General features: G+C 36.0%; 1 long non-coding RNA gene across 1 annotated transcript; it reads left to right on the top strand.

Moving 5' to 3' along the window:
* The first annotated feature begins 9988 nt into the window (after positions 1–9988).
* LOC142078169 (uncharacterized) lies at positions 9989–57413 on the top strand. Its single transcript, XR_012672145.1, has 5 exons — positions 9989–10876; positions 12333–12978; positions 13441–13566; positions 15244–19513; positions 57344–57413. It is a non-coding gene; the product is annotated as an uncharacterized LOC142078169 (long non-coding RNA).
* The last annotated feature ends 14676 nt before the right edge of the window (positions 57414–72089 follow it).

Genomic DNA, 72089 nt, shown 5'->3' on the forward strand with positions numbered 1-72089 from the left:
CAGTGAAAACCAGTGAGAACGTACTGTAGGAGGAGGTCACCCCTTCCAACTTTCTGGTCAACATTTAGGAGCAACTGAAGAAATATCCAAAAAATTAACACCCACACTTTTACACGAGATTTAGCACAGGACAACAGGATTTTTAGGATCTCACACTGCATATTCTTACTCATATTACTAGTACTGAGTATTATGTGGTAGAACTTGTAAACTCAAACTTTTAGTAAGCTCCACTAGGCACCTATGTCTACATGTAGAACAAAGTCTTTAATTTTATGATGAGTCTTCAGTATATGACTTTGCAGCACTCCTAGCAACTTCAGATAGTTTGGAAATCAGCAACGCCCTCACAGAGGAAATGTTTTTTTCTGAGGCTGCAATTTCACCACCACTTATACTAGGTTTTTGCACTATCAGGTACTGATCTGATTTTGTTCAAATGTGGATATGCCATTGCATTGCTGCTGAACTGGCCAGAACACGCAATATAGCATTTATTTCAGCTTTCTGCTATTGTAGGGGTTTTATGTCAGCTGTAGGAGGAAAAATGATACCTGATCCAACAAAAAGTCTGTGGTACAAACATAAGAGTGATCTTATACCAGATGAGTGCTTTGCATCATGTGGCTGTGGCATTTCCAATCCTATAGCAAGAGCTCTGAAGCAAGATTTACTGTATTGTCAAGCCATGGCCTGAGGGTTTTAAGCAGCTTGATTAGAAGATTCATACTGTCACATAATAGGATCTGTTGAATGCGATGAAAGGTTAGTATTTCACAGAATGATTTGCAAACCTTCAGTTGAAATCCAGTAGGTTTGGGTTTTCTTTTCTTTTCTTTTTTTTTTTCCTTGCGGAAAGTGGATTGTGTGTATTTTTTGCCTCCAAACTTCAATAGGTCATTTCCAATCAATACCATAGCAACTTCTGTGCAACATGTGGTACATCCATTTCTAAGAAATCAACAACACACTAACTCATACTAAACTTGTTCCTAGTATGTCTAGAATAAGAATATGAAAAGCTTTATCTTCAAGGGGTGCTTTTAATTAAATAAGAATTATAAATAAGGACAGATCTCTGAATGTTCATATAAAGAAAATTGAACCTAGGAGCTGTAGTCAGATATTTTCACTCCTTCATGAATGGTATATTTCTGCTTCAAGATAAAAGTGGATCTCAGAAAAGGATATTCAAGTAGGGAAAATAATTTGGTGGCTCGGGTCCAGATAAAAAGAGGTTGTTTCTAATGGGAAAATGCATGCTGTCTTTCAGGATTGACTCTTGTCCAGCACTGAATGTTCTTCCAACCCTGATTACTGTGAGATGCTACCAGATTCCTACAGAGCTAGCAGACAGATGTTGCTAAAATCATTAACACATAGGAAAAAATTCCCAGGAGACTTAACCTCAATGGTCTTTTTTATATTTATTTTTTAATTTTATCCATTTTTTGGTAAGGCATTTAGCTGAAGTATCAGGACTGTAATTGAGTCAGTAACCCCCTTTTCCTTTTTCCCCTCCCCCACAAAGTAATTTTTATGAGCAAAAATCTATCACATTTGACAATAATGAGAAATGTGAATGCTATCAAATGGCAGGGTATCAAATCTTTTTTCCCCCTGCCTATACTTGATTGTCTCTCTCCATTTGCTTTACTTACAATGTAAAATATGCTATATATTTTGGGAGACAAATTCTTTGAGATAAAATATAAAAATTAATGTTTTTTGATCTTTGCCTAAATGCATTATTTAGACATGTTTGTTTGACTTAGCAATTATCAACAGTTTTACTGAGTGTATTATTAAGGCCATGTCACAGTACACAGTCATACATCCAAAAGCAGATCCCCACCCTAGAATGTTATTGTGTATTTTTTTCTATAAGTCAACACCTTCATGAAAAAACTGATTTTTTTATAGGGTTTTCCACCATGTTTTGAAGATCTGCAGAAATAGGCATGTTTGGAAGTTGCAAATCATAGAGCTGAGAGACCATCATGATCTGCATGTCAAAGAAGCCAAGACAGTCTCTAGAAAAGTCAAATGCAGCAGTTTGACTGTCTAATAAGCTGCCTGGCTGGCCAAGAATACCACTAGGGAAAAAAAAAAAAAAGAAAAAAAAAAATCACACTTCAAAGAATCAGGAGGGTGTCTTCAACAAGTCAGAAATTGGTTTTTGACCTTTCTGACTCATGTAAGCTTTCAGGATTCCCACCTGTGGTTTCTTTTCTAAATGATTTGATAATAAAAAGATAATATTTTTTCTTCTTTTGAATGGAAGAAACTCCTCCCTTTTTGTATTGGCTATAACACTGCTCAAGCTAGCTCTGTCCAGTATTGCCCTTTCAGGGGCAGAAACAAGAACTCTCTCTACTATGTTTCTCTGCACTGCATTTCCTACCATACTAACAGCCTGGGTAATAGAAATCTTAGCTGTAATCGTACATGAATACATAGTTACTGTAAAATGAACATTAAAACCAGTTTGGGTTTTTTTTTTGGTTTTTGGGTTAGATAAATTCAGCATGAATGATGTTTTTTTTTTTAAAGAAATAAGACATGCCGTCTAAAATGCACCATTAACTGAAGTTAATATTTTCAAAAGGTAAGTTAAAGATTGGAGACTGCCATTTTTCACAGCTAAGACAGAGGCCTGATTTTAGTAAGTGCTGTCACTCATGTCCCTTTGAAACGGGCACTCCTAATCTGAAAAAAATCCCACATATATGTCCAGCCTCAAAATCTTGGATTTAGCTTAAAAAAACAGTTTATTTTTTCTTTAACGCAAAATGCCAATGAAAGCAAAACTTAGGAATCACCATCCTTGAACTCCATTTTTAATGACACAGAATATGCTAACTGAGTCTTCAAGAAATAATAAGGTATTCTGAACAAAACCTATGTGGTGCTGAGGTCAGAGGATCTGAATATGCGTAAGATGCTCAACGCTTCACAGGAGTAAACATCTGGAAGTGTCCTGATGTAGAATTAGATTAAAGCATAAATTGGAAAGAAAATGCAAGTAATAAGGAACACCAGAACTTAGATTCATTTGGAAAAAAATGACTGAACAAAAGATTGGAATCCATAGCTGAGACAAAACTAGTGGATGACTTTGTTAAAAACCCCCATAGGATGCTAAGCATTTTTTTTTCACAATCCTCCAATTTTATTGAGAACAAGACAACCTTCTCCCTGAACTCATGATCTTCCTGTAAATAATCAGGAAGATTACAACTTCTTTCTGTTTTTAACTTTGATCCTGCTGAGAAACTCTGCAATGCTTTCAGCAGGTCATCCAGATAGTACTAGTCATTATATATGAGACGGGCTCTTGAAGTAGTATGTATAAGAAATGGAAAACCATTTTGATGGTAGGAGCTTAAAGATCATACACAATATTGCTGAAAGTGTAGAACAAAGTATTTAGTTAGAAAATTTTAAGAAGCTATGAAAACAGAGAGTAAAAAACTCAATTGTTGATTCTAGAAAGCACTTTGTCCTTTTTTTCTAAAATAACTCCACTGTTTAAACAGTGTAAATAATGTTTCCCTGTGCTGTAAAGTTCTATGTATTCTTGCATTTTGCTAATACTTTCCTAGAAGAGTGCTGTCTCCTTCTACCTGTTGTGTGTAAGTGGGTCTATGGGGGAAGTTCCTTTCTGCCAGCGTTGCCTGGTACATCTCCTATGATGCAACCACACATGCAAAAGTCTGCCTTCTTGACTTTTCCTGTTTTCCCCCCAAACTTAGATGTCCCAACAGCTTCACCATAACCTACCTTTCTATTTTTTGGTATACTGGGCTTGCTAATTGTCAAGAAGATTCTGAAAGATGTCAGTGGGATACCAGTTCATCCCCATGTTTTTACTGTGGATCCAAGATTCACCAGGGTCATTCTGGCTACAAGGATTTTCAGGAGGGAATTTACTGGCTGGCTGGGACACAAATGCACTTGTCAACCCAAGGAAAGCTAACATGAATTTGAGAAATGTAAGGTGAAGAAAACAAATTTCATAGCTGGACCCTTTTTAACCTCTCTTTTGCAGCATTTTATTTATATTTTATAAGAAGGACTACAATGGTTTAAAAAGTGTAGAGTGCTTTTCAGGAAATTTTATTTGTTATATAGAGAATTCATTATGCAAAAACTTCAATTTTGCTGAAAGGAAAAATCGAATACTTTTCTAAGCTACTTTGATAAACTACTATGTTAACTATTAATAGGAAAATGCTTAGAGCAGGGTAAGCAAACTTTAAACTGAATATGGTCCCATAAACACGTCTCAGAATATTTCAGATATTTAAAATGCCACCTCCTATTCAGTGTTTATGACTGTGGCATAGTATAGCACAAGTAACTTCAGTGCGTTGTGAATAAGACCAAATACAGCTCCCAATGTAGTCCACAGAAAAACTCCCGCTTACATTACCGAGAGCAGAAGCAGGCAGCCCTAAATTAGTAATAGCTGATGTGTCATTAGATTTATCTTCTGCAGCTTAGGACCACTTCTATGTAGCATGATTCATTGCAGGTTCCAACATAAATTACGGATCCAGGAGAAACTGGTAGTTATACGTTGCAAGTTGTAATGACTGGAATTTCTGTTCTGCTTCTTGTTCTTTCTTTTAACTACAGACATCAGGTTAACAGTAAAAATATTATTTAATTTCTCATCTCCTTGTACATGTTTTATCAACATCCAGTATTCCCTTGTTCATTTCACAGAAACTTCCCCCCCCTCTCACCTCTGTACTGTAATCTAAAATTCAGAAATTAGATTTTTTTTTCCTCAGTCTTCCCCTGTGTTCAGTTGCTGAGTTTTGTTACCCAAGTGTTGAATTCAGCCCTAGAGTTGGCCAAGTTCGGTGAAGAGTAAAGTGATTTCCACGTTGCTTGCTATATGACTCACTGTGACAATAATGAAGTGTGGGTCGGTATGGTTTTCAGAGAGCTGACCTTGCATCAAAATCTGTTCTCATTAAGCAAAATTCCCAATGAAATTCAAAGCACAATTAATGACCACAGAATTTTGCCAAAAGCACTAACCACTAAACTAAATGAGACAGTGTTGATTATGCAAATAAACAACCACCCTGGAAAGCTTGCCTATTGTCTAAAACAATGCATTTCTATTATTATTTATGTTATGATACTGATCAGAACTGGAACCTTATTATGCTAGATGCTATATAAACACAAATTACGGGATTGCAGTGTAATTTGATACAAGATGCAGTAAGTAACAAACCACAGAAAGAGATCTCAGGTCTTAGGGAATTTTGTGCATATCCAGTTTATTCATTATCTCACAATATTTATAGTCATTACAATTTTGTCTTTAGTAATCGAAGGACTGCTTGAAACTGAAAATAGCTAACTCAATCCTGGCAATTAAATTAAAAGCTTTGCCATGTGAAAGCTCTTGGTATTGAAAGCATATTTATTTTATTAAGGAAAAGATGAACTTTTTCTTGGACTGTCAAAGTAGGGCAAATAACACATTTCAGTGGATTACACTTTCCCAGCAAAGTCTTTAGCAAAACTAGAAAATCTTGCACAATTATTAGTTGTAAATTACTGCAGCGTGCACAGTTGGAGATTACAGATACAGTGTCTCAAAAGACTTACCACTGAAGGAATGATAAAACAGGAGAACACATAAGTTTCACCTTGGAAAGAAAGTTTTAACTCCTATCATTTACAAAAAGCCAGTGCAAAAGCCACTTCCCAGTCTCAATTTGTTATCTCTTCTCCTCCCTGGTTTGCATATCTACCTATTTGCGTCTTTTAAAAATAATTTCTGTCTCCTTTGTGTCTAGGAAACAAAAAACATGAAGAGGAAATTATTTACTATCTGTATAACAGAAACAGTAAGTTACCTAAGTTCAAACTGCTGTTACATGCACAAAGTAAGCAGAAAAAACTCTTTAGGAAACTATATTCTTGCAGATGCAGAAAGCTTACAATCCAGTCCCAAGATGAAGTCCACACCAGTGATAGACAACCAAGCTTCCAGTAAGAAACACAACCCTTGAGTGATACTTATCACAACAGTAGGTTATGTGAAAGGATCTTCGATCAGAAGAATAATTATAAAAAATTATAGCTTCCCTTTAAATTCTATGGGCCAGCACATCTGACCCTTACTATATATAGTGAGCTCTGTGTTGTTGGAATCTTAAATTTTTTAGCAACACAGTGAGCTAGACTGAAATGTTGTAACAGGCCTTGAGCTTTCCTTCTAAAGCGTCTGTATGCTGTGCCTGGGCTGACTGTGCTACACTCTGTCCGGTGATGGTGAATATCCACCACACAGTACATTTTTGTTATGAATAGCACTCCAGTATTTTATGCAACAACACAGTACACATAAAAGACCAGAGAACAGACTGGAGCTTCTCCCAGGAAATATTAGCTTCACACCTTCCTTTATGCCAGGTGTTTTTATCTTTTCGTCAGTGAATATGATGAATGTATTTGGAGCTTCATTCATCTCTTCTTTCTTGGGGTTTTATAGTCATAGACAGCAAAAAGTTGGGGAAATAGGACAAAAACAACCCAACAGGAATTAATTTTTCAAAGGATTCACTTTAGTGAATGACTGCTGTAAATGCATGTCCAGCAAAAACATTACAGTTTATTAATGTGTTATTCTCTATGGATTTGTAACTTAAATTTCAAGCCTTCTTTTCCACCGGATTTTTTTTTTTCCAGAAAGATAATGAGACATCATTTTGTTTTTCCCTTCTCAGAAAAGGACCACTTTGTTAGCTGTTTTACAGTAAATTTCCAAAACAATTCATGGCATGTACAAATACTAACCCAAACAACAAAGTTTAATATTAATTCATCAAGATGATGTGCATAAGGAAGTGGAATATGAAAACATATCTTGAAAGTTCTACCTTTCCCTTTTACATTAAGCACCATTTTGGAAATGTAGCCCAGAATACTCTTTCAAAGGAAGGGGACATCATATTCCATGTTTTCCCCCATATTAAAAGAATCAAGTCCTAAAGCTTCTCAAAAATATCAAACAAATAATGATGCATGGCCGCCTTTGCCTGCCATAGGTTACTGTTCTACATGAGCAGCATATCATTTTCCACCCTTAGTGAACACTACATTACAACTGACCATGCCCTGCACAATCAATTATCCTATTACTGCATAAAAACAAAATAAAAGTAAATCCAAACAGTATTATGGTTTCGTGTATTTTTACAGAAAACAAAGCTGATACGACTTTCTGAGCTGAAATTATAGCCAATAATAATACAGTATAATATTGTTTACCACGGGTTTAGTCATTGCATTGAGCTTGCTTTTCAATGGATTAAGCCATAGATTAAGTTTTTAAATTCAGTCCCTCAACTTGTTTAGGAAGGACTGGAAAAAATTCCAGGATTTTTCTCTGTTATAGTATCTCTTTAACATAGAAGCCTGTTATAAACAATTATGAAAACAGATGTGATGGACTGTACTGGCATTCTCTTTGCTAGGTTTATGTTCATGTATGTGGTAGGGAGGGGCTATGTACAAAAAGGCGGCACTGGAAACATTTCCTGCATGCCTGATCATTTCCTGCATCTCCTAATTCATTGCCACTCTCAAGTTCCCTCCAGAGAACTTTGCTGGAGTCCCGAGACAACTGCTTTAAAATCTATGGTAGCAAATGGGAGTCTTGGAGCATTTTTAGCACTTGTTGACTGAGCAATTTTTCACTGCTTCTGAAGTAGTATAATCCATGTTACAATAACTTAAAGTTTCCAAAGTTCATGCATAAATTACTTTCAATAACACAAAGTTAAAAAGGAGAATGATAAGGTAAATCTTCCACTTTTGCAATCATTCATTCTGAAATTACAAAATCCAGAGAGAGAAGGGAGGAATTCTTAGGGAAATGTATAGCTAGGATCACCTCTTCTTCAGCAAATGTCAGCAAAGGAAAAGGTTCAATGTCCAACCCTGGAAGAGAAGGGCCAACTTTGCTCTCACACATACTACTGTAAAGCTGGAGACAGTCCAACCAAACCAAAGGGGAGAGGACCTGATGGTAGGTGTACCAAGCCCCAAGTTTTTAATGGAAACATACATGCATGCATTAACACCATCACAAATAAAACAGTGTATCGTGTTATGCAGCAGGTAGTTTTAGTGCTATTTCGTAGTTTGTGCTTTGGACTTGTCTTGCAGTGAAATCAAACCTCCAGCTGATGCAGAAGATCTCTTTGCTTTTGCAATACTGTTTATCTATTCGCTTAAAGAATTCTTTCACATGGTCTCTAGACAAGGGAGTTAATACTTTAGTCATATGTCACACTATATCTTCAGCTAAAATGCTTACTGCTGGTGTATTCCTGTTTCATTTTGCATAAACTGACATCATATATGAAAGAGAAAGAGGGCCAATGTGCTTCTCAGAAATCAAGTAGTCATGAGACTTTACCTGCCACTACAGATGTGCACATACATACACACATACACACATGCGCGCGCACACTCACACACACACACACACACACAAATACACACACACAAAAAATAGGAAAAACGACTCAGTAATTGCAAGAGTCACAATTTACCATGGAAGCCTCTACTTAATATTCCGCTTGATCTGCCAAGTTTATAGCCTGGCAAATCTGAATACAAATGTCGATGCAAATGAGGATTCATTATTCTTACATCGTCTTTGTGTTGAAGCTTAATGTAACTTGGTTCCTGTGGTTGCTCAGGGAATGTAGATTGCAAGACAGGAGGAAAAAAAAAACCGACAAAACCCAGAGAAGCAAATAGGGAAAAGAAAAGTAACAGAAATGGAAATAAATGGAAAAAAAAAAATGCTACGGTTTCAGACTAGCAAAACATCAAACTAATACATTACATTCCCCCCCTATTTCCTCTTATAAGGTACATTTGCTTACCATTATCAGCAGAGAAGGAGTTAACTAACCAAGACCAGTCTCCACAGAGTCAAAACATAACAATCCTCCTTTTACTGATTATACAATATTGTGCCCATTGTAAAGCCAGTGCCCCATTTATCTGAAAATTTCAACATTCTTTCGTAATTATAGAGCTCATCGGCTGGTAGAACCTGTACATTTAGATCTGTAAGAAGATTATAAATGAATTTAAAACCACCCCACCAGTTCTGCTTCTTTCATTATAAATTACTGCTGAATAATTCAGAAACACGTTAAGAAAACTACAGTACGATTAATAAACTACACAATGAAAATCACAATAGTTTAAATCATACATTTATTGTCCCATTTATAACCCATCACAAGCAAGGGTTGAAAAGCACCAAATTAGAGAAAACATGAAATGCTGCAAAATTATAATTAGATCCTCAGTGCCACAGTACATTGTTCTGATGAATCTTTTGTACGGCTAGCTTATGCTTGCATATAAATACCTTCTCAGTAAATAAAAATGTACTGTAGGCTTGACTTTTAGAGAAGCTGTAAAGCTTAGCATATGCGATGATCCCAAAGTCAATGCTGTAAGGCTTGCTTCTTCATCCATAAATAAAGCACATTTGCATCCATTCAGTCAAATTAGCTCCATATAAAAAGGTGGTTATAATTAGCTCCTCTTTCAGGTTCACGGTTAAAACTCAAGCGTGCCTGCCGTCTTGATTAAATCCACCATCGTCTTCCAATAGCTAGTGCTAATTCTTCCAAGGAAATATTCAGTTGAGGTGTTATTTTATTCTGCACTGCTGTTAGTTGTCTAATTTACGCCAAGTCCCTGCAGTGCTTTCCTTAAGCCATCCTCTTTGTCCTGCCTTTGAAATTTACCAAATCTTACAAGAAATCAATACTTAATTGATTATTCACTTTTCTGCAGCTTCAAACAGCAAGCACGCATAAGATCCTGGAGTAGTCACCCGATTTCCAATGCAGGAGGTTGCTTGGTGGCAGGGATCTGCAAGTATCCAACAGCAGGCATTCCACGGAGCTGTGCAGTGGCGTACAGTGCCAGCATCCAATAAAGAAAACGAAGATACTCTAATGAAGCAGGAAAAGTTCCCATGTGAGACAGATCCATATCAATGCTTTAAATAAAAAGCCGAGGCTCTGGCTTTCGGATAGAAGAGCACCATTCTCTTTGCAGCTATCCCTCTGTTTTTTGCTTACCCTTTTCTTCCCATGGCACTGACGTGGAATATCCAAAGTGCCACCGAACTCAGAGAACTCCACGCCGGAACGGGGGTGAGGCTCGTGCTGTACCTCTGACATAGAATAAGGATGGCAAGCACATAACATTACGAAATGTAGGACAAATTCAGGCGAGAGAGAGAGAGAGGGAGAGCAAGAGACAGATGGCGGATCTGGCTAGGAGCCAAAGCCAGTGAAATGAATTACATTGCTGAATAACTGTACACCATTGATTCTGCCACTTGTTGCTGCATGGCAAAAAAGGGCCCTGACGTTGGCAGGAATCTCCTCGCGTGTCACGCGTGCCGCAGACAACTTTTAGCACATAACTCACCACGCTGACAACGACACGCTACGGCAGGGAATGTGGCGTGTGTGTGTGCGCGTTTGTGTGCGTGGGGGAAAGTGCGTGCGTGTGCGTGAGGGAGAACAAGAGAGAAAGCCGGAGTGCGTGTGGGGGGTGTGTGGGTATGTGCCTGCGTGCGTGGTGTGTGTGCCTGTGCGCGCGCGCGCGTGTGGAGAGGAAAACAATCACTGCAATCCAGCCATTTTGTTTAATGAAGAATGGAAGGCTGGCATTCAGAGACGTGGTTATGTGCCGCATATTAATGTGTGCTCTGTAGACATCCTCCCCCTTTTTAAATGAGTGGCACAGGAACGAAGCCCTCTATAGAGCAGCCACCGTGGGAGCAGGAGCTCGCAAGGTAACATATCATCGCTAAACCTACGGACGTGGCACCCGGCGCTCCGCAGAAGAACAAGTTGCTGTCTGGCGAGCAGGAAAAGCGGGTCCCACGGTTACGATGTTTGGGTGTTTTCGAAAAGATAGCCAGGGTCGAAGCAGATTGTTCAATAAATGCTTCGTACCCAGGATGAAGGGAGACATTATGGGATGCCCAGGGGGGTTTGGAAATCAAATACAATGTTTGAGTAGCACAATTTGAGGTACATTATAAAAAAGCAATTTGAATTGCCAATGAGGCGACACATATCTGCATGCTAATTAGACCTGTGTCAAGCTTAGTCTGCCGGGTTGTGTTGATGGCTAGGAATGCGCTTGTAACTCTGCTGAGAGATTGTTTCTGCATAAATTATCAGCTTTGTCCTACTGATCATTTTCTGCAAACAAACATGAAATGTAAGATCAAAAGGCAATTCTGAAATTAAAATTATTGATTGATAAAGCCTAGATTTCAGAATCTAATTAGAGGAGGCACAAACAAAAGCTGATATTATTACAGATTGTGCCTGAGCTAGCAGCCAGATTGTGCAAGGCTTGTAATTTATCTTTGTTTATGCAGCCAGGATATTAAAAATGTAATTAAAATGGTAAAATGATCTGATCAGAAATAGCCACCTAGTGGCAAGTATATTATTTTAAATGGATTATAAAAGCATTGATCTGTGCAAATAAAAGGTTTTTTTTTCATGGCAAACATAGCAGCTCATCGAAACTTGCTGAGCAATTTGTCTTTTGCTAATAAGTTGTCTTTTGTGTTTTGTTCCATAGATAAGCAACGTCATTTATAACCCTCATTTGCACACTAACAAACATTCTGTTATTACAGGTGGTGTTGGGACCATCTTTCATAAATTATGGCATATGAAAATTGAAGAAACAAATAAACCCTTTTCTAGACATGCACTATATTCGTTTTGTAAAATTAGAATATTCATCTGACAGCAGCAGGAGAAGTTGTTTATTAACTCACTCTCTTGCTCTGTTTAAGCCATGAAACACTATCTATACGTAATTCAGTTTCTTGCCTATCTATCTTGGTTATTTAAAAATGTTATACAAAACACAGAGGGCCCAATTTACTATGTCTGTGCAGATTCAATTACTAAATTTCATGATAATAAAGAGGTCTTTGTGATTTATACGTTATTTTTACCCTCATTTAGCACCTTTCTGGAGTTGCCAAGTGGATTAAGTATTTAAAGAACACCCTGTTTAATTGCACACAATATAGAAATGAGTTTTGAAATTTCTCTGCCATCATGAGCTGTGGACAGTGAAACTACCAAAGGAAGCTTTGTCATGTGTTAATGAAGCCAGACTACAAAAAAACAAACTATAAACAGTTTTTCAAGAAAATATAGTCAGAAGCTTGTAAGTTCATGAGCACGGCTTAACTCATATATTTCTTTTTTTTTCAGATTTCCACATGAAACCACTATGGAAATACTCAATTCCTTTTTAAGAAATTCACAATTTAGGGTCCTGTCAGCAGCTCTGGGGTCTTTTGTTAGGTGCACTTAAAATGCCAGATTAAATATTAATATGTGGTTAGAGTTGTGCTATTTTGCAAGCCCTGAAACCCTATTAGTAAATCATGATTTGGTGACTGATGCAAGAAATTTCAAGGCACCAAGAGTGCAGATTGCCCATCAATCTGATGGATCACTAATTTTTAGTAAATCAGGCCCTTGGACTTTTAGCTGTAAGCAGATGTATGTTTCATTGTGACGGGAAAAGCAGTCTAACTAACAGAGCAATTTTCTGTACTGAATGTGTACCGTAACAGGCAGAGTTGTTTTGCATAATCAGTAAGTTATTTGAATACAAGTGTTCATTTAACAGGCTGTGCATGAGTGATGTCGTTCCTGAAAAAAACACATTTTAAGCTAGGAGAGAAAGCTGCATTATTTTTATAGAATAGCACTAGGATTTCAAAATGGATCCTCAGTGTGGTAGAGCTCAAGAAGGACGGCAAAGAGGAATGTCCAGGAAGAAGTAGTGTCACATCTTCCCAGCCCACCCAAGGAGCTGCATCCCTTCAATAGGCTTCATCACCCACTGACCGTAGGTCATATATGCAAAGCTTTTAGGTGGGGTGAGGAAGTATTAGGTAGGATCCTGAAGCATCAGGCAAAGGAACATGGAACTGAAAAGAAGGGGTGGGAAACAATCCGGGTGAAAATACTGAAAATACTTTTAGATAATAAGCTACTGCTGTAGAGAATAAAGAACCTCCCTGACACATGGCACACTTTGATATGGGGCTGAGTTCCAGCCATCCTAACCTCTTGAGAAAAAAAAAAACAATCCCCCCAAAACAAACCACACCCTCTTTATTGGCAATCTTTATTTCATACAGATGAATCGTGACTTCTAGTTCCTTATAATATGGATTTAAGCAGCTGATTTAGATATTTACTAATTAGAAAGTGTTTCATGTGTACAGATACTGGCATAGCATATATTGCCTCCCATTACATATCTGTCCTTTTTGCTTTCATAGCTTCTCTCTCTCTCACTTTTTAGCAGTCTACCGACACTCGTATGGAAATCACCGTTAGAAAGAGATCTCTCCACACCTCCTCTGCCAGTGGTGCTTGACCGTCACGGAGAAGTACAGGTCTGAAAGACTGATAAGTCTCGCACATATCTGTATCTTTCTCAGGTCATCCTCTTAAAAAACCCTATACACACTGCTTAAAAGAAATCACCCTAATCTTGATCTAAAATAAAATGCAATTAATAAATTCAAGTTTTATTCTTTAGCAGAAGGCTACAAATATAAGCCTTTACAATCAATATATTGAAAGTACAAGACACGGTATACGTTTTTTTAAAATAAATAATAACAGTGTGCAATAATCCAAGGTTTTCCCAAGCTGACAGCCTAAGAAAGAGAGACGAGGTAGTGTTATTTTTACACCAGGTGGCCATTTTTACTATTTTCAAATACTAAATCATTTCTTTTATTTAAAGAAAGGGATCCAAATCAATAGGCCTTCTGGTATTGACATTGCGAAGTAATATGCAGCAACACCAACCATTCCGAAACATTCCAGTGGGCTTTTAAACGCGAGCAAGAGTCTGCTGGGAGCAGCCTCCCTGGCTGAGGCACATGGAGGGTGTTCAATTTCCACTAAGCCCTGATCAATGGGAATTTATTACCACTTAGACAAATAGAAAGCCAGACTGTTTGCGCAAAACCGAACCAGCTTGGATATATGGCCCACATCAGAAAGATACATAAATATTCAAAGTAAAGCAAAATAGTAAAACAATACGTGGATGTCTTTTTAGCCTTCCTTTTCCACAAAGCTAATGCTTTGCTACTACATCCTGTGAAAATACAAATGCTGACAGAAGAAAGCTTACATGTATTTAATGGCGTTCCAGAGTAATGTACGGAACATTGTTTCTGAACTGTAGTTCCTATTGTGCTCTGTGTCGTACTCATGTGTTTACCAAATGTCAGAAACCTCCTTTACAGGCTATTAATACTATTGTGGTCCCTCCAACATGCACACAAATACACCCACTCCTCTCACCACACACACTTTCTCAGTGTCCATCAATATGTTACAAAGTCTGCGTTTCATTACCATATCATATGAAGTATTGATTCCTGTTCCAAGCTAAATAATGTTGTTTTTTAAAAGATCTTTTACCCTTTAAGTGGGGTTTGCTAACTGAACTGCAGACTGGTAACAAAGACGTATTATAGTATTTGATACCATATATACTTTGGCAAACACCAAAACCAGAAACTTAGGCAGAAATTTCAATGCTTAATTCAAGTTTTAGAAACAGGAAAATTGTGCACAAGATCCAGTTACATACATTCCATGTTAAAAAGGGAAACATTCCTAATAGACCTTTCAACATAATAAGATTCAGGCCTTAGCAGTAAAGAAAATGATTACAAGTTTTATTAGGCTGCAACTAGTTTCCATACCAGATCTAAAAAGTCACCTTGCACCTATATAAGGAGGATTATTTATGTAATTATCTGTACATGTGTCCTCATCAGCCACTGTATACAATCATTTCATGGCATTCAGATTCAGCACAAAAACATCAAGACCTAAGTACAAATATTATTACTATAATGGGTTTTCATTTCTAGAGGTCATCAGGGGAAGGGATTAATTTTGCTTGCTTTATTGTACACACAGAACAGCAGACAGGGTCATATTACAATGCCTCTATCTGGAAAATCACATTCAGCTGTAATGAGAAAGGCACTTCTTAAAACAATTTTACAATTTTGGGTGTATTAGCTGCATTTTATTTCATTTCTATATTGTTTTCCTTTATGCACATTTATTTCAGATATCATTAATTGGTTGTTAGTGATATTTACAATGATGATTTCAGGTGTCTTTTTTGATCTTTGATAACTGCTTGCTTTTCCTTTTCAAGATTCCTTTTGTCAGTAGCGATATGGAAATATTTTGTATCTCTGAGTTGCTTTAGACATATTTTCAGAATTGTGTAAAGAACTTAAAATCTGTTAACCATGGCAAAAGTACTCCAAATACATGGCATTTCCTTACAGTTTCTGTTTATCAAACATAAAATGGTCTCTGGCTAAAAACTTACAGACACAGCTTTATTTTTCCCTTGCTTCCTCAAAGAGCATCTCATTATGGGGTATTATTTAAATGAGACAACCGCATTCTCATCTATGCTGCATGAAACTGATATTCTGCTACCCAAGGAAGTTCATTCTTGCTCACAGCAGATGATGTTGTGAAGCAGGCATTGTATAGGCAGGGTCAGAGGTAGCAGGAAAGAGAGACCAAAAGATCATGTCACACAGTGTCCAGATATATACGTCTGTACACAACATACATAATGAGTATGAAATTAACAGTCACATTTTAACCAGCAACAGATGATTATTTTAGTCCATTTTCAACCAGTTTCAAAGCTGTGTGAGTGAAAGTTAAACTGGGCCAGGACAGGCTGCAGAATCCCAATGGGACAAGCTGAGATAAGAAAAAGAGAAAATAAATTTTTAAATAAAATGTGGAGAAAAGTAAGATGAAAAGCAAAACTAGAAATCGAATAGAACCATTGAAGAGAGACACAAATACTGGAACTAAAATGAAGAAAAGGAAAAATTTAATGCCTATAGCATTTCTTATATGCTTTACAGAGATTATTCGCTTGCACAAACAAAATTTGTTCTTCTTTTTCTAAAGCTGATAAAACCCAGATTTTGCTCGAGTTAGAAAACTTGTTTTCCCTAGGTTTCCTCAATAGGGATAAAAGAGGTAGAGTTTAAACTACTGGAAAAAAAGATTGATCAACCTGAAGAAGTTCCCTGAATATTCCCAGTCTTAACATTAATATTCTTCTGACTTATTTTGTCTTGGCAAAGGAGCTGAGAAGCAGCAGTGTCTGGAGACATTATGATTTCAGAGGCCAAGACTATCCATAAACCTTACAAAAGCACTGGAGAACTACACAGAGCAACAGCATTATAGGCAAGATAAAACACATGCTTCCTTTCCCTAATGCATGCTCTTTCTGGCTCTGCAGATTGGCAATGAACTCGTTCTCCCAGACACTGTCTTTTTGGAGCGCTGAAGACTGTTCTTGGCACTTGAGGGATACATGCGCAAGCATGCTGGCCACTGAAATTATGAGCACAACTGAAGGTTTCAGGGACTCTATTGACTCTCATGCATTGAGACTATTTCTCACTCTGACAAAGATCCATTAAACATTAAATGCTTTTTGGCCAGAATATAGCCAAAGAAAATTCTCATTGCTGTGTGAGAGTACACACTATGAAAGAGGTACACAAACATGTACCTTGGGGGTATCTGCTTTTGGTCATAAGTGTAGTTCATTCAGAACTTGCAGCCTACATATTTGTCTCTATCTTTTTGAGAAAATATGTAATAGAAGTACAGTTTGTTGTGGAGCAAATAGGTTTAAGACTGTAAAGGTTTTGTATGTTCCTGTGCATAACATGCATAGGAAGGAAAACATGATAAATAATTGCATTTTGCATTCATGTAAAACAACATTAAAGGCCCAAATTGTGCTTAAACTTACATAGATTAAATCCTGACATGACAGTTAATTACGGTAATCCAATGTAAAGAACTTCATGAACTCTCCCTTGCTTCTCCATCTAGACACATTTAAGGTCAAGAGAAGAAACAAATATTGATACACTAGAAATAATTAATAAATGTAACTTTACTGCAGAATACTCATTTTCCTTTACTGGAGTATTTATACACAACCACACACATATGCACAGAGAGAGCATCCATATGACCCTTACCTTTCTTGTTGTTTAAAATGTTGTTCTTTGAAATTCAAGACAAGATTCTGAATAAATCAAAATCAAAAACATTTAAGATGCTAGTTGAATCAGAAAACGGAATACAATACAAAGAAGTGGAATTATTCCAGAGTTTTTAAAAAAATTTGTCTTTAAATACATTGTTTTTCCAAGCCAAGGGGATTGGATTCCAGTGTTCTGGGTACTCAGAAGAGCCGCTTCAAATTAAAAAGATCTGATCCCACTTGACACTCTCTCTCTGAGTATAACAGCATCCTGGCACCTGTCCTCAGCCTCACACTGAGATCTCAGACACCATCACACTAACTCACAGAGAAACACTTCTATGGGCTGGAGGCTACCGGTTCCCCAGTTGTTGATTCTTTTAAGCCAGGATCTCACTCTCTCCACTCCAAATGATTATTATTCTTGGATGGCTTAGTGGAATTGTGTCCTTTCTTAACTAGGAATTCTACACTTACTAGGGCTGGAAGGGACATTCCCATGAAAAATTTTTTTAATTTTATGATCAAAACAAGAAATCCAAAAAAAGCTCCTGACCAGTCCTATCCGAACATAGCCCTATGCAAGGAAGTCTATACAGAGCAAGGCTGTGAGAATATATGATGTCCCAATCCCCCAAACTTGCTGGTTTAGACTTCACTGTGGCTACTCAGGAGGAGACACGAAGGCCAAGTGGTACAGGACATCCCACACCCATACTACTAAACTCTTTCACCCTCCAGAACAGGGTGGCTGCACTCAAAACGTCTGTTAGAGATTTTCTCTGGCTCACACTAATTCCTGAACTACATCCAGGAATTAGTCAGCTGAAGGCTAGCTGGGACAGGCCAAAATCATGCTGAGGAACACACTAACATTTTAACAGTAGAAAGGGTAGTATTCCAGAGCTCAGGAATGTTCTTAGGTTCTGTTTAATTTTAGGTTATACATTTAGCCTGTAAGTCTTTCCATTAATGAATGTGAGCTTTGGACTAGGTCCTTAGAGGGCCAGTGACATTTGAAGGATGGGAGAGGGATACAATCAATTTAAATATGCATTTGCAAATTTACAAAATATTATAAACATGTAAGGTAGTGCATCTATCTTCATCAGACTCTAAAGCTGTAAATACCAGATGTCATTTATAGATTAAATGATTTTCCTAAATCTAATTTTATATTAATACAAACCATTTGTCAATTCAACATGAAGGTTTCTATTTTAAACATTTAAAAGTCATGGAATGCAAATGTTAGGGTTATTCCAGTGATTCATTGCACAAAACATAAATTAAGGTATAAACTGAACAGAAAAATTAGTTTGCCTGAGAGGTGTTGAAACAGATCTGTAACTGACCTGTTCATGGCATTTCCACCTCTGCTTGTTTTTTAAGATCCCTCCTTTTGGGGAAAATCCTCTCAAAACCCCACAGCTCCAGTAGTCTAATCTCCTACACATGCAAAAATTTAACTCACAGTAAACAAGAATTCAGCACGTGGAGAGGGCTTTGACATGTGAATTCATAAGGAAAAAAAAAAAACTTTCATGTGCAGTTTAAGATTTAAGTTTAAGTTTTTCTGTTCCTGCTTACCTTCCAGATCATGGAATGGTTAAACACTCTGTACCTTTATCTTCATTATTACTTAAAAAAAGACTAATCCTTTCAGAAGATCTTCAAAGTAACTGGCAAAGATAACAAGAGTATCAACAAGTATTTATAGAAATTAAAGGAAACCATATCATCCTTAGATAAAAAGAAAGTTTTTAGAAGTAGCAAACACATGGCTGATTCCTATTTCACCATGCTACAGGATATCACAGAAAGTAATATTATCAAAACAAATTTGAACACTTGTATTTGATGCTCCTGTTCTCAAATTAGAAACTTTATAATGTCATTAAGTCTTTGATTGTCCTGATTTCAGTTGGGATGGAGTTGATTTTCTTCCTAGTAACTGGTATAGTGCTGTGTTTTGGATGTAATGTGAGAATAATGTTGATAACACACTGATGTTTTAGTTGTTGCTAAGTAATGTTTATGCTACTCAAGGACTTTTCATCTTCCCATGCCCTGCCAGGTGCACGGGGGGCTGGGAGGGAATGCAGCTGGGACGGCTGGCCCAGTTGGCCAATGGGCTATTCCATACCATATGACGTCATGCTCAGCATATAAGGCTGGTCGAAGAAGAAGGAGGGGGGGGACGTTCGGAGTGATGGCATTTGTCTTCCCAAGTAACCGCTACACGTGATGGAGCCCTGCTTTCCTGGAGATGGCTGAACACCTGCCTGCCGATGTGAATGAATTCCTTGTTTTGCTTTGCTTGCGTGCGCGCCTTTTGCTTTCCCTATTAAACTGTCTTTATCTCAACCCATGAGTTTTCTCACTTTTACCCTTCTGATTCTCTCCCCCAACCCATTGTGGGGGGAGTGAGCGAGCAGCTGTGTGGTGCTTAGTTGCTAGCTGGGGTTAAACCATGACATTGATAAGATCTGCAAATCAGAAAATGTAATTGTCTATGAGCAGAGTTTTGACAACCTACCTTTCTCAGAATCCCTAATTTTGATCTCCCAAAGGAATAGTCAATACAGCTGGCAATTAAAAAGGAATAACTCAGTTCAAAGTGACCCTTGTCATGTTCAGTCTGCATATCTGGAGCTTGACTAAGGCAACTGAACTGTCAGGCATAAGGCAATGAAGGCCACCTCTGTCTTTGCCCCTGAGGCCATTGTGGATAGTCAGCTCCATGGAGTTAAGTCTTCTATTTCTCTCTATTCTTTGTTTAAGCAATTAAATACAGGAACCTTCCTCACCACCAGGATTTTCCTTCTTCTCTAGTCAGCATCAACACTTCAAGAACTCACTCTTCTCTTGAGAATGACTCCTGACTTTGAAAGCAGCCTAGACTCATTGTTTTTTCGATTTTTAACACAAAGGACTTGTTTACTTATGTGTGAGTACAGGATCGATACATGCAAAGAACAATGCTGGCAACACTCTCCCTAGATAGGATTCAGCTATTTTTGCATAGAGTGGCAGAAGAGTTCTATTATGGCAGCTCCTTGACTTGAATAAGCTATGCTAGCAAAAGTAATCCATATTTTCTGGATTTTGCTAACATAGTTATGGCAGGAGAAGGAAAACAATACAGGTAAAAGTAAAGTGAAGACACAGGACAGAAAGCAGAACAAAACCGGAGTGACTCTGATAAACATCCGTGAGAGAGATCCTCTGAGCTAAGCATTGACTGCAATAGACTTGAAGTTACAAACAAAGCATGCATTTCTTAGTTTCGTGTGTACATGGAAACATATTTTCTACATTTATAATTACATTACTTAATGACAGGTATCAAAGTGTGTCACTGAAATTTGGAGTTAAAACTCTTGTTTGTTCTCACTAAAACTGCAGTTTGATGAGATGACTGTGTGTACTTACTAATACATGGGATGAACACTCAAGACTTCAATATTTTTCAAAATAAACATATATTGCTTCCTTTTTAGTATTAGTATATTCTAACATTTGGAGTACTTACACAGGGCTTAGATGTCAGTAATGCATGCATCCAAGGTTTAGGGTATTCTGTTGACTTTTTAAAATATGAAGCCAAGCATAACCAGGTTGTCATGGCATAGACGTTTAACCTGTGGGATCTTTCCACAGGTCAAAAAATGTAAAAATCCCCAAATCCAAAAACTGAAACATAAAAGCAAGAGACAGGAGAGGCATCTAAATATTTCTGCCTTGAAGAAGGCATGTCTTGTGTCACATACCCTCATATATTATCTATTCACTGTGTATGAAAACTCTTTGATTTTTAAAATGTCTATATTAAAATACAACAGAAGATGCCAATATGAAATGAAGGTCTAAACTACCACCTGCTTTAAAGAGTTATATGTATACCTTTATATTTTCATTCATGAAAGTATCAGAAAAGGAGATAATAAAACCTCATTTATGTACAATGCTTTGTATTGCATCTCAAATGACTTTAACAGCAAGAAACTTGCCCTGCCCATATCCAAGCATCTGTGATACTTCTAAGCAGAAGGAAGTATAAAATCAAATAATTCCTACTACATCATTACATAATTTATTCTCAATTATACCTTGTGAATGATTTTAAATATTCAGTTAAGCTGCATGTCAATTTTGCCAAAGATTATTTCAGTTCTTATCACCTTTGGATGCCTGTTCAAAATGCTTACTGCTAAGGCATTAAATGTACCCTCCCATATTGTCACACTGACTGTAGGGTAAATGAGTCTATGATGATTTCTCCCTCGAAGGCTCAGAATATTAAATTAAAATCTAAAAGAAACAACAACATTGTTTTCATATAACCAGGGGCCTCTCCCAACATAAAATACATTTGCATATTTCCAGACTCACTGAGGAGGAAGTAAGTTGACTTATTCACATAAAAGCTGCAGTGATGTGTTCTTATATTCTGTCAAGCTACAAATCTGAAAATTTGCCTAAAGGCAAATTGGATTTTATCTATCCATAGCATTAATATAAAACAAATCTACATAGCTTTTTCTTTTTTTTCTTTCTACCTAGGTTTTCTTACTTCTAAACTTAAACAACATTTCATCTGACAGCACATTGCAAATTTTTTGTTTCTTACTTCATCTATTGCTTAAGTACAATATATTCAGTGGAGTTCTTACCTTTTCAAATTATACCTGCTTCTAATTAACAGCATTTCAACACAAAATTGCTCAAGAGTAACTAGACTGTGTTAATCCAACCCTTAAGTCATGACTTAAGCATGTATTTCAGTGGAGGGCTTTCTTTTTTTTTTCCCGAGTACAGACTGAATAAGTGTTTGGAGTTTGTTTTGAAATTAATAGCTAGCAGTTCTCTTGTTCATTAGAAAAAGCTTTCTTTTTAAAGTTTCCTTCATAAATTATCTGAATCCTTCCCTACCATGGCCAATGAATTAGAACCATGTTGTAACATTGCATCATCTATATAGTTGTAAAATAGATTTAATACAATCAAGAATAAATCATTGACAAATAAATTCAATAAACATGGTCTGAAGACTGAGTCTTGGCGGACATCACAGTCCATTTCATCCAAGCCAGATTCCTTGCCCTGTACAACAAATCTGTGTGCTCTTCTTGTTAAACAGTCATGCATCTGAGTTAAGTGACTTATCCTCAAGAGCATCATAGTCTTATCTCCTCTAATCAGCATTCTAGAGTCAATCAAATCAAATGCTTCTGTGAAAATTACAAAATACAGTGCCAGTACTTTGATTCTATCCAATGCCTGGTCACTGGCAATATTACTGTTAAAATGCCAGATGCCAAAAAATATTCTTGGCACAGTCAGAAAGAAATGAAAGTCACAGATCTAAAGGCTTGCCTTGAAATTCTGCCAATTAGAGGGATAGGAAGAGAAAAAGCCAAGATATTTTTATTCTCTTACCTACTGATAACTAACTAAAATTAACTAAAATTACTGAAAATCAGCTCAGATATCACCTTCTGGGAGTTGATTGCGACATCACCCAGAGTAAGGTGAAATTCTTCGCATCGACCCTTACTTTGGTATAGCTAAAAACGAGTTCACTCTTTCAGAAAGTGTTTCAACATTCCTGACTGGCTGCCATGAACGAGAAAGAACATCAATTCTCCTAACAGCTACCAGGTTTTTTGCCATGACTTTACTACAGAAAGAGTGAAGGCAATGCCTTTATCTTTCTTTTTGGCTGTGTGCTGGTTTTGGCTGGGATAGAGTTAATTTTCTTCATGGTAGCTAGGACGGGGCTATGTTTTGGATTTGTGCTGGAAAAAGTGTTGATAATACAGGGATGTTTTTGTTACTGCTGAGCAGTGCTTACACAGAGTCAAGGCCTTTTCTGCTTCTCACCCCACCCCACCAGCGAGTAGGCTGGGGGTGCACAAGAAGTTGTGAGGGGACACAGCTGGGACAGCTGACCCCAACTGACCAAAGGGATATTCCATACCATATGACATCATGCTCAGCATATTAAGCTGGGGGAAGAAGAAGGAAGGGGGGGACGTTCGAAGTGATGGCATTTGTCTTCCCAAGCAACCGTTATGCGTGATGGAGCCCTGCTTTCCTGGAGATGGCTGAACGCCTGCCTGCCAGTGGGAAGTAGTGAATGAATTCCTTGTTTTGCTTTGCTTGCGTGCACGACTTTTGCTTTACCTATCAAACTCTTTATCTCAACCCACGAGTTTTCTCACTTTTACTCTTCTGATTCTCTCCCCCCATCCCACCAGGGGGGAGTGAGCGAGCAGCTGTGTGGTGTTTAGTTGACGGCTGGGGTTAAACCAGCACAGGCTGAAATCACAATCAGATAAGTTTCTACCTGGCCAAACTGGGAAGAAAGGAAGGCAGAATTTTTCTTATTCTTCACTGTAGGGAGTAGGCAGACTTTAGCTATAACTGACTAAGAGATTTCCAAGTAACTTGTCATAGCATTTTTCATTTTTCTCTAAGTCACAGTTTAGACTTTTTATTGCACATTAAACTGTCTCACCTAGAAAATAATCATGTAAAAATGATCCTTAGTTCAGTGGATTATGTGTGCAATAGTTCAACTACAGCTGAAGTGGTCATAGCATTGACAATTCCTAAAATTGGAAGGCCTGACAAAAAACATGGATTCTACAGCATCCAAAAGAGGTTAAGAAAAATCACATTTATGGGTTACATAAGTAGGTTTCAGTAATTTTATTTTGTAAAGAAGAAGTACAGTGGAGAAATCTACCCACGTTAAAATCCCTGTCACTGAGAATGGAGGTTAATTTTGTCCCTTTACATTATTTCAGTGATGCACTTTTAAAATTTATTTTGTGTTATATTTGGAGAGTTTTTTAAATCCCCCATCCTGAAAGCGATCAAAACCCTAATCAAGTTCATTTTTACTTTAAAAAAAACCAAACAAAAACCATTTTTTGTATATTTGTTTTTAAAAGACTGTGGTAAAATGTCTGAAAATGTCATCAAATTTTACCTGAGAGCAGAATGTTCCCCCTCAGCTGTCTGAAAGATCCTGGAAATCTATACGTTACTTATAAAGGATTCACAAAAGAGTAATGAAGAAAATAAGCTTTAGAAAATAAGCTGTGACCCTCATATGGGATTGAAAAATACAGTAAAAAATTTGCAGATCTATTCCATTATGAGGGAGAGTAGAAGCCAGGCGGCATACCTTAATGCCTTAAAATGGCAGTAGACATACCTTTGGGCAAATAAATTGTGCCATCTTGCCAAAAGACTCAAAATTCACTATAAAAGAGTTCACAACTTTACTTATTTAGAGGTTTGCTGTCTGAAGAAAGACTTAGACAGCAAATAGAATTCCAAGATGTTTAATGTTAATTTACTTTTTCCTACTGTCTCATTTTGCATCCTTCATCATGCACACCTGACATTCTATCATGAGGTATGAAGCTCTTCTCATTCACTGTATATGGAGGTTGAGCACCTTGCTCAGTATTGTGAATTCCTCTCCTGGAAAAGGACATGTAACTTTATTCTTGTAGTTCTTCTACTAAGCGAAATAATACTTATGTCTTTTTAGCTAGTCTTTAGTGGTAGAGTGTGGCTGGGGTGTTGGAGCACCTCCTACATCCTGGATGATTTCTGTTCCATCCTATTTTAGGATGAGATGTGGGAACCCAACACTGCAGTCCTTCCCCTTCTCCCTGATTTTCATGGGAAAGAAAATGAGGAGATTAAGCTGGATGGAAAATACCATAATTTCCCCAGTCTGAACAACAGGTCACCAGAAACCAAGACAAATTTTGGGCCTTAAAATTTTCAACTCCTTATTCTGTATTTGTAATACACAGTTATATGACTGAAAACAAAGGTTAAATAGGATTCTCATGTATGAATGTGTTTGATTTGTTATATTAATTATCTAATTAAAACCACTGGGAATCAATATTTAATGCTCTAAGCTAAACACATTTACATTATTTCAGGAATCTGATCTTTACAAAGCAAACTGAAGAGAAATTTAACATATGTTGGCAAATAGTGAATCGGGAAATGGCCACATCTGCCTGTGAACCTATCAGATTTAAAGGGCCTGCAGCAGAAAGTCATGGTAACATTTTACGAACTGGTTTATGCTGTAAAATCTGTATTCACATGACTGAACAAGACTGACAATATATCAATGAACCCTCCAATATATTGTTATGTGTAAGTGAGTTTAAACCAAGCTTAAATAAAGTTGGGAAATTATCTGACTTAATATGAAAATGGAGGTTCACAGTCTATGTTAACATCTGATTTTCTTTAGATGTACATCTTGGAAAGAAAATATACTACTTACTCTCTGACAGTATGAACTTTTGGACCACAGCTTCTTTGCTAGCACCTTCTAGTTTGAGGAAGGGTAGTCTTAGATCCACAGCTAAATTTAGGGTTTTGCCGTGGCACTGAAATACAGTATTCCACAGTCACAGTTCCTATATTTAATGTCTCTAGGTCCACTCAGCTGAAATATACAACATTTTACCACATCAGCAAAAGAAAATATTTGGAGTTGACTGTATGTAGTATCAAATATTACTATTATTTTTATAATGTATACTTTCAACCAGATACCATCCTCAGATATGAATCTGCAGCTGAAAATACCTTATGAGAAAGCACAAACTGGATTTTTAAGGTTATAGAGTGATGCATTCTACATATCTGAGGCTCAGATACAGCTGTTTTTTTTTTACTTTGGATAATAATCACCAGTACAATGTTCTGTCCATAAAGATCTGTTAAAAATTTACCAGGCTATGATATTCATTATCATAGCCTTTCAAGAGAAAGCTCAAATGTTAAAATGCAGCTAGATGTGTACCAGCAATATGTTCTAGTAAACACATATATTTTATTTTATTTTTTAGATTAGTTTCATCTTGAAAATTACAAATTGGATTAGGAGGTTTGATATGATTGGAAAACAGATTGACAGTCTACTTAGCATTTTTATTAGTCGTGTAGATTATCTATAGGCTATAGATGACCTCAGTCAACTTAACATTCTTTAGGCAGCCAGACACAAGGCAACATCAGCCAATCATAAAAACATGTACTTGATTATTAGGTCTGAAGATGTGTCAAATCAATACACTGTATCACCTTCAAGGCTAGATATAAGAAGGCGTCTGCATCTTTTGTAACTTAGGAGGCTGAAGAAAAAATGCTAAAATAAAAAACACAGTTTATCTAAGTTCTGTTTAATACAGGTACCTATATTATTGCCATTTCAGGTTTTTGATATAATTATCACAATTTTTACTCTTTGAATCTCTTTGAAACCCAAAGAAATATAGGTCATAAATGTATTAAATAAAAACTTAAAAGGATCACACTGTTTCTACCATCTCTTTGTTGTTACTATATATGTATCCAGCATTAAGTGGTCTCTTCTGCTTCTGATTGCAAGAAGAAATGGTTTAATATAACCAGCGTACAGTAATACATCAAAGGACAGTTTGTAATCATGCTTAACTGATGCCATTGCACTTTGTGATCGAAAGTTTAAGGGAAAAATATGTAACGCAGAGACTGTGGTTATGCTGTACTTGCACTATTTAAGTGCAGTACCCACATCAGTAGCAACATGGGGCGGGAACAATTCTTCAAAACTATTCCTTTTTTGCAATTCCTTGGTTCCTGGTTATTCATTAATCTACAGCTGGCCTTTACTACTACTTGGCTATCAACTTCACCCTATTGCCTGCTGACATTTCTATCACATTTACCTTGTTTAGGAAAACAGGGAACCAATACTCTCAATTCTTTCTCTAATTAGCTCAAGCAAAGGAGTAGAAAGTGTAAAGTGTCATTAATTTCCGTAGATCTGGACCCATGCTTAAGGAAGTTACTCAGAGTGGAATCTACTTACTGTTCTGAAGCAGCATAATTCAACTACTGCAGAGTAGTTCCTCTACAGGCTAGATAGTATTAAGCCTATCTCTTAGAGTTACCAAGACAGAACGAAGAGACACCAATCCTTCTTTAAGATTACCTTACAGGAAAACTTAATCTTTGCATGCTTCCTCTGTATCTATAGACTGGATCTCAAATGTCTCACCACAGAGTGCTTCCACACGACCGCAGTATATTCCCCATGGATGAACTGCAACCTTGAAGCTGCAATAAAGATGAAACTAGACACATCTGTCCCATAGTCGTGATCATAATATGAAAGGCTACTCCATCACACCATTAATAACTAGTTTTAGGTGGCTTGTCGGATGTTTCAGTGATTTTCATGTAGATTTTTCCATTTAACTTACCAGAAGACATTTTTCTGAGTTTGTTAACATTTTTCATTTCCAAAATTAAAATTGATTTGGAGGATAAAATTGTGAACAGTATATTCAGAAAAGTGGTAGACATCTTTATCATAACAGATAATATTTCTAAGCATGCACAAAATGATGTTCTGTTCAAACTACTTGAATGAGAAAATATCTGCCTGATATATCTACATATATCTATATTGATTCATCAGACAGATATTTTCCTCCTGAAGTGAGGGACCAAACCAAAGTCACCTGGAAGTAGTTTAAATAAGCATTACATATAAAGACAATAAAAGACCAGGTGCAATAATACTTCATTCACTGATGCAGGTTAAAAACTAGCTACACCTTTTCTTCAAAAGAACTTTATTCAAGACTTGAAATAATATTTTGAAAATGTTTCTTCTTGTCAAAATACAGCTTTAGTGTTTTCTTTTCTTCCTAGTGGATTCTTACCAGTGGAAGGAAGAATCCTTAATATTCAGAAACTTTTTTAATATCTGTGCACCGAAGACCTTTAGAGACTGAAGTTCCATCATGCTTAATATCCCAGCCAGACATTTTTTGAATTTGTTTGTTTGTTTTATGGAACACTACCTGAATTACAGGACATGAGTAAAGCTTTTTGTGCTTAAGTCATTCAGTTATCCCTTTTGTAACAATGTTGGAACTGAGGTGGCTTTGTACATAACGTGTCACACTTCGAAAAGCCTATGCATGTCAACTTTAATTTTTTTCTTCTAGTTTGACATATAGATTCTCAAAGTTTAAAATATCATAACTATTATTCTTAGCAGAATTAACTGTTATTCTGAATAGAAATACATGTTACAATGCAACATGGTGTTTGAGAACTTTTTTCCCTCCTCCTGCTTAATTAAGTCCCGTAACTCCTAATTAACACTTCCTAAAGCTTTAGTTTGTCTAAGGTAGTAAGCCCTAGAATTTCAAGGGTAATAGGTGCTATGCTAATTGAATGGATAGTTACAAATGAGTTGCTAAGGGATTAGCCCAAGAAAAGCTAAATACATTTAGGAAGGTTTTGTGGTAGTTTTCTATACAGAAAAAGCCAAAGAATCTTAACTGACTAGAAATTGAAATCAAACAAACATGAACTCCTTTACACCTGACTCTTTCTTACTAATGTGTATCTCTTCATCCTTCCCTTTCACTGACTTTGCTGGAAAAACAAACACATATGCCATAATTAACTAGATTTACAAACATGAGGTTTAACTTCTGCAACATTTAGCAAATCTTGTTGCCTGATTTACTCAGGCTAAAGAATAATCAGATATGAGGGGCTAGAACTTTCTTTCCTCTGCTGAATACAGATTTCTGCTAACCAGCCAGGCTGTTCTTTGTCACAAGTCTTAAGATAATTTCTCTTTGCTCCCTGCTACCAGGAAGTATATGTGTGTGTGTGTTTGTGTGTGTGTATACACTGAAGGAGATTTTTTTTCAGAGAGACCTTGAAGAGCAAGCTGCCATGTTGGATTGGGCAGTTCATTGGTAATGTCCCAGCATACCTTTCAATTGTCCCAGCATACTTCAATTGTGCACAGAAATGCACCTAAGTACGTGGCATAGCAAGAATTTTCTAGTGCACAGATCTAAGGTTCTTCATACCCCTGGAAACATCTTATTATACTGAAGATCATTCTGGTTATTTAATTACTGGTAAATTTCTTAAAATGAATCCCTGGGTCATCACATGTTCATATACAATATTTCATCTTTTTTTTTACTTCCTTGTCCTTGAGGTCTCCTGATTAACGTTCTATTGGATATCTGAATTAGTGCCCTGGTTTCAGGCTTCTTTATGTATTATTTGATGAAAGATATATGAATGGCCTCATTAGAAATCTAATAGCACTTAAATTCCACATCCCTTTGCACTGTCACTTTTGGTTTTCTCCTCTGTCAGGCTTTTTCATGATACTTTACTGATTTGGTGTTTGAATATAAGTATGTTGCATTAATACACTATTGCAAACTACTTTAGTGTACTTGGAAGTGAACACATTACTTTTGGTGACCTACGTAACAGTTTCTAACGCCCCTACCTTATTCTCCCTTCCTTGTGCTATTGATAACAAAGTCAAGGACTGAGGCTAGTTTGGTATGACTGGTGTTTTGTGAGACAACTTGTTTTCTCTGGTGAGTTCCTGGCTTAGGTTTCTTCTTCCAGTAATTTAGTTTCTGGTCACTGACCCCAGTTTATTTATTTATTTATTTTTAATAAGGCCACAATAAGGTATCCCCAAAGCCTTCTCTTCTGCAGGCTAAACAACCTCAACTCAGCCTTTCTTCATAGGAGTGGTGTTCCAGCACTCTGATCTTTTTTGTGGCCCTCCTCTGGACTTACTTTAACAGATCAACATCTTTTTTTCACTGGGGAGCCTAGAGCTGGATGCAGTACTCCAGGTGGGATCTCACAAGAGTGGAGTAGAGGGGGAGAATCACCTCCCTCAACCTGCTGGCCATGCTTCTTTGTATGCAGCCCAGGATATGATTGGCTTTCTGGGCTGCAAGTGCACATTGCTGGCTCATGTCCAATTTTTCATCTACCATTATCCCCAAGTCCTTCTCCGCGGGGCTGCTTTCAATCCATTCACCCCCCAGTTTGTACTGATACTTGTTATTGTCCCAACCCAGGTGCAAGACCTTGCACTTGGCTTTGTTGGACTTCACAAGGTTCACCTGGGTCCACTTCTCAAGCTTGTCAAGGTCCCTCTGGACGACATCTCTTCCCTCAAGCGTATCAAATGCACCACTCAGCTTGGTGTCATCCACAAACTGAGGCATCCAAATGTAATTCAGTACAGTAAGATTAACACTGAATAAAGATTTCCTCTTGAAGATACTGTATGACCTAAGATGAATACTGTTGGGAAGAAATGAACTGTTTTCTCACGATGTCCTTATCATTCACAGTCTGCCCCATAAGCCTCTGGAAGCCCCGAAGACCCACAAATTTTCACACATACCTCCTGTTTCTTTCATACTTAAATAATACATTATTTGTTTCTTAGTCTCTGGATATATGATTTTTTTTTTGTCTTCTTGGCTCTCTCATTCTATTTTAAATGTTTGTCTGACACAATTTATGATTCTTTCTACTGGGTTCACAAAGATAGGATTTCCAGCTTGGCTCAAGTAATCTTGCAGATTTTGCCATTTACAAATACTGACTTTTGTCTTACATTTTCTGCTGAAGTAAGTTATGCTCTCCATAATTCTCTTATAACACAGTCAACATATGTCTACCCTGAGTCAAAATTTAATTTTCCCCATGTTTGATATTAGGGTCATTTTGATTAGTTATGCTATTAAAAGAAACAACAGAAACCCAATGAAAAATCCTTTCTGTAGTTTGATGTCACAGTACTTGTATTTGGTTTGAGTCTTATTCCTGCAATTTTGAAATAATTTATATTGTGGTCACTTCTGCTTAGTGGCCCCAATGTTTTCAAGCAATTCCTGTATATTATCACTTCCAATTTACTCCTCCTCCATGCTTTTAGAATTCATAATCCTAGAAAGAAGTGGTTTAAAAGATCACACATATTTAAACCTGGCTTGTTGAGGCACTGTACTGGCTTAAGTGAATCAGACTATTATTAGTATTTAATTATCAGAAATAGTGATTAATAGTAACAGCAAATTAGTAACATCTTTGAGCTTCTTTATTGCTAAGCATTCAATATTTTTTCCTAAAGACAAAGTCAGTAATGCAATACAACTTGCTTACATTTATTTTTGTGAACTAACCTTTAAATATACAGATTTTCATCATCGGAACCCCCTTCATCGACACCTTTCCTTGCCTTATATGGAGTATTTTGGGAAGAAGACTCTCTGTGCTTTTTCTGATTTCTGTCCACTACACAGCATAATTTATTCTTTTGCTGCCATGATGTTCCAGTGATCATTCTAATTCATAATTGTTATTATGTATGTTACCTTTCATTGCTTAGTTCTTTGTTTCCCACTATACCACATTTCAGCACCCCTTTTTATTTTATTATTTATTTATTACCTATACTGAAAGCAATAAGTAAAGCCTCCACCCCCTATCTTTCAAGTATTCTGACTGATACTGGGTTGAAACACACACTTTTCACTTGTGCAATTAGGAATACCTCTTTAATTTTATTAACAAAGCTCTGGCCTCTTCAGCCTTGATCATAAATATTACACCTGCATCAGTCTCTAATAGTATCTGCCTCTGGCAAATGGGAATACTTTATAATGTCTTCCTCTTACTTTGCATACTTTTAAACTCATTTTTATGGTTTTCCTAACAAAGGCAAAGGCAAACTTTTTTTAGTTGAAGATATTATTTCAGTATGGATGATGATATGCTTATAGGGAGATAGATTTATAATCTGCAAAAAATAACAGTGTCACTGCTATTCTATAGTAACCATAAGGAATGCTAAAATGGATTAAGTAGTTTCTTCCAATTAAAAAGAAATTTAGCATCAGTTGCTTTATGGCCAAGCTTTAAAGTATTCTGGGATCCAAGTATTATGGATGGAGAACAAAATGCATTTTAAAGTGTTATTCAATATATAAGATCCCTTTATTACTGAGTTTTAACATTTGAAATGCAGTTTTTGGCTGATAGAAAGAGACATTGTAGAAGCCAAGTTGCTTCAAATGTATTTCAGATAGGCAGAGGCCAAAATCCTCCATGACTTGCTACAGATGTTAAAAAGTTTTTCAATCAGCTGCTTTGTTTATAGCTCTCAGACACTTTATCATGTTGTTGGTTTTTTTTTAATGTACAATAATTTCTGAGCATATTTATCATTCAGTGTGGGAAAATAAGCAAACACAGACTGTGATGTAGGAAGAAGGATATATAGTAACCTAAGAATTTCCACCTATCATCTCAACTTCACAGTGAACTGAATGGACACTGCATAAGCAAGCAACATTGTTTGAAAGTCCTATTAATATTTTAGAAGTCTTAAGAATTAATGAATTCTCTTATGGTGGGTGTCATCTTCCTTTCTTTTACAGTATTGATACATATAGCCACTATGCTGAGGGTTTTGCTGGGAGCATTTATACGATGAGGAGGGACTTTTCAAAAGCTACATGCAAAAAAACCCTCAGAAAGCCTCTCCCTTTTGCTTGTTCCTTCCTCATGTTCTTTTTTTAGGAGGATTGAAAAATGTCTAAATAGTGCCTTAATTAAATTGATTAAACTTTTTTTTTTTTAATGATTTTATTCATTTTATCACAATCTCACATCAGCAAATCTTATTAAATAGTAAGGTTTTGATAGTTCAAATTATTATTGTTAAAAATATTTTTTATGTTAGGTACTGTGAGTAACACTGTTACTGGTTAGGCATATACATTTTTATTAACACATGCTGGGGCGGTTCTACTTGGTTTAAAAATACAGTGGAGGTTTTTTGCTCCACCACCGTTAAAAGAAACTTGAAATCAGTTTTATTCTATGTGGAAAATGTATATCCCTTGACATTTAACTTAAGACATAGCCAGTAAATTCACATTCATGTGACAGCACAGTTCAAATTGATGAAAACAATATATTCCTTGTGTCATTGTAAATTTGATAAAAATCTGAGCATAATAAACAAAAAATGGGGAGGTGTGTTCCTGCAAGCACTAACAAAGGTTTGCTGTTCTTTTTTTCAAGAAAGAATTTTTTTTTTCTTCAGTCAATTAGTGGAATTCTAATATTTTTGCTGTATAAGTTGTCATTAGTGTTTAAGGTAGTGGTTGTAAAAAAACCAAAACCAAATAAAAAACATTTCAGAAGCAAATGAACCATGGATATTTCAGTCTGATATATTTATAATATCTATGCTATGCCAATATGCCTTGTAAATTGGAATAGATCAGAAAACACATGCAAAAAAGCAAATGGATGCTCATTTGAAGTACTTAAGACATAGAAGTAACCTAATTTTGAGGTGTATTATGCAACGACTTAATTTATGCAACTGCAGCTATGGGCATTCTATGTCTTTGATCATCAGGCCACATGAAACCAGAAAACAAGACAGAACAACAAGTCATACATGAAAAATAAAAAGGAACAACAGGAATAATTTAGCATGAAACTAGAGTTTTTAAGAGAAGACAAGATTGTCCCAATTTTTACAATGAGCACTATTTAAAAATTCCACCTGTAGGCCAAATCAGTCTCCTATGATCCTGTTAGGTTTGACGCTCGAACATTACTTTAAGATTTTGCTTAGAACAAAAGAATAAAAGCCATTTTAATCAACTCTTCTTCTTTTTAATCAGTGCAACATGCGTTTCATGAACAATTTATGGCACTCGACAAAAACATGGGACTTCTTTCAGATTTGCAAAAAACAAAAGAAAAAGGTATCCTAAAAGAGAACACCATCACTATGGATAGAAAACAGGCAGAATGTGGTAGAATATGAGCAGGCATAATTGCATGCTTTGATATTTATGATGAAAGACCTGAGCTGAAAGAAAAATGACAAAAATGCTATCTTAGCCTTTTATGAAACAAAGAAAACCTGAAGGTCGTGCAATAGTAATTTTCATCATTCCTTCCAAAGCCTTGGCAAGCTTTGAAAATTCATATGTAATAGCAGCTAGCTTTTCTAAGTGAAAGTGCTTTGAAATCATCTTGGGATATACAGAATATAAAAGAAACCTTCATTTTTCAACTGCAACAAAAGCAAAATTATATTTCAGAACATTAAGCTGACTATTATAAATTATATTGTCTTAGCTCTAGAAAAATCTTTCATTACATTGTACAATTAATTTTCTTAAACTCGGAATGTTCTGCTCTATATATTAATTTTAAAAGAAATTACTTCTGTAAATTAGGAAAAAAGCTCTTAAAAATTACAATTTATTCACTAAAATACAGCAAAAAATGTCTGGCAAAATCCACTGACAAGCACAAGAAATGCAAGCCAAGAATATAGAATGAAAAAAGATGTTTACTGTGAGGTTTCTACAGCTGCATAGCATGCTGAATTTCATTTCAATCCAAATTCCTCTATGTACAAAGTAAATGGTTAAATTTAAAGATACCTACAATTTCAAATTAAGGACGCCTAAATTATCTTTAAATTAGAATCATATTCTACCTAATAATAATAATTTCTCATCTTCTGAATGGGAGGGATTTATTTTACCAAAAAATCATTTTCTTGGAGTTTCTGTATTCGTTTAGACTATTGAGTCTTTTTTCTGTTCATCCTTGAAATAGAGGTTGAACACTTTTTTAAGCTGTAATTTGACCTCAATGCCTGCTTCCTCCAATTGAGACTGAATCCCCAGCAGCAGGAGAAAATATGAAAAAATAGACATCTCAGGGAGAAAAAAATAATCCAATAGCTGGAAACTATTCCAAATTTCAGGGAAAAAAAAGTATCTCAATGGAAAAGTAAAAGGAAAGTTATCGAGACTTCTGATTTTCCTTCAGTATTACCCATTCTGCATCAATTTCCTTATTTTTTTCCTTTTTTTTTCTTAGTGGTGTTTTAGGAAGTTTACTTTTTAAGAACATGGAAAGGCACAAAAATTGCATTTAATAACCCCCAAAAATTAAACATCCTGCTGCCTTTCTGGGCAAAGTCAGAAGAAAATGCGTTAGTTGAAATAAAATAATTTTTTAGAGGTGACAAAAGCAAAGTAGAAGCCTTTATCATGACTGTTTTTTTTTTCATTTGGAAAGACACTGTATGTGTTCCCCTCTAGACTATCATTATTTGCACATGTGGGCAATGCAGTCCTGCATTGTGTAGCTTCCAAAAGCTTCTTTATTTCTCCAGTATGTCCTGGCCATATGGATGAATAGTGTTTAGTTTTAAGACATTCGCTTTCATACTTTTTTCCTTTGATGTGATTTAGCCTTTCAGAACTCAGAGGCCACGTATTAGAAGTTATCTGTTCTATTTAATTAATGTTAGGCAGAAACCTACACTGTACTTGGCTGGTACAATTGCACAATTGGATCTGCAGGATGAACAATAAAGTGCAGCTTAGATCCTTGGGCTAAACCACCAAGAAAGAATTTTTGCTAGTGAAGAATGGAGGGAATGCTGCAAAACTGAGGTTTGAAAATAGGGCCTGTGATGATATCCAGTGGGTTTTAAGGTTCAGAGAGGTGAAACAACTAGTTAGGTTGAACACCTTAAAGCAGTGAGGTTTAGATCCAAATTCTTCTCTTGGAAATTCTACGTTTAGATTACTAGAAGCGGGGTCAGAAACAAAGAACTATTTTTTGATTGGTTTTAGAACTGATATTTTAGGCATGTAAAACCAAAAAATGAGGAGCCTAAAGTCTTTCAAGGAAAAAAAACAATACATGAAGCTATCCAATGCTCTTTGATGACAGTGAGTATAGAGCCTGACAGTATTACAAAGTTAAGACAAGTCTCTGCACTCTGAGATAGCAAAAGGTACTTAAATATCAGTTCAGTGGCACAGGTGGCTGAGACTTACTCTTTTAAGTCTGAAGGTGCCATGTTTTGATTCTCAGCATCTGCAGGAGAATTTTAGGTTTTGACCACCTTCTGGAAGACAAAGGTTTCTTGGCGGCTATGGAGATGTGACTTCTGCCGTTATCTTGCTTACCTTTTCTTATCACTCTGCTCAGAAGAGGAAGGAGCAGCTTCCCTTAAGAATCAGCCTGCCTCCTTTGTCTCTGCATTCTCAGAGTTTTCTATCAATTTAGGCTTTTCAGAGGAAGTCATATCATTACAGTTATGCAACCTTTAACCCTTCAGAAAGTAGTATTTCTTTAAAAACTAGCACCGACGCATTGTTAAAAAGCTTATCTTCTAAATGTGTGATTAGGAATTGAGAGAATTTGTTATTCTTATCACTGTTAATGAATACTGTTATTAGTGCTATTGTTACCATTTATAGTGGTAGTTTTCTTAATTCCTGTATTGGTGGTACCTAGGGTTTACAAGATAATATGCCGTCATATTAGAAACTGTAAAAATATACCAGTATTTTGAAGAGCTTATCAGTAAAATACAAGACTACTAACAACAAGTGTCTACAATAAATGGACTGGAGGAACACAGGGGAGTTACACCAATGCATCAACACCTTTAACTGATATAAGTGTGTCTATGCTATGTGACTGTATTATTTCAGCCAGCTTTGTCTGCAAATAGATACAGAAGGAGTGCTGAAAACTAAATGTAAAAGAGCTCTTGGAACAGAACAGAATTCCTTGGTCAAGGTTTTGGTCTAAATTGTATATAGATGCGGTGAGTTTAAATTTGTAAATCTAACCTAAAATGCTGAGAGATTCTTCAAAACAACTAATGGAGTCCAGAAATTATACAGGGATAAACTGAAGCTAAAGGTCCAGTTGTAGTCCTGAGCTAAACAGGACACAACACCTCATTGCTGGCAGAAGAATTGTGTGTATGGATGGGATAGGCAGCATCACCCTACTGCAGGAATTTAGAATTCTTAAGACTTTTACCTGTGTGTCAGATTTGCTTGAAATTGGTCAAAGACTTCAAAAGTTATCAGCATGATTGATAGATACACAGACAATTTGATCACAATAATCTTATGTTAGATTAAAAAATGGGGATCAAGCTTCACAAAGCTTTATGGGACCAATACACAGTGGTATAAAATATTGGTGATTTTTTTCAAAATCATAGTTCTCAGATTTTGGTTTTCATTAAGAAAATTTGGCTCAAAACCTGACCTGAATGTAGTGATAAAAAAATCTGGGGATATCTTAGAGCAACAGCTCTGGGCAGTGTAAGGTCTCCCATTTTGCTTTTTGGAAAGGAGACAAATAATCATCTGAGATTACAGGATAAATCATTACCACAGGTAAAGAGGACTAGAGAGAAAAATAAAGAGATGCAGGAGACTTGACTTCACCTAAACACTAGCAAATATTGGACACACCAGAGGAGTGAGATAATGTTCTACTATATTTCAAAGACTTGCATCTAACAAATCACTCTAAAAAAAAAAGTAATTACGTGGAGGAACTGCTCTTCCTAAGCTTTTGTCTTTTCTGTTGGGGTTGAACTGGAAGTTAATAGACACTTCAGCTGGTCTGGGTTTCTGGAGAATACCTATATGGGTGACAGAAGAGCTGCAGAATAAGGATCTTATGTCTTAGAAGATGCTGGCAGTAAAATTATCACTTAAGATTTATCCTAAATAAGTTTAGGATGAATCACCTGAGGTTACCTTAGCCACCCTCTATATTCAATGAAAAGAAATAAGCATCTCCAAAGAGCAGTTCAGTTCTCCTAAGACTCAAGTACTCTGAAGGTGATTATCTCCCTCCATTGATTACTTCTGTGCCTAGAGTGACTAGGGTACTAATTTAGTAACCACAGTTAAGTGAATACAATTAGGTCTTAATCTCCTATTTAAAAGTGTTTGGTTTTGTTTTTTTTTTTTTCCCTCTAAATGCATTGATACAACTGCTACTATTGTTGGGGAAATAAAAACAGGTGATCTACTTTTTTGGGTGTGTCTGTGTTACTCTTATATAGATATCCAAAGAAAAGGACATACCTATTTTGTTAATTATCTGAGAAAGCTTGAGTCCTGAATTAAATATTTCAAAAAGGGGTGATTAAGTTAAATATTTGACTTGTTTAGAGCTTCTTTCAAACCCTACATAACTATTACATGATTATGATCCCACAGGGCTTAAAGAGAGACCAAATAACTCCTCATAATTTTTCAAATCAGAGACTATTCACAAGATGGGGGTGGGAAGAGGAAGCCTGTGGAGAGAGCTATGAAAGAGAAATCCAACATAAGTTTTAAAAGGAAGAACTTTCCTGTTTTATTACAAAAGAGAGAGGACAAATAATTTGAAAAGATTGATAGATACATTTTAATTAGTATAAAGACCCATCTTTCTGTATTAATTGATTTCTTGGTCAAAAAAACCAATGACAACAGAACAAAGCAAAATCAAAATAAAAACAACCAGACTTCCTTTTCAGCATTAAAAAAAAAAAAAGAAAAAAAAAAAGAAAAAGAAAAAAAGAAAAAAAAAAAGATAGCACTGCTGAGAATTCTTGGTGGTTTACAAATTCAACATTCAAATGTTTTCATCAAAAGCTTATTTCAGGCAGCAAATGAAGTAATCTTTTTGGAAAGTAATAGGATTTTATTCTCATGAGATTCCCCCACAGAGAGGTGGCCACTTCCTTAAATCAGTCAGTCAGGTATGATGATACCTCAAATCCCAACTGCTTGAAGCAAATAAATAATAAATGAAGATGGTATTTGAGTCTGAAAAATCATCTGAGAGGTCGAGATCCTTCCTTTTGGTGAACTCTGTAAGATGTGTAGTGTGGAAGCAGAAGCTAAAGGTTAGGAGCTTGACCATGCACTGCACTTCGGCTTGTAAGCTCAAAAGTGGCTACTAACCATGAACCAAACACATCATTGAAGGCTGGGTTTTTTGTGTTTCTTTTTTTTCCTCTTCATTCCTTATAGTCTAAGGTTTGCTTTCACTCCAGGGGAGTAGAGAGTCAGAAAATGCAGGAAAGAAAAGTTAGCATTCTTTCTGAGCACAAACCTGCTGCTAAGCTGGTATTTTGTATTGATTTTTCCTGAAGCCTGTAATCTTGAAAGCTTGTAACAGAGGATGAGGTAAATATCATTTTATTTGCTCAAATAGGTTTAGATTAGATTGAGATGAAAAACTAGGGACAGGCCAAATTAGGACTGAAAGCAGCAATTACAGATTATTGTTTCCAGCAGTAACTAGAATAGGTTATTTCACTGATAAAAAGGCTTGCTGAAAGAAAGAATAGGTGATTTTCCTTAGAGCCTTAAAATAATACCAAGAAAAGAATAGACAAGGAAAATATAAACAGAAATTCATAACAAATTTGTTATGTTGCATGTTAAAAAAGTCAGGCTACCTGTAGAGTAAATTAGCATGTGAATTATTGAACTTGCTTAAAATGCACAGCTTAACAATATATCCTCAGAATATATACTTCTGAATACATACAATATGGGTGCTTAGCAAACTAGTAATATACTTTTCATTGTGTACATTTTTTCTCATCTTGTTGAAAAACAAAGCATACCATTCAGCCTGAAGGATAATAACAAAAATCAGCTCTTAGAAGTAATTCCTTCGATAAAATAGTTTCTGAGGGAAAAAAAAAAAATGTGTACAAAAGCGTTCAAATGATACTGACAATAAGGCATGGAATTTAAAAGGCTTAACCATGTCTTATCTTAGAGTCTGTTTTATTTCTTCATCTTCTGAGCACTTCAAACATATGAGCTGTTATTCCATCTTTAGATCAGTAACTTTGAATTGTTCTACCTGTCATTCTGCAGTGACTAGCACAGCTAGATGTCATACAATGATTGTTTGCACTTTCATTCTTTCACATTAAATGGCAATCATCCGGTCCTTTTGATTTGTTTCTTTTATTTAGCCCTGAAGTTTTTACACTAGAATCTCATTAAAGCTGAACTAGTGTACTCCTGTCAAAAAACTAATGGAAAAAAGTTTAAAAGAGAAATGTTTCACCTATATTGTCACTTACTGGTGGAGTTGCATTTATCAAGATTTGCAGAGTTTACTTCTTTAGTTTACGTTCTTTTGGCCTCGTTCACCTCTCTCTGCTTTTTTTCCCTCTATTGTACAAAATTAAGATGATATGTTCTAATAAACCAGACACCTAAACAAAATAACAATGAAAAGAACAACAAATTTTATCTCCTGGAAACATTTTTTCTTTTCATAGGACAGATATTTCCTGTTAGTCAAGGATATTGTCAGAGAAATTTCCTATGCAGAGGACTAAGCACTTCATTGAACAAACATTGTTTACAGAAGTATAACTGTATGTCTGAGTTACAGGAACAAACAAATTAAACAAATCCTTTGTTGCTGACATTTCCAGGCATATATGATAATATCCTTTGTCATTCATACGGACTACTAAGTCCCACCTTTGAAAATAACTTTACAACCTTTTTGCCCTCCAGCAACATTTGGTTTTTGATCCAGGTAAGGCCTCTAATTACAGCATCTAAAAAAATTGATTACTGAGCTCTTCGTAAGAGTTCTCAAATTACACAGAAGTTATTTATGCAGAAGTATGGCTTGCTCTATCAGGAAAAGAAAAATCATACAAGTCCCGTTTAATCTATGGTATGAAGGACAATGAAAAATATATCCATTCAATAAGAATCTTCTTTTATCTTATGCTGCTGCACTGACAGATAAGAGAAATATATCATGTGGATTCTGATCCCTCTATGAGTTCCAGAAAATAAGATAAGGGTCTGCAAAATGCTGGCAAATTAATCCCAGTGAAATTACTAACCATTTTGTCTAAAGATCCGCTAGTCAGAAGGGATAACTTAGAGGTCACCTTTACTATTAACGCTAAGGGTTTTCTAGGTGGTATTGTGACATACATTGTACATCTAAATGCCCGATCTAAAAATGAATTCCTCAGCATTTCTGAATATGCTCCATAGATTTAACTCAGACGATGCAAGGCTTTTTCCTCCCATGTAAAACGTGATGTTTTAAGCCCTCTGTCTCCCATTTGCCTGTGCATAAATGATGACCTCTTCCTTAGAAACTTAAATGATGTGCAAGCTGCTAGATGTCAAAGGATCTCTGTGGCTTGAACACAAAGATAAGATAGTACTTATTAATATAAAACTATGAAATTACTCTGACATGTAATTGTACACAAAATGCCTATTTAAGAAATGCATATATAAGAAATAATGACCAAAAGGGAGGGCATTTCTCAGCAGTTAATGACTAGATAGAAAAGTTAATGGCTGCAGGTGAAGTCAAGGTCGCATAACTCAGTCTGTCATTAATAGCTTGGAAATGCCCAGCCAGGAGGTCATCATTGCTATTATGAGCCATAGGAATATAAAAAAATAAAGAAAAAAATAATTACCTTTTTGTGTTTTGAACAGTAGAACTAAAACTGTAGGTTGCCATGGATATGTTTTTCTGTTTACTAGAGTTATATCTTCTCAGCAGTTAAAGGCCAGGGTTGCAATTCAGCATGGTGCTGAGCCAAAACAATTAAAGCACACAGCCCAAAAAGCAAACCTCAGCATACTGCAAGATCAAGGTTCAGGCTTATAATAAGTGGAAAAGCATTCCCTCAGGTTTAGTTTCAGCAATGAGTATTTCTGAGGCAATAATTTTAAGGTAAACCATGCCTCTTAATAAATTTGTTTCCTAATTTTCCCCATTTAAATTATTATCTGGTTTGTAAGTATACCTTTACAGCTTTGCTAAAGAAATAGATAATATACCACTAAGTCCACATTTACTCTTGAATTTCTGCCTTATTTTCATCATTCTTTTCCTTATTGATTTTCACAATAATTTCTCATTTGTTTATTCACTCTTAATATTTTTAATTAATAAAAATATATCATAGAGACTTATCACTGCTGTAAATCCTGCTGAAATCAGGAGTCAGATATGTTTTGGACTGAGTTCCAAACGCTAAGAATTATATAAAAATATTCTTTCCTTTTTTTTTTTTTAATTGTACTCTTTATATTAGTTGCTTCTTCCCTGTTCTTAAGTTCTAAAAGAAGATAAATAACATTATCCAACTTTGTTCATTATCATTCATTATGTGTATGTCTCAATCATGTCCTCCCTTTGTCTTACATAATGGCCTACATACTATCAAATAAAGAGTAGAACTACATGCAAAGACATGCAGAACACTTCTTCAGTTTTCTAGACCTTATAGCTTAAAACACAGTATGGGCGCAAGTCGGTACGTTTAAAATGCTACTCCACATTTTAGGCCAGTTTAATAATGTGATATAACCTTCATTGAATATGAGATTATAGCATCTAATTTATATCTTTAATACAGAGTTCTGAAATGTACTTTCAAAAAGTCTAAGAAAATAAAAAAAACTTAAAAAAAGCAATTCTCATTTTCATAGGATTCATGTGCATAACTCTGCTATCATACAGCTACATGATGTAGCTTTATTTGTCAGAATGGTTTTGAGTCTACTTGATCTGAATGACTTTTGCAGTTGCCAACAGTGTAATAAACAGAAAAATGTGTACCAAGAAAAGTTCCCAGGATAAGCACAAAAATAATGAAAATGAGGTTGATGAGTGTTACTCTAAGTATCTCACAAATTTGTCACTCTATGGTGGCATGCTATCTCCATTATTCATATTAAAACATGATTATTTAAAAACACTATTCTCTGGATTTGTGGAAGACCAGGTATAATACAATTACAGAAGAATTAGAGATAGACAGCACTCAGCAATCACGACACTGTGTCTGGAACAGAAACCAGAGTTGAATAGTTGAGAACTGAATATATTTACATAGAAAAATCAATGATAAGATTCTCACTGATCCTGGTATGACTTGGATCAAATTATTTCCTTTTACTGAGTACCACAATCATGGTAAAAAAAAACCCAAACCCAAACATATATATATGTATATATGTAGTCACGCACATGGATATTATGTAAAAACTATTTGAAAGAGAACCAAGGACACTGAGAAGCACCTGTTAATATTTCTAAACCCTGTATGTTCAGACACTCAGAGAGCTTTCAAATTACACCCAAAGGTGAATATTATCCACAACAAATCCTGTTTACCATTCAAACTGTTGTGCAATAATATAGATAGTTCAATGAAATTTTTGAACCTCTACTTATATGTCCAGTAGAAAAAATGCTTACTGCCACCCTCATGTCCTTCCTCCCCAAGAAAGGTTTGCAAAACAGATAAGCCTTCCAGCACACCCTCATGATTTGCATATCCAGGGATCCTCAGAAGAAAAATGGGAAGAAAGACAGCCTCAGAAGGAGAAGCCCCAGAATTAGCCTTCTTTTTTATTAAAACCTGAATATCTCTGAATGTCTCCAAAATCTGTGTCTCCATGGCAGCACACTGAATGTCTCCAAAATCTATGTCTCCGTGGCAGACAGGAGTGTACACCCCATAAGTAGTCCTAAGGTCAAAATCAGCACTAAGTATTCACTTGAAAACCAAACGGCATCTCAGAACCTAATAGGCTCAGGATCCTACAGGCTACGTCTACAGAGATGATGTTTATTCCCAGCAAAATATCAAGAGCTTTATTTGTGTAAAAATGTGTTTATAAAGAAAGAAACATTAGTAAAATAAGTTTCACAGTCTCAATTCAGTTTCAAGATTATAAGGAGCTCATTCCATTGGAGGGGATGCAGAGGAGGATGTCAGTCAATTGGAAACAAATGGATAAGAAATTACTTTTTCTTTGTTAAAAAAGCCAACAAAACAAAACACATACCACCAAGACCAGTTTGATTTTATGAAGACAAATGCAACTCCAAGTAAAGGCTTGTGCTAAACTGAAGATGGATTTTAAGTTGGTTCAGAAGGCATTAATCTTACTGCATATCCAAACACAGTGATCCTTTCCTCAATCTGTATTTTTCACCAGTAGATCAGGATAAGGCTATGGAAATTCTTGAATATGGGATGAGCTAAATCCGTATATTAAACTGACATTCCAAAACATAGTTTCAGAATTGCACACAAATTTAACTAATATGTCAAAACTAGGAAAAAATGAGAAACACAAAGAAATTTGAAAACATCTACAACACTGAGTTTATTTTCATTTTGAAGAGTTTCATTATTATATAGTTGGGATTGATATTTATGATGTGTTTGTGCAATACATTGTCAGGAAGGACTGTCCTGTAAACAGGCCAGGTTCATCTGGGACTATTAATCTGAATTAGTGAAAAAGAATTTGAGCCAGTTTGTTTAATATCCTTTAGTAGCAAATAGATATCAATCCTCCAAACAATATGTGAGGTAATTTAAAAATGGTAAGCTCATCATCATGTGACAGTGAGCTAGTCAGAGCCCTGAAGTAGAAGCATTCCACCCTCTTAAAAATGAATGTTCCAGATGATTTCCAAACTCTAGGGCTGTGCTACTAAAAACAAAAAATAAATAAAACAGCAAAAAATCAGAACAAACATTCTCTGTAATTTAAAGAGAGAAAACTTGAATCTTTTTGGTGAGAGATTAAATAAATGTTCTTAAGCTAACTTGCTTATCTTGTCCTTGCAGGTTGGGCCCTTTTTTCTAGTCTGGTTTTCTGGTTCATCTTTCATTAACATCTAGCATTTCTTAATTCTACAGTCTCAATCTCTAGAAAAGCTCCCACTTTTCAGACCACCATTTGAAAATTTCTTTCTCGTTCCTATGATAACTTGCAGTGTTCTTAAAGCCACAGCCTCTGGACTCCTCTGATTAATTACACGTCAACTTTCTTAACAAAAAAAGAAAAAGCCTCTTTTACAAAACTCCTCTCCTCTCCTCTCCTCTCCTCTCCTCTCCTCTCCTCTCCTCTCCTCTCCTCTCCTTTCTTCTGGATTGCAAATTCTGACAGCTCCTGCACATAAACAGTCTCGATGCATCCTGCGTTCAGCACAGTACTGTTCCTCATAAATATCCCTCCTCATATGCTTCATCAAACTGTTGAAGTAGGGTTTCTCACAGTGGAAATAATTTCAGAATCGAAGCATATGAAGCACTAATTTTTATCTCTATTATAAAGGAGAAGTTATATGTTTCACCTGCAAAGACAATGTAAAGAATTTGAAATATCTGACATTCATTATTATACTTGAAAAGGGACATTTTTACTCACAGATTTGAACTGTATATGTGGCTTGCATTTTTTTATTTAGAGAATAAAGGGAGATAAAATAAAGAAGGTGAAATAAAATGCTGTGGAAGGGTGTTCCTCAGGTATATGTTTCATGAAAAAAATTCCCTTATTTCTTACATTGCTCTTAACAGGTCGTTGCTAAGATTTGCATCTTCTCTCTCAGCTGACCTCTTTCAAGACACTGTGGCATTTGCTGCATTTCTGGAAGAATAGCTTTGTGAAATCAGAAGTCTGTGTGATCAGACAAAGCTTTCCAGCCATGCAGTTTTCTTGCTCTGATCCACACCTACTGACATGCAAACTTACCTTGATATGACTTCTGTATGAGAAATTAATCAGTCAGAAAGATGCAGAAAAAAAGGACTTAGAAGCTGAATTATACTTAACAGTGAGGCAAATGGAAAAATTGCAGAGCAGACTAACACATTTTTTGTGCTGTATTAGAATAAGTAAATGAGTTGAGCAATTGCTTTCAAGGCACCTAGAAACATTTTTTAAGCCAGTTTTCACAATTTCTTAGTAAGTTTATTTATTACCAGAGAAAAAATGCAAAATGCATTTTGTTTTTAATTAATGACAGCTCTTTACCCTAATAAAAAAGGAAAGAACGAAAACCACCTGTACAGCATCTATTGAATTTTACAAAGCAGAGAAGCAAGATTAAATCTGTACAGCAGATCTAAAGAAAAAGGAATAAATAACCTGGGGTAAGACCTCTGGAGACCAATTTAAATGGAAACTGAAAAGCAAAGGGTTCAATTGGCCTCCTATACATAAACATATCTTTGGATTTATTATAATTACTTTTAAAGCCAGAGAGGATCCCAAACTGATTTATGAACAGTGTAATAGCTGGGATTGAAATATCAGAATGGGATATAAAAAGAATATCATCCACATACAGTATTCATTTGTGTTCCTTCTTGTGTGCATCAGTAATGATACAGTAAGTTTATGACATTTCTAAAAGCCTCAGGAAGTGTTTTGAAAGCTAATGTGGAGAAAGGAGGAAAAGATGGACAACGAAGCATAAGTACAAAACTGAGGAAAAAAAATTCAAAAAGACTGTGGACACTTTATTATCACTTTTTTTTTTTCCCTGAGGAATATTGAAGTTCATACTCAAATCTCCAAATAGATGTCTGTGCAGTTCAGTTTCACCAACACCCAGAAAGTGTAGCCTTTTTATTCACATCAGATACTATCATTGCATCTAGGGAGACTGCAAGGGCATTATTCTTAACCTTGTCTGACCAATGCATTAGATTACTCTCATAAAGTCTCAGAAATACTGGACCTTTATGTAACAGCCTGCTTAAAAGCTGCTTCTATCTTAAGGCAAGCTGAGTTTGAATAATCCTGTTTACAATGCATTTCCAATTGCCTATTTTTATTTCAAGTCTAGTAAAAATGTGATTTAGTTCCTTTTTTTTTTCTATTTTTTTTTGTCACATTGTAAAACACAATGACCCTTGTAAAAACACATTAGAGGTGCTTCTAAAAGAATTCACTCATCTGCATGTACTCTGAGTCTCAATTAATTTTCTAGGAAATCTACCTCCTCACTATAAGGTTGTGTTTTATTTTAAAAAGTTCTGGGGAAAAAAAAAAGGCATGAGAACTTCAACTTTTTTTCCCCTCTTTTTTCCCCCAGTTCATTTAACGGTTTCTTTGTAACATTCATACCTCCACTATATGAGTATCCGTGTCTGGCGAGATTGGTCTTAATCTTGGGCAGATGGAGGGAAAAAGAAAGAAGGGTAAAGAGGAACATGTGTGAGCATGTGTGTGAGAGAAAGACCACTGCAAAATTTCAAATCAGTATGGACCATTCAAATGGATTTTCAGCACCTGCAGCTACCACTGAAGTGAATGGGAGTTCTGGGAGTTGCTAGGAAAAAAAGAATGCTTTAAAAACTGGAAACCCACTAAAACACGAGTCTTAACATGTTTCACATTAAATGACAATTTTCATAATTAATCATAGAAATATTCTAATGTTTCATTAAAATAATTGCTTATCTAGGAACCTGTGGTCTCTTCTTTAGCCCTGTGGACTGTGCAAGTATTCCCTCTATTGTTCTCCGTATTTGAGGCAAGAATACACAATATATTTTTCTGAGAAAAAATAAAACAGGTTAAAAAGCAATAATCATCCATCCTTAAAGGAGAGATGGCTGAGCTTCAGAAGTTAGTTTTGTAGTTGTTGGTATAAAAATATCAAACAAAATATATCCCCATTCTCAGTTTTTCTCTTATACATTTTTTTCATTGGCAGATAACACGAGTTATGTTATTCTGGAAGTAATGATTTAGTGAATTAATGATTCTGTGATATTAGTCAATCTAATTTAAATCCACTAAATACAGAGGTTCTGAAGGTATCTAAAAAATCAAGAAACAGTTACCTCTCCCTCTCCCTGCTTCTTAGAATCATAATTCTAGCAAGGCAGTTGGCCCTTAGGAATTCCCTTAAAAAAGGGGTTTCCAAATAGCAAGTCCTTTGTCTCACTCATTTGCAAATCAAGTGATAATCACGTGCTGTGACTCCCTTCCCTGCGATATACCTCATAAACTTTACAACACATTGCTCACCTATATAGGGTGGGTTTTGCCCAGTTTCTGTCCTGTGCTGATTTCCAGTTCCTAGGTGATAAAAATAAGAGGAATTATAATTTACTAGGTTTATTACTCTAGAACTTACTCCCTTACTTTAGCTGAGGACAAAACCAGTCTTGAACTATAAGCTACCAAAAGACAAAATGAAGGTATGGTCTCTTGAAAAGCTTGCACAATTTAAGCCCACAATGGTGTGATACAGGCATTGGATACCTTTGTGTGTATAGACTGATATCCTTATTTAAAGGATATTTAGAATATCCTGACTGAGGACACTGACTTTTTATAGTCCTGACTGAGGACACTGACTTTTTATAACACCTGTTGACACTCAGTAGAGTCTCTGGATGAAAGAACAGTGTATGCATTTTGGTTAACATGTTCTTATCCTTTCCTATAACTAAATACGCAAATGAATTCTCAAAAGGTGTGTTTATTTTTTACCATATGACGTTCATTAAAAGAGAGCTTGTGACTATTCAGTAGGCAGCTTGTAAAAGGGGGTTGAGTGAAGGGTGAGTGCAAGTTTTGCTGAGCAATAAAAGAGTAAAGATGGAAGTACTTGTCCCTCACACAGTAGGGTTTGAATATAATCATACTCTTACTTTCACATTGGGAAAACAGCCTTTGATACAATACTGAATTTAGAAGATAGGAAAGGGCAACTAACAGGTCAGTCTGCAATTTCTGTATCTTTTGTGTAGCTGAGTATGTAACATTCCAGTTGGAAAATTATAACTAAGGAGCATTTGTCTCCAGCCTTTCTGTAAGTGTACAGACCTAGAGAGACATGCACTAAGAGTGACATTTCTCTTCATTATGTAACCACTTTTTAAAATGCATCTGAGCTTCAATGAGATGAACCTTTGCTGAACTATGTACCTGTACGTAGGTAGAAAAATTTTGAACTACTTACTCCAAGGACAGCAGTTTGTTTAGTAAAACTGTGTTATCTGTTGTTGATAACTACACTCCATCTCCTACTTTATCATTTTTATAATCACATGCATTTCTAAAGTACTCATGACCACAGTGTCTGCTCACTCTCCTTTTCTTTACCTTCTTGTGATACGAGCAAGGATGATCTGGTTCTCACAGTGCTGAAATGATGAATGAATCCAAATTCCTTTCAGATTTCCAGAAATAATGAATAACAAATATTTTGCTTGACATTAGAATCAAAGTGTTGAAGGATAAAATAAAGAGCTAATCCTCTTGAAACTAGTTTGTCTGGATAACCTGGTGACCTATAGTTAGCATCCCAAACTTCAACATATTCTTCTTGCTTTTTTATTGTTTTGTCCTTCATATTTCATTTTGGATTCTGCATTGCAGGGTCAGTCCACATAAGTTTTCTTCTTGCTCTTTACTAGCTTCTAGCAGGTGGATAGAAAAGTGGGAAAGATAAAGACAGGAAGGACTAAGATTATCACAAAAAGTAATTAAGCATAGAATAAAAAAAATAACTACTTTAATTTAATTTAAATCTTATTTAAAGATTTTCTGTACATAGTTCAGCTTGAATCTGACTATAAAAATTATATGAACAGTGGGCAGTAATGCTGTACACTATGCTGTTTCATTTAGATTGAAACAAAATTAATAAAATCCTTTTTACATACTCTATCTACTCATTTTTCTAGATTTCTAACTTTTTGCACATTCCAGCATCTCTGACCTTGCAAAAACGTTGTCTTTTGTTTAACTTAAAGTGTGATACTAATACAGTTGACCTACTCATGATCTTCAGGTTGAGAAAATGTATAAACATATGAAGAATTAGGGACTTACTTAATTTATTTTCCTGGAAACCAATTAAGTTATAGATAAATGAGCTACCCAAACAAAACTTTACAATGCATGAAATACTATTTTCAAATATAGATTTGAAAAGGTCATTTGCAAAATTCCATGTAGAAAGTCTCTGCCAATAAGATTTTGTTTTCTATCATGTTATTTAATATAGAGTTCGTTTTTTTCCTACTGCTTATGAAAATTGGTCCAGTTTTTCCACATAAATTTTTGCTAAAACATATATGCATCCCAACATTTTGGTTTTTTCCTTATTGTTTTAAGAAAATGTATCTATCATATAAAAGAAAATGAGTAATTACCCCATTCTGACTATATGGTTTCTGGATCTTCCAAGTTTAGCTAAATTATACTTCACATCATACAGTCAAGAATGCTTTATTTTGATTTTGGAGACTTTGTGCAAATATTTTCCTAACTTTCCAGACTAACATGCAATGTGATGACATACACGGAGATATTTCTGTCTTCTGAAATCTTCAGAGTTATTTTCTCCTTACGTGGTAGCTCTTAAAGTATTCTTGGACAAATATTAAATAATATTTAAAAGAACATATATTAAGACTGATCCTTATGGCATTCCTACCTTAGTGCATAAGCTTCAAACTGTATTAGCCTCTTCGTTTTCCTTAGCTTACTCTCAGATGACAGAAAATTAACACTAAGTGTAGTTACTTTAATAAATCAGGGAGTGTGTGCAGTGGTTTGAACCCCAGAAATATATTTTTAGCTTTTCTATTTTGTGGAAGATTTTTAGTGCACTTACTCTTAAATCCTGTTATTGTGGAGAAAGTGCATTGCTGTTAATGATTGTTCTTTTGAATGTTATTTGTGCATATGTACCATGTATATTGCAGTAAAGACAGGAAAGTTTTCCTGGAAAGGGCAAGTAAAATGGACAAGATATTAAATATGAAAAACCAGGAGTACTTCCAAATTATGCTTGACAAAATCAAAGGAAACAAAAAGAAGAAAAAAGCTATAGTAACATTGGAAAGATTTCCCTATGTTTTGTTATTATTGCCCACTTGAAATTTGCTTCATGAGAGTTCCACTCAGGGAAGCATTTTACAAAAAAAAAAAAAAAAAGAAGAAGAAGAAAAAAATAGGAAACAACCCAAGCTCTATTGAATTATCTGTTAAAAATCTCTTCAAGATTACACAGATGTGTAAAGATTTTCTCAAAGACAAAAACTAAGTGCCCCACTATCAGAAGCTCCCTAAATTGTATCAAAACTCAGTTTATATTCCCACAGATGTCTAACAAGCTGTGTATATGGTCTTGGATTATAGACTGGGAAAAATCAATAGCTTGCTGTCTCAAAGGCACCAATATAGATTATGAATCACAGCCAGGAAGTTGTCAGTGATCTCAGCTGCCAACAGTGTTTCAGTAAAGATATTTGCTAGCTCATATTCTTTTAATGTGCACCTTTCATATATGAAGCAGAACAGGTCAATTTTTGACAGAAAAAAAAAAAAAAAGGAATTTTAGGCAAAGCTATAGTAGATCACAAAATAATAAGCATCCAATCTTATCTAAATAATGACTTTTTACCAGAAGGTTGAGGTTTTTTGTTTGTGGTTTCCCCTCCCCCCCCCCCGAAGGAACACCTCCCTCCCACATTTTTCCCTGTTTAGTCCATAAATTATCTGTATCTGCTGTCACTAGTTCATACAGGTGTAGGAAGTAACAAAAGAACTGGGAGGAATTCACTGAAGGAAAGCAATGGCAGGATTTTTATCTATTATTTTTTGACAATCATATTGTAATACAGGGATATATAAGATGACCTCAAGGAATAGAGAAGTTTTTAATGTGAGGTAGCCTCTTGCATTGCACAAATTGTGCATGAAAATACCACGCTGTCATTGCTTTTCAAAGAACTACATTTAATAAAATTACAGAACAAGTAAATAGAGAGGATTTTGCCCCATTTCGTTGTTTCCAGAAACACTTCAATTAAGTAACAGGTACAAAAATAATTAACTTTCTCCTTGTACTAAAAGTATATTTTGAGGTACTTCTAAACCTACTGTTAGGCATCTAATACACATGCTCTGAATTTCCCTCTGAAGGCACAAACTGCTCTCCATCGACTCTGCAGAGAATGGAGTCTAGAAGTTCTAAGTCTTTGTTAGAATAAAGTAACTATTTCTATGACCTAAATAAAAAAAAAACAAACAGCTCTCCACCACATGACCATTTGTTGCTACACTAGAGTGCTGTTTTGAGTGAAGGCTCTGGGGTTTGTCAAGTTATGATGGTTGTAAGAACTTGAACATACGAATAAATCAACTCTGGGAAGATAAACCAAGTTAAGAGAAATCAGCTGTAGCATTTTAAGCTGGTGGTGAACAGCATCCAACCCAAAAGAACTGATCATATTCAGATAAAAAGTTTCCCACAGGCTTCCTTATTTGGAGACGGTATAGATCTGGAGTGAACACATGGGGAAACAGGCACTACCTGTGCTATCCATATTCCTTCTGTTTTTTCTTCCTCCTGGATACCACATCACATCTGAGCCTCTTCTACCATGTTGAGGGCTAGAGATCAGGAGGTTTGAGGGAAAAGACAATGAAGAACATGTAAGTCCAAGTGCTCTACATCTTTCCCTGATACATTTGCTGATTTCACATTGAATACTTCTGTAGCAACGTTAATGTCCTTGGGACTTCTTTGTGGTTGATGTTATGTGTTGTAAGATGACACACTGGCAGCATTGATTTCCAGACTAAAGCTATCAGTAGAAAGTAAGGGACCATTGAAGAGACTGGCCTTACAAGTGATTGATACAAATGTAAGAGCAATATTGCAGGAATATTTGTACTGTCTTTAACCAGTTCTCTAGAACTGCAGCTATGATAATCTTCACAGATGTTCAAGTCCAAGTACAAAAGGATCAAAACCACAAATAGATTTTGAGTTGCCTTTTTGAGAAAGCCACAGAAAACTGATGATAGAAACTGGATATATCTGCATAATTTTTGCACTACAGGAGATGGAAGCAAATTAAGTGAGAATAATAATTAATGTTATGCAAATGAGATAACTTTTTTGAAAGAGAAATTAAGATTAATTTTTTGTATTAAGAACATTCTTCAAGATCCTGGCCATCTTGTGTTTTGCATCAACTAGTTTAGCTGAGGGCTTATTTCAGCATCTCCTATGCTTTTACACTGACCAAAATTGTGATGATAAAAGTCTTTCTAAATAAGACTTAGTTCTTTGTCTGTGTATGAGACGATTCTGCCTTTTTTTTTTTAAGATTTTTTTTTTTATCCTAAAAATGCAGTCACAGGATTCCCCAAATTATTTGGTTTAAGGACAAGTTTAATTAACAGATTAGGCTGAAAAATGGTGTGGAAGAAATCAGAAGTGATGAAAACTTTAGCATTTCTTGACAGAAACTTGAAGTTTTTTAGATTAAACTGACAAATAAACTATTCATTTTTCACTTGTGAATAAGGACACGTCACTGAAATTAGGTCTTTTGCTTCAAATAAAATAAAAACAATCAGTTTTTAAAAATGTATTCTACGTTTTTTGATCTTCCTGAACCAACAATTATTATTTGTAAATCTTTAGACTACAAGCAGCGAAACTACTTAGTGAAAATTGCAGGCATTTAAGCTAAAAATTGGTATTAGTAACCTCTTTTTATTATACTATAAGATTTCAGGTTGCACAAGACCTCTGTTAACAAATTCTTATGCAAGTATTGCTGCACTTCACTACCTTGCTAGTGAAATGGGGTTTATCATATAAATAGGTTATACGGCTTTCCGGCAGGCAGAAACTTTCCTCTTCAGCTATGTACATGCCCACACTAAACACCAGGGCCCTGAGGGCACTGCCAACCCTGCCTGTCCCTGTCCAGTCTCCCTGGGGCCTCCCCCCACCCTGCCCAAGACCCAGGACCCCATTTCAGCCCAGCCCGGGCCCCTCAGTCCCTGTCTGAGCTCACAGTTGCGAGGGTCAGGGGTTCCCTTGGACTACGGGGCTCCCTCCCAAGGACTATGGGGGCCCTTATGGGGGGTGGCAGGGTAGGGCAGGGCAGGGCAGGGTAGGGCCTGGCAGCCCATCCTACACCCCAGACAGGAGCAAGGCAGCCGGGGGCAGCCCCAGCCCTGGGCAGCGGGCACCTTCCTGGGGACAGGGACAGGCCGAGGCTGCCAGCCTGCGGGTGGGGCTGGGGATCAGGCCCAGTGAGAGGAATCAGGGTCAGATACATCTGCAGGATTGCCAGAAAAGACAAAAAACCCATGGAGGATTATCATATATGTTATCTTTGATTCACAGGCCTTTAACTTTTAAGGCAGGGTCATTACAACTACGCTATGTAAGATTTTTGCTGAGCTTGGGAAAAATCTTGCTAAGAGACTTTCACTTGAACAGGACTTCACGTTTTGTTGGAACATGAAAGGTAGTAACTAATAACTACAAAACTCTGTCTTGCTTCATATAATAATAAGACTTTCAAGTTCGGAAACACTGCTGGATCTACATTAGCAGAGCTACTTCATGTAGAAGAGGCATCAGTGATTATGCAGCTGGACTGAATTGCTTTCCTGAGGAGCTAACAGTCTACGCAACCGCCATTGCCAGCGTTTCTCTCCCTTGATCATTGCAGACCTGCTCACTAGACGTGGGGCAGTAGAACACTATCCATCTTTCAGAGCCAATGAACCTGAAATAAGTGCTACAGCCTAAGAAAGACTTGACTCCATTCTCCTCATGTTTCTGAATCTAGTACCTATATGATTACTTTGGATAAGCCTATGCCTCTTGGTCTTGATAATACAACTTTTTTTTTTTAGGACTTCCTTCAACTCCTTCAAGTTGAAGGATGGTTGAGTGTATGGTAAAAAAGTAGCTGGAGCTTGGTAGAGTATATGAATGTCTTCAGATGAATTACTGGCATGTGTGTTCCACTATGAGGCTTAGTATTTTACTACATTCAGCAGCAAAACATTAATAATATACGTATGACTTTAGATATGCATTTTGCACTTTATCAAGTCTTCATAAAATTTATATGAAGAATTTGAGAAGAATATTATTCTACATGTAAGTAAACTAAACATGATTCTTTTGTCTAAACTGTTCATTACACTTGCTTTCTAACACGTTCTAGCACTTTTACGCTTGCATTCTAACACAGGGTTGGTGTTAGCCACCAGCTTTAATTTGCATTTGTTTATCATAGTCCACGATCTCTTTTGAGTGGAAAGAAAGAAATACACACTTCTCTAGTACTTCTCTTTTTTTCCTGAATGAAATATAGAAACTGGAATAATTTTTTTTTTTGCAGCTGATTGTTCTCTCTATTCCTTATTTTATCTTTATTGTATTTTTTTTTGGGTGATGTTTCGAAATTCTTTCAAAAGCTCTTCATTAAAGATGTTAAACTCTTTAGATCTATGATGCTGTATAGGTTTGTCGTGGTTTAACCCCAGCTGGCAACTAAGCACCACCCAGCTGCTTGCTCACTCCCCCCGCAGTGAGATGGGGGAGAGAATCAGAAGAGTAAAAGTGAGAAAACTCGCGGGTTGAGATAAAGACAGTTTAATAGGTAAGGCAAAAGCCATGCACTCAAGCAAAGCAAAACAAGGAATTCATTCACTATTTCCCATCGGCAGGCAGGCGTTCAGCCATCTCCAGGAAAACAGCGCTACATCACGCCTGACGGTTAGTTGGGAAGACAGACGCCATCACTCTGAATGTCCCCCTTCCTTCTTCTTCCCCCAGCTTTATATACTGAACATGATGTCATATGGTATGGAATACCCCATTGGTCAGTTGGGTTAGCTGTCCTGGCTATGTTCCTTCCCAGCTTCTCGTGCACCTGGCAGAGCATGGGAAGATGAAAAGTCCTTGACTAGTAAGCACTACTTAGCAACAACTAAAACATCAATGTGTTATCAACATTATTCTCATACTAAATCCAAAACACAGCACTATACCAGCTACTAGGAAGAAAATTAACTTTATCCCAGCCGAAACCAGGACAAGGTTCCATTTCAAAATACTGAAGTAAACACTTAATTTATTTTCTTCACATTTAGTTATTTCTATTTCTCCAGAGTACTGAATTTAGAACATTTAAGTGTGCTAAACAAAGAATCTACCTTAAGGAGCATATGATCTAAAGATCTGATGTGGCAAAGTGGATAAACACACTGAATACTGTACTGTACTGCTTGTACAATCTTTAAGCGAAATGTTTTTTCTTTGGTTCATTGGTTGTTTTTGTGGTAGCAAAGCTAACCAGCATATATGCATACTGCTGTTTAAAAGTAAGGAAGAGAAGAATGAACACTATAGAGGAAAGAGCACAGAGCATGAGAATATTATAAGTTTATCTTCTTATGATGTAGGGAACTCATTCTGCATCATCCAATGGTGGCTTGTCTGTCATATTAAATTGTGACATCAAGACCAGATATTCTTTTAAGAGATAATTTTTAGCTTAAATTGAAATTATGGGCCTGATTCTAGAATGCCTGTGTAAAAATTGCTATTTTGTTACGTACAAAAATAGTGTATTCTTGATATAAAAACTTATGGATTAAAAGAAATTCCTACTTCATTCAGCTTGGTTAGAGATTAAATACATCCTAATCAGTACTTTCCTGGTGCTGGGTGCTTTTTCTGAAGGAAACTAGTGTCATTAGTATCTTTTTTGCCCTGTGTTGGTATTCTCCGCATTTTAATTTTGCCTTTCTTCATTTCAAATGTCTATCTAAAAAAATTGGGACAATTTAATCTAGTGAAATCACAGAAATCTTTACATCTAACTTACTGTGCTGGGTTTGGGGTGGAGATTGTAATGGAAATACTTTTAAATTGTTGTAACCCATGATTTGAGTTGCATTTTATAGGAATTACTATAGCGAGAACCACCTGAACCAAGGGAGGACAAGCCTTACAAGAAGCAGTGCAAGTGCAGCCGTGACCTGACCTGAGCTGGCTTTGGTGCCCAATAACTCCACGCAACACACCACTTCTCCTGTCCTGAGTGAGCACCGTAACAGATGGAGCCCAAAATCATGGAATAAATGAACTCAGGGAACATTTTGTGGACATTTGTGGACAGTTTACAGACATTTTCCAGGGGTGGTCCATAGACTAGGGGAATGATACCTGCATATTATATCAAAGATGGGAAGGGGAATGGTGGTTAATGAAGATGTATTGGATAGTGTGGGACCTGAGCATGATGTAAATGGTATGGAATAAGGGGTGGAGAATGTGTTGGTTTGGGCTGGGATAGAGTTAATTTTCTTCATAGTAGCTAGGATGACGCTATGTTTTGGATTTGTGCTGGAAACAGTGTTGATAATACAGGGATGTTTTCCTTATTGCTGAGAAGTGCTTACACAGAGTCAAGGCCTTTTCTGTTGCTCACCCCACCAGCGAGTAGGCTGTGGGTGCACAAGACGTTGTGAGGGGACACAGCTGGGACAGCTGAACCAACTCTCCAGAGGGATATTCCATACCATATGACAGCATGCTCAGGATATAAAGCTGGGGGAAAATGGAGGAAGGGGGAGATTTAGAGTTATGGTGTTTTGTCTTTTGTTACATGTGATGGAGCCCTGCTTTCCTGGAGATGGCTGAACACCTGCCTGCTGATGGGAAGCAGTAAATGAATTCCTTGTTTTTGCTTTGCTTGCGTGTGCGGATTTTGCTTTACTTATTAAACTGTCTTTATCGCAACCCACGAGTTTTCTCACTTTTACTTTTCTGATTCTTTCCCCCATCCCACCGGAAGGGAGTGAGTGAGTGGCTGGATGGTGCTTAGCTGCTGGCTGGGGTTAAATCATGACACTTATGTAATATAAAATAGAGTTATTTCTTTGCAACTTGTATTGCAGCAAATTTCAAGAGACTAGGAGGTCACATGAAGCTTTGAAAGACTGTCTTCACTGCATCCATAGGTCAGACGTAGCTGAGTATCTGACCCATTCACTTTTTTCCCTAAGTGCTTCACACACTATATTTATCTACTTAAAGTAAAAGAGCTGGTTTTATGACACCACAATGACAATGACAATGGAAGGAAGAATATTTCACACAAGTCAAACCTTGAGAAGTAGACTTCCCAATTTCATCACAACAGTACTATTAATAGAAACAAGCAAACAAAACCAGAAAATATATGTTGACCATCTTTGATTAGTGTTTTACAAAGTGTTTATGATTGGACTGCATTGTTTCCAAATGTCATCATAACATTTTTCCTTATTGGGCTACTTGTAAGCCAACAATGCTGATGTGACTAGAAATCACTTCCTGAAGGAAAGCTACAATATCTAATACAAGACTACCCAAACCTAAAATACCTAAAAGAAATATTTTTCACTTGGGAATAGTTTGTCATGCTTCTCATAGTTCTAAGCGATCATGGTTAATGAAAATATCCCATCAGAGAACTTGAGAATGCTAAGTATGAAGAAAGCTAAGTATGAAGAAGCTAAGCCTGACTAAGGCAAAGATTTAAAAAAGAAAGCCTATGTGATTTTATTATAATTGCCTCAGAAGACTGTGCCTATTGATACAAAATTAACTGTATTTATTAACCTAACAAAATAAAAATTAATCCTGTGGAATAAAATTTCCAAGAAAGGAGTATGTTTGTAATAATCAAAGATAGCTTATTAGTTTCAGCTGAAGGCTTTACTTTCTTAAAAATGGAAAAGAAAAATGGTATTAAAAAATTCTCCAGGATTACTTAGAAACAAATGAAAACCTAATAAAATAAAATTCCATTGAACTCAGCTGTTGTATAACTAAAGTCACAAAGAATTTTTTGAGACACTGTAAAATTCGGTCAGGAGTATTTATTTTTTTGTCCAGAAAGCATGCACGGTAATTTTTTCCCTTCTAGTTTTCAGATGACTGGAAAGAAAAAAGTTCAAAATATTTTTTATCATTCAAAGATATAGTTTTCTTTTCTTCTTGCTGCATCCATTTTCTAGAGGTCAGAGTAATTTGAGGCTTTCTTCTTTATCCCTCCTTCAGCTGACTTCCTAAATATTTTTCTGATGTGTTCTGTGGTGTAGTCAGGAACAACACTGTCAGTCGTTCTGTAAAACATGTAACATTAGAAGTGTGTAAGGTTCTGCCAGTATAGCTGTAGCAATCTCTGTAGCTAGCAACAAAATAATTGTGCATGGGAATGCCAAAAGCTTTTTTGGATATGAATTTTAAAGGTGTTTCTTTCAGGTTCTTGGAAATATTTATGGAATGACTGTATAAGCAGAGTTTAAATTAACAATGTTATGTGTTTGTCAGGGAGCTCTGATTCTCATTGTTAAAATAACTGATAAACCTTTATTAAAATGAGAACAAATTCAGCAATTTAATGTGTTGTGAATTATTTAATCAGCTATAACTTTATTAATTTGGAGTCAAGAAGAGTGAGTTACTCTCAAATGGCACATGACATTACCCCACAGAATGTTTCAGAAGTACAAGCAAGACAATACAGCTTGCAGTACACAGTATGTCCATAGACATTTACAAGCCATCTCTTGAGTTTTAGCATTGTATTTTTGTATAAAGATGTAAGAGAATAAAAAAAAAAATAGATATTTCTTAATTGTTACTTTGAATATTCTAAGGTTTCCTTTTCAAAATTAAGAAGATATATCAAGATTTTATTATTTTGCGGATTAGCTCCTGAATCCTCTATCTATTGCTATTCAGTTCTCAAAGGATGCATCTCCATTAACATTTTATTACATTGTTTTTAATCAAATTTCCTGATTGTCCCTACTTACTATGCTTTTATTCACATCACAGAGTGTTCTCAAATAACACAAACTGAAATTGTTTTGGATAAAATCCAACTGGAAGATACACTCCAGAAATCACCTAGCACCAGTCCATGGTAGCAACAGAGGCTATTTTGAAATCAAATTCCCTAAAATGTGTGCAGTATGAAAGCTGGGTCCTTGACACCATTGTTTCACTCTAACAATTCTTTCCTATTAGGCTAAACTATTTGATAGTATAAACATAGCATACTAGAGGTTTTTTGTAAGATTTAAGGACAAAAGAGCACCCCAGAAAAGCCACAAGAAGGAAATGGTTTTCACTTTTTGGTGATAGGTTTGGGTTTTAATCATTATAGTAAGAAAAGAATTCTCTAGTAGAAAAAATTTCATCTGGATGCAAGGTAAAAAAGTGGGATTTTTTAAACTGATTTGAACTGATGTTCTGCATTGTAATGAACATTACATTTAACTTCATTCCAGATGGAGAAAAACACTCTGTTCCTCCTGACACTACTACCCAAGCGCAAACTAGGCAGCCTATGATGTCCTGGAATCTGGTTGATTCCTTAGGGTGCTAACGAAAACAACATCTAAGACAGAGACACCATACATTCTTCAGTCTTTGCACTATGAACAAATGATTTGTCTTTGGACAAAAGTTGGCAGAAAAGCCTGAAGTATCATATTAATAAGGTAGTAAACATAAGAATATTAAAACAAACAAACAAACCGTCCAAAAAAGGAAAGACAGATTGCTTTTTGTAAGATAACAAGGGCTAGTATTTTGGGAAATCTGAATAAGCAGTTCCAATATATATAAAATGACCACAAAGAGACGAACTTTAAACCTTTTAAGTTTCTCCCTTTCACAAAAGGCAAGTTCTCAGAAAATCCAGTACATTGGCTAAACTTCTAAGGCTGAAGTTACAACTAACACAGCTTCCGATATCTCGGATCATTTCAAGTTAGGTCATATATCTATACAACAATCTCTCCACTGTACCATGTAGGCTTACTTTGAATGATAAAGGGTAAGATTAGCATAGGATTTCTCTTCACCATCTCATTTGACTTGAGATAGTGTGTTTGAATTACTTAGCCTGAACTTACCTTGAGTGAAACTACAGAAAGAGAAAAAAAACCACTTTAGCTGTACAAAGTGACCTCAGGAGGAGCACAAGTATGTCAACAGCTAGGAACACAATGACAAACTATTTATAGTGCTGCATTCTGGGAGGACAAAAGACAACCAGCATAAACAGAAACAAGAGAACTGGACATATGGAAAACTTTTTCCTCATGAGTACAGTCAAGCACTGGAACTGGTTTGGGCAGTCTCCATCCTTGGAAGCTTAGACCTGACTGGATAAAGACATGAGCAACCTGATCTGATCTCACAGCTGACCCTGCTTTGACCAAAAGGGTGGACTAGATACTTCTTGAGGTCCCTTCCAACCTGAAATATCCTATGAACCTATGATTCCATAGTATATTGTTGTATCTCAAATAGCTAAATCCCTACTGAATTACTAGTTCTACCGTTTCAGCAGTGTTTGCTGTCCTCCCCACTGCAACAGACCAACTAGATCCAACTTAAATAAACACTTAACTTATGCTAGAGATTTTTGTGGGTGCATTAACTTCACCATCCATCTCAAGGGGTCATTCTTATTTGTCAGTCAGTGCTATTAGGTACATGCTTATTTTTATGCATATGAATACTCCCATGTGGAAAGAGTAGGTCTATTCATACAAAATTAAATATTACTATAAGATTCCACAGACTCATAGCCTAAATAAACAGCCTACAAAGAATGGAACAATGAAAACTATGTCCTAAGAGTTTTTGTTGATTTTTAAAATGTAAGTCTTTTCTGTTAGCCTATTAATTATTTTTAATCATTCTTATAGTGTCTTAACTAATCAGAATATTTTTATGAATCACTGTAATTATTATAGAAGCTACTTATTATCTACTTTTAGTATTTTAACATTGTGTTCTTCAAGGTGCAAGAAGTGACAGTCTCAGGTATTACTGTACAGTTCAGTTTCTTTCTGTACACAAAGTGGAATCTTAAATATGAAAAATGCCCCAGCCGATATAATCTATTTTGTGGTTCTGTTTCCTAGGTCCAAACTTGCACTTTTACTATAGTAAGAGAAATACAAAAGAGACCTAGCTCTTACCACAACAGAAATTACTTTCCACTCATAGTGTAGCTGTATATACTATGCATACACACGTAGACAATTATATGTACATATATGTTGTTGTGTTTTAACCCGGCAGGCAGCCAAACACCATACAGCTGCTCACTCACTCCCCCCACCCCCAGTGGGATTGGGGAGAGAATCAGAAAAAAAAAAGTAATATTGAGATAAAGACAGTTTAATAGAACAGAAAAGAAAGGGAAAATAATAGTAATAATAATGATAATCATAGAATCATAGAATCATAGAATCATACAGGTTGGAAAAGACCTCTAAGATCATCGTGTCCAACCATCAACCCAACACCACCATGCCCACTACACCATGTCCCTAAGGGCCTCATCTACACGTCTTTTAAATACCTCCAGGGATGGTGACTCCACCACTTCCCTGGGCAGCCTGTTCCAAGGCCTGACCACTCTTTCAGTAAAGAAATTTTTCCTAATGTTCAATCTAAACCTCCCTTGGCGCAACTTGAGGCCATTTCCTCTTGTCCTATCGCTAGTTACTTGGGAGAAGAGACCAACACCCACCTCGCTACAACCTCCTTTCAGGTAGTTGTAGAGCGCGATGAGGTCTCCCCTCAGCCTCCTCTTCTCCAGGCTAAACAACCCCAGTTCCCTCAGCCGCTCCTCATAAGACTTGTGCTCCAGGCCCTTCACCAGCTTCGTTGCCCTCCTCTGGACGCGCTCCAGCACCTCCATGTCCTTCTTGTAGTGAGGGGCCCAAAACTGAACACAGTATTCGAGGTGCGGCCTCACCAGTGCCGAGTACATAATAATGGTAATAATAATGGTAATAATGATGGTGATGATAGAATATACAAAATAAGCACAATGCAATTGCTCACCACCTGCTGACTGATGCCCAGCCAGTCCCCAAGCAGCAGTCGCTGCCCCCCGGCCAACTCCCCCAGTTTACATAGTGAACATAACGTCATATGGTATGGAATACCCCATTGGCCAGTTTGGGTCAGCTGTCCTGGTTATGCTCCCTCCCAGCTTCTTGTGCACCTGGTAGAGCGTGGGAAGCTGAAAAGTTCTTGACTATGTAAGCACTACTTAACAACAACTAAAACATCAGTGTGTTATCGACATTATTCTCATCCTAAATTCAACACACAGCACTATACCAGGTACTAGGAAAAAAATTAACTCTATCTCAGCTGAGGGATATGCATACATGACCATGCAGTTTTCAGTATTGATCCATTTCCCTAATGGTTTAATGCTGTTTTCTTAGAATCAGGACTGCTAAGATGTTGAGCATAATAATTTAGTATGCCACACATGGTCTCTCTCCTACTTTTGCTAAGTTTTAGAGGACACTGACTTTGTGCAGTTTTCTTTGACACTAATTTAAAGGACTCTACAGTAAAAGGCATCAGGAAAATCAGGTACAGAAACATCAGAGAATAATGTATTAAGTCTAGTTTCTTGCTAGAAGTAAGTACCTTCTGTGATTTTCAAATGAAAAGGGAAGGGAAGGGAAGGGAAGGGAAGGGAAGGGAAGGGAAGGGAAGGGAAGGGAAGGGAAGGGAAGGGAAGGGAAGGGAAGGGAAGGGAAGGGAAGGGAAGGGAAGGGAAGGGAAGGGAAGGGAAGGGAAGGGAAGGGAAGGGAATAAAAAAGGACTCAAAACTTTATAATATCATGGATATAACTGACCAGTTTCAAATTTATTATGGAACAACCTATTTTCAATTATTTTAATTATATTGTAAATATAAATAAAAGAGATTGAAAAAAAAAAAGTTCTTTGTTTGTTTGTTTGTTTGTTTGTTTCCAGATCAAAGGTGGAACTTTTAAGGTGAATGTATCTCCTCTGATTTTAGGAAAGTCAGATATATTCAGAGCATCTGAAGATTTGGCTCTTGATGTAAAACAGTAACTTTTCTGTTCAGAAAAATAACTATTTAGTTATATAGCTATTTAAAATGGGCACTTAAGCATAAAGGGATAAAGTACAGGCATAAAATTAATTGTACATTCTCTTCCAAAATTATCCGGTATGCAGCTACCACAGCTCTCATTCCTAATTACAAGGCCTTCTACTCTGTACCCTATAATGGCAATTGAGATTGACATAGATGGCTTTGCTATTAATACCCAAAAATGAATCATCCAAACTTGGCATACAGCTTTTCCCAAATGGAGGACCTTTGCTTTTCAAGTCAGGATTTTAAGAATATTTATTTTATTTCATATTTGCCTTTTTAAAAATTTCCTGGTTTTTTTTGACAGGGTGATAGCATAATAGCAATAAAGTGGCAGTTGTTACTGTGTTGCTCATTGCAAATAGATCAGAGTTTCTCAGTACCTTCTTTAAGAGTTTGTTAAAAATTAATATGATATCTTTCAGAAATAAACAATTTATATGCCAATTCCCATTATTTGGCCTATAACAATGCCTGTTCTAAAGGTTTGTATATCAAGTATTAGCAATATGTGTGATTGCATTGTATTAATGATAATCTTTTTTCTTTTTTATAATTTATTTGGAATATGCTGTTTCTGGAATGATTCTGGTGGCTAAACATACAGGTTCATTGTGGCACCGAGGGCATGCACACAACCTAATAGATATGACATGAGACCTATGGGCCTCTGCACCTTTCAGAACAGTTGCTAGAGGCCAACCAGGATACCCTACAGAGTCTAAAATGTCATGAGGCATCTATGCTTTGGTACCTGAATCACTCTTGTTGCTTCCAAAATCATAAGAAAATCATTTGAAAGAAACAAACAAACTTTTCTATATAGTTTTTTGATTAAAGAATGTTGCAGTAAACATGAGTAAGCACTTCAAAACAGGGAAAAGACAAAACCAGGTTAACCATGATCAATTTAATTTTTTATTTTGAGGTCTTTATATGCACAAGCAAGCTGTCTCTCATTAACACAATATTTTATATCAAATTCACATATATTTGTCTATATTATGGTAGTGTTAAGGCTTCATATTTGTTCAGTAACTTAGCATCATATTGTGTAAATACACGTAAAGAGTCACAAGCAATCTGTCATATTCAAGATATACTTTATTATAGTCAAAGAAATGCACTGTATATTTACATTATCAGCAGCTGTATTCTTAGGTGTACTTCAAGGTGTGAGACAGTTAACTATGAAACTAATTGAAGTGCACATCATGTCCAATGTAACTTTCGATTAATAACTAGGAAAGGAGGTAGATGGAAAACGGGATAAAATGCATCTTGGCTTCACCAAAGGCAGATCATGCCAGACTAACCCAATAGCTTTCTTGATAAGATAACTGATTCTCCAGACAAGGGAAATGCAGTAGATCTAATCTGTCATGACTTCAGAATAGCTTTTGGTACAGTGCCACTTTCAAAATTATTTGTTAAGATGGTAAGGATGGGAGTTAGTATAGAACTTGTAAGGTGGAAATAGGTGGTTAGAAAGCAAGCAAATAGAAGATGAACTGTTCTAAAAGGAAGAGTATTGCACTGAAGGGAGTTCTCTGGAAATTAGTGCTGGGGCCAATCTTTTCATTGATGATCTTGATGCAAAAAGCTCTGCAAACATTTGTACGCATTCTCAACCTAAACAATCTGCAAAGAAAATTGGGAATGCTTTATGCTTCTGCAAAGAAGCAGAGAACTAAGGTCTCTCTAGGAAGATACAGAAGGAAGTTAAATGTTAAGTTGGATACAAGGTTTTTTATGTGTGGCAGGTTTCTCTTCACCTTACTAGACAGTGCAACCACAAGGCTGGTTATATCCAGCAGGGGGAAAAAGAGTCTAATGGTGGGTGGAAAGTAATGATAGTACTGTGGTATGTCACTGAAATGACATTACGGTCTCAGCCCTCCTTTCTACTCCTTAATTTCCACATGAAATCTTTCTGAGTCTTAAAATTTTCTTTTGCCAGATGTTTTGTATGCATAAAAAGATCTTTAACAATGTCTTTGTACTCTAATTTACCTTCCAAATTGCCTCATGATACTGCAGGTCTTAGCAGGTGACAGGTAACTTCTGAACATTTACTCTAAAATGAGATGAAGATGCAAAAGAGTTAACCTTAGATTATGTGAAAAATAGGGGAAAAGAGGAAATGTAGAAATTTTCTCCTTTTCTCCATTTTTTGTAAATAATGACCTTTGTCTGGAAACCTCATTCAAAATTAAAATTTATGGAAAAGCTCTGTTTGACACCAGAGAGTGTCTTTGCATACAAGTTCTCTCTCTCTTACTATTTATATCTCTGCGCATACCCTCCATGTCTGTGAAGCCTAGATTCTTGACAAATTTCAAAATGTAAGAGATTTGAGGGGAAAAGATGGAGGGACTGGACTGCATTTTCCTTGAATTTTTGAAGTGTCCCCACATCAGAACTGGGGCCTCAAAGCTTAGGCAAGGTCCAAAAGGCCCAGAAGAGGAGGCCAAAGGCCAAAGATCCATAAGCATTTGAAGTCTAGTTAGAGGCAAGAATAACAAGTTCGTTTACTTTAAAACTGGGCAAGGACAGACATGCTTATCAGTTATAAAATATAAGAACAAGTGTCTAAGAATGCAGGAAGTGCCCGGTATTAATTTTAATTAATTTAGTAAGTATTAATTTGCAGCTGCGGCAATACAAGAGTCTATTCAGGTAAAGAGCACAAACCTTGTTGCTCTCTGCAGTGCATTTCCCTCAGAGTTTTCCAGCATCCACAGTTGCTGTCTTAGTTGTTGTATATACCTGGCCAGTATCTTACTACCTTCTCACAGATCTGTTGTCCATGCATTTGTTTAATCTCTTTTTGCATGTGCTGGATCTCTCTGCCACCACAACCACCTGTGGCAGGAGGTTCTGAAGTTTACTACTTGCTGTGCAAAAAACCCATTCTTTTCTATCTGTTTAGAGTTATCTCCTAAGTTGCATTGAATGCAACCTATTTGTAGTATCCTGGGATTTTGTGACCTTCAGCCTTTGTGATTTTATAAATATGTTTAAAGCTAGATACATGAATAGGTTGTGTGGAGTTTTAAGATCAATCTTCTTCTGGAAGAAATATTTCATTGTGTTTTTCATTGATATTACTTTAATGAATGGCAATCCACAATAGTAATTATTAAAAAGTTTGAGTCAGATAAATGTTTAAGTTTATCCCAAAACTTTCTCCTTAGTACTTGAAGAGCTATCACTTTCCTTCACACATATCAAAAGATAAAAATTACAGCAAAACAGTTCATCTCTGGTACATAAATGTCTACTTTTACTAGTAATATTTTTTACAGCAGAAGCAAAACAATTCTGTGTTCTTTAGCCCAAGAAGAGACAACTGAACAGTCCATATCACTTTGACCAGGATTTGAGTGTAACCGATTCATTAAGACACTTTAATGCAATAACGGAAAAGTACTTTCATATATACATGGAGTGTTAGTGATTTAGTGTACATGGTCTCGTTCATAAACAACAGATCTCTCTCAAATGTTTTCAGCAGCTCAAAAGACAACCTCAAGAATACCAAGAACTGTCCTGGAGGATGACCTATCCTTACCTAATCATAGGAGGTGTCTTCAGAGGAGGTTGATAGGACTGTAAGCAGAAATGTCAACTAACTATTCCTTGAAAAATATGCCTTTATTCCACCTGGATTTCAGTTTAATATATTTCAGGAGTACTGAGCTTGCTTCATATTCTCATACCACTTCCCTATTACTATACATTGATCTATATGATACAGTTTCATTTTTTACATGACAAATGAAAAAGACATATCAGTACTGTTTGTAGAGCTATTTGTAACTGTACAAAGATATAGATTGATTCTTTTTACCTTTATTATATCTTTATGGGATAGTAAGTTGATTATTAGATCATAATTGCCAGCTTCCATCTCTATGACTAAATTCCCTATGTAATCATAGATAAATACTAGCTTAATAGACACAAACAAGTCATGGTTCTACTCATGCATAATGCTACAACTGCCATTCCACAGTGTCCCACTTCTTGTTATCATAACAATTGCTATTGATTTATTGAGCTTTTTCATAGCCAATGGTTAACCTTCTAAACCATGCCAACAAAAATTGTGTACACCCACACTAGAACAGAAAGAAAGGTTACTGAAACAAAAATCTAGTGATGTAGTAGGCGATTTAACAATTTTTCCTCTGCATGAATACATTTTTCTAAGGCTTGTACTAATCCACTACAGTACTTATCAGTGTTTAAAATGCAACCTCAGCAGTTCTCAAGTGTTTGTTATAAACTCACTTCTATTATTTCTTCTCAGATGACTCAAAAATTATTTACTATTATTATCAGTTAGGACAATGTAATAAAGAAATGTGATATTTGTTTTCAGTATTCAAACATACTTACAACCTCTGGCTTTAAATATGAGGGTAGGGTTGTTTGTTTTTTTCTTTTAATTTGGTGGTGAACAAATCTTTCATTTCTTGTTAGATGTTTTAGAAGATTAAAACTGTTCTCTGGGATCTTCCTATTTTTAGCTAGGGCAGTGTTTATTATCTTTGTACAATGCTTAAGGTATGTAATGTGTTTCACAAAAATCTGGAACGACAAAATTTCTGTTCACAGAAACTGTTTCATGCAAGTTTTAACAAAATAAGGCACTGCACAGTAAAGGAAAGAAATATTTGCAAAATTATGTTTGTAACAAGAAGAGTTTCTCTTAAAGAGCAACAAAACAAACAACAATATGGCAACAATATTGGCATTTAAAAAGTAGAAATATTTACTTCAGCACTGAATTTGACTTTAAATATCTTTAAATATTTACTATTATAAACATGGGACACTGCAAAATAACATGGGGTAGTCGGGTTCTCTTCAGTGATGAATACGGGTATTTTAAGGATGACTACTAAACATGCAACATGCTGCTAGTCTAACTCCTCTTAATATAAAAGAGGTTGTATTGGTTATAGTCTTAGCGGAAGACATCAATCAAAAGCACATGAAAAGTAGCTAATTTAGAATTATTAGAAAATATCCTCCTAGTGTGACAGTAAAGTAATGTTACTGAGGCAAGGTAGGGAAGTTTGCAACAATATCTACACCCTATCTATTATTTAAACAAACATTAATTCAGACTCCAGAACTTGAACATAACTATTCTAATATGAAAACATCACAAAATGTATCACTGAAGTGGTATCTTATCAATCTGGTACAAAATTCAGCAACTTTCTCATTTCTGAATTCCCAGAAATCTCAGATGTCCATTTAGAGCATTATTGCATTTTTCAAATCAGTTTAATGAGCCTGCCCCAGATAACTAAAGGCCTAACCCTTTATTCCTCTCAAATAGCAAATTAAAAAAAAAACAAGAAATCTTATCAGTCGCCCTACTACCACTACCATCAACAAATCTACAACTCAGATAATTTTTCTTCCTATTAAAGAAAACAAACAAACTGGAAAACCTAAGAACTCTTTGAAATACTCATTATTGAAGAAAATAATAATTTATATCACACATACATTGTTTTTAATGATTATTTTTTCTTGGAAGATACATCTTGAATATATGTTTATGACATTACATAGAACTAAATATGTGTACGCTACTCAACATGGCTAAGTTAAAGTAGCTATAAGAACTTGATAGGTTTTTTAAAATAGACACAAACAGTGTATTGGGTTTATATGGCAAAGTGTTGGCAGAGAGGAACTGTTATGAAACCCTATTTCCCATTCCACCTGCACCACTCGGAGTAGCAGGGGGGAGGAAGTAAAAGAGTTGGGAATGAAGGAGTGAAGTTGAGCCTGGGAAAAAGGGGGTGAGATGCAGAAAGTGTTTTTAGTTTTGTCTTTGTTCCCCACCACACAACTCTATTTTTGATTAGCAATAAATTAGATTAATTTTCCTCAAGTCAAGTGTGTTTTGACCATGACAGTAATTGGTCTGTCTGATCTTCCTGTCTTTATCTTGACTCATGAGCTTTTTATCTTATTTTCTCCCCTCTGTCCTGTTAAAGAGGGGGAGAGAGAGAGCAGCTGGGTGGGCATCTGGCAGCCAACCAAAGTTAACCCGCCACAACCACTCAGTTTAATTCTATGTGAACAAGTTATTATGGCTTCCAAATACAACAGTGATACACAACCACATAGTGGTGTGAGCTCTCTGAGGAGCTTTGTAGTTATAACCCTTGCTGCTTAAGTTCCTTCCCTTACTGCATTTCATTCTAATACCTTGCATAAAATGGGAATCAAATTACGGAGACTCTACAACAGTGCCTTGACCATTTTCATTGCCTTTCTCAAATTAAAAAATTACATTTTCTATTTTGCATTAAAATGGTAGAGTTTTGACTTCATTGATTTATTTAAAAGATTTAATACCAGATCTTGCCATTTCATATGGTAGCTCTTTCAGATTTCTACAATGATGTCATGCAATCTGATTTGATTTTAGTTCATTAAACTGCTAGAGCTTTGCTTCTGCTTCAGGTGCTTGAATTTTCTTTGTGTTTTCTTAATTCACTAGTGATCCTGTCATCTTTTTCACATTTAGCATTGACACACCCATTGAAAACTGAAGGAAAATGTTAATTTCGTTTGTGGGACAGATTTAGATTGTTTTTTTTCAATATAGATTCAATGCTATTACTTTTTTTTGTTCTCTTTTAATTCAAATGGCTAAACAAGTGTTCATTTTTTTGTTTTATTTGCTATGCAAGATCCAACTCTGCTTACATAGGATAGTTTTTATGTTAGACCTGTGCATCCTGATGTTTAAACATCCCTCTTATTTTATTCCTTGTTCATTCTCTGCTTTCTTATAATAGCAATCTTGAGATGACTGGTCTCCAGTTAGGTCCAGACCCATCTCCTTGTTATTCTTCCCTTGCTTATGACTCAGACTTAGCATGTCCAAGTAAAGGATGCATATTCCGAGTCTGTCAGACAATCCTTCTTCTGAAAGTCCCTATTTTTCTTCATGAAGGCAGCTTTGAGGCAAAGCAGGACATGAAATCTGCCACTTACATAAGTGTTTCCATTGGCTGCTCTCTCTCTCTCTCTCAAAAAAAGGATGAAAATACAGAAGAAGCTAAGAGTAACCTTTAGCTGCAATGAATAAGGAATACTGTTACTATTAATATCCTGAGGGTAGAAAGCTCAAGGCTCCTCCATATCCTAAAGAACTTCAAAAAAACCATCTACTTATTTGCTCTGCAAATGGAAGAAAATTTGCTTAGAACATTCTCAATGTTAATGTTATATCTTGGATACCTCAGGAACTGACAGACAGGTAACAATTCATGACGTAATTCCGGAATTGATTTGCAAAATGATGAACGATATCTTAAATGCATTTGATTTTTTGTTACTCTGTCACGTTGAAAATTTTGTGCAGAACTTGAGTTCTTGTACCCTTGCCAGGTTTTTATCATGCTTAGTTTGGAATATGAGCAGATTAGAGCCCTTGCTTCATGCATTATAAAAGTGCCTTTTATAATGGTATATCATTATATAATCCACATTATGGTGGTGTGTCTACAAATCAGAATGTAGTCCCCAGATTGAAGAAAAGAAAGAATTTAAGAAAATGAAGAAACATTAGGATTTTTACACAGCTTAACAACTCAAATATTAAAAGCAAAAAGCCTTTCAAATTTAGGAACACGGGTCTGGGAGGGATCGCTGAGATCATTAGTTTCAGGCCTCTAGTATTCCAGGAAGCCACATCATATAATCTTTTTAATAAGCTTATTAAACTCCATTTAAAATGCAGTTCATTATTTTTGTCACCACTACCATTCCAGGACCTCACTGCACTGATAGTTGGAAACTTTACTGATTGCAGCTACTGAGTATAGAACACTGGACATAGAGACACAGACAAAAAGTTTCTTTTTATTTCTCTCCAAATCTCTAAATAAATGTCAGAGTTCAGTGAGACTGGGTATGATGAATGTTGAACAGGCAGTGTCCAAAAATCAAATATGGCACAGCATATCCTATCTTCGTATTTGTGAGGAGAAAATTAAAAAGTGATACTTACAAGAATTTAGCATTTTCTGAACTGTACAAATACGCTGTTAATTAATCTGTGTATAAGACTTTAGGTTTTTTAGTCTTAAAGCTTCAGACTCTGACAGCATTACAGATGAAGCCAGAATTACCACAAAATTTCTTTCCTGATCAGAACAATCAGTATGCACAAAACTTCTTATGCATGACTTAATCTGATTATTAAAAAGGAAGGTTCTGTCAGAAAACTAAACCTGAGTTTTTCTTGATATTGTTGGAATAAGTGAAGGACCTTATCTCCAAGTTTTCTCCAGGCTTGTTCTTCTATGGATGGGTTCAAGGGTGTAGTATTAGAAATTATATCCTATCAACTGGTCAAACAGATAAGACGACATTTTTATTTTTATCAGCAAACCCCTTATTGCTCATGAAAGAGTATATC

The sequence above is a fragment of the Calonectris borealis genome, chromosome 2 (assembly GCF_964195595.1).
Source record: "Calonectris borealis chromosome 2, bCalBor7.hap1.2, whole genome shotgun sequence".
Lineage (NCBI taxonomy): Eukaryota > Metazoa > Chordata > Aves > Procellariiformes > Procellariidae > Calonectris > Calonectris borealis.